Here is a 72,089-nt window from a genome sequence, read left to right as displayed (position 1 = left end):
TGTGTATCTTGAATGTGCATTTGTAAAGATTTTTTGTTCTTTTCCTTTCTTTCCTGAATTTGATACCTACTTTTTCTGTCTTGCAAGTTTACTTTTACAGTACAGCATTTTCACAAAGAAAAAAATGGTAAGTATATTTGTGTAGTATCTAAGCAAGCCATTCTTCTTTTCAAACCAAACCAAACCAAAACAACGAACCAACCAACCAAGGAAAAGAAACACACACACACACACCAAAAAAATCAAAACAAAATATTTTATGTGTTTTCCATTTTCTGGACAGAATATTGGTAATCATTGCCACTGTTAGTTGAATTGTAGAGATGGCTGTAGTTACTGAGAAGCTGTGGAGTCCAATAGACAAGATGTATAATAAGAGAAACTTGAATCCTGGTTTTAACATGGTCTTCCTACTGCCTTTCTGCACAACATTGAGGAATTCACAGAAGAGTTTTAAAACAAACAAACAAACAAACAAACAAACAAAAAAAAAACAAAAACAAAAACAAACAAAAAAAAAAACAGACTTTTTCAAAATACTTCAGTTTTGAATTAATGAAGAAAGTAACCCTAAAGGACCTAAAGGACATCAACAGGCTTTGTGAATGCTCTGAATATTTGAAAATCAAACAGTTGTCTAAACTGGACCCACAAATTGCCAAGTGTCCAGAAATCAAAGGGAATTAAAATGTGGACTTTGAAATGCAGGCCAAACCACATCTCAGAAGAAATCCAATCCAATATTCATAAAGTTGGGAAAAGGGAAAATAAACAGAAATTATTAATCTCATTTTTAAGCATTCGTAAAGTGAGAAGAAAAATATTAAAACAGAAAAGAAATGATGCCATGCATACAGCATTCAGAGTAGAGGTAGATCAGGAGAAAAAAAGAAGGGGGATTGCATTCCACAAGCAGCATTGCCCTATGGACTGGAAATAACAATAAAAAAATAAAGCAATAAGTACAGAAAAAAAGAAAAAAAAAAGAAAAAAAAAACATTTTTCAGAATTGCTGTATTAATTTGGAATGAATATGCACTAGGGAAGTTGTTTTTTAGCTTATCAAGGGGCATAACAACTCAGAAGAGCACTCACTTAAATTCATGAATGACTGTTTCTTTCCCTACTGCATTTTAGTATTTAGCGGAATTTAGGATACAGCTAAATCTAACTCACATTTATGATAAGATCAAGGAAATAATTGATTTGTTGCTAGAATTTTTCTCCACAGTTGTCTTGAATTGGCTGTGTGATTACAAAGGGAAATTACTCTTTTGGAGTTCTGAGCAGAAAATTGTATTTCTTGAAAGAAAATGGAATGGGATAAATTCTTCCTTCACATATAACATTTCCAGAGGCCCGTTTCTGTGGTTACAGTGTCTGTTGTGTCAGTGTAATAAAAGGAAGAATTAGATCTATGGTATTTTGCACAATATATTTTGACATCATTATATAATTTTAGGCCTAGATCTTTGTTGGCACAAAAATGCCAATTCATTTTGCTGACCACAGCATCATGCTTTGATTAAATCTTTTTAAACAAAAAGTCATTAGCTTATTGCCAACCTGAGATCATTGTGACTGTCAGGTCAAGTGAGGAATTTGGAGACCTTTGGTACATAAATAGTTGTAAATATTGTCCTGTAGAAATACAGATGATGTAATTCTAAACTGTAACTCCTAAAACCAATGTAATTTTCAGACAACAGTAAATGCAAATTATTATGCTAGATCTATCTAAAACTAAGTCTGTAGATCAAACATATTTGCACCTACATACCTTAGAATGAAATTCAGCCCAGGACATTGGTTAGACTAGGCAGAGCTGATGTTCAGCTTTGCCAATGTCAAAATGAAATGCTGAGAATCAGCCAATATTTAACAGAATGGGCCAAATCCTGCTCTCTGTTACATCCCCAGACCTCAGATAAGATGATGATAATTGAAAGCAGTTTTGGTTCAATATTTCTTATATTTTAGGTGCTATGGAGCAATCAAGCAATATGACCTTTAGTGCTCCACCAAAGAATCAAGTTCTGCTCTGTACAGGATCCAGACTAATCAATATCCTATTACGATCATAGCCTGTTATTTTTAAAGCTGAGACATACTGGGAATAACCTGGACAAAACATTGGTCCCTGCAACAGCAGAGATTCAGCAGATTCACAAAATATTAGCTTGCAAATCCATTCTTTTCAATAAAATCACATGAAAATTTAAGCTGTATTGTATAATATGGCACAAACATACAACACCTACACCCGCATAAGCACTTAGGCCAAATTTCTAAACAACGCCCACAAAGATTTTCTAAGAAATGGGAATGCTATATCAGTCCATACATCTACATAAATAACAAGCTCAGATTAACTTGTCAGGTGTACAGAGAGTATAATCATCAAAAGCATGGGATGAAGTCAATAATGGCACAAGGTCTAACTTTGCTCTTGTTTGATGGGAGATGGAATTAACTGAAGGAAATCTTAACCCCATGGGGAGCCAATGACTTTCAAGGCACAATGATAGCGTCCTTGACACAAAAAAATGTGGAGTGAAACTTTGACACATCAAGGTCTCAAAGTATCTCTTCAGCTCACCTTAGCATAGTTGGACTTTCATTTGTGGGAGCAGTGCAAAATAAAGATGGCATTACAGGTATACCTGAGCACATGTTGACTCTCTACTTAGATGGGGGGGGGGGGGGGAGCACCAGACCTGTTCCTGTTTTCATGAGACAATGACCAAGAATGCAAAACCAGCATGTGACCATGTGCAGTCAGCTTTATTTTAATCCAGGAATACAGTAGAGCACAAACCCTTCTCAGAGTACCTTTTTCCTTCAAAATACATGTAGGCTTGTTCTCCTCAAAACGAAATAAATAGCAGCCCTGTTACTAAAATCAATACTGAACTCAACTCAGGTCATAGTTGTCTTTCTGTTTTCACATATTTTCTATTTTATGGTAAATGATGCCTTTAACTAAATGAAGAACTAATTTAGGGAATTTGTAGGTCAGATTAATAAAACGGCTTCATGTTTTCAGACTCTTCTCCCAGTAAGGCTTGCACATATGCATTATACCATTGAAAATCATTAGTCTACCCTGTCATGGTAACACTGGGATGAAGGATAAAACTCCCGTGTCCCTCATATGTACAGGTTGTTTGTTACTCTGCATTAAGCTGGGTGCAAGAGACCCATTCTGAAGGGTATCTGGGGGGCCTGTGATGTTGCATTCTTGTCACAGTATGGTGGTGTTTAAAGCTATAAATCTGGTCCCTCACCACCTGCCCACGCAGGGTGCCAAGGTTTACCAGCAGGAGACTTGTGGGTGGTTCCAGGGTGTACAATCAACAGCAAAATTACCAAATTTTGAGGGTAAGCAACTATTTATTCTCTTGGCAAAACGTTTCATGTTGTCTTTGTTAGTTGTGTTCAGGGAAAGGAAAAAAGGTGAAGTTTGTTGCTTTGTCTTTGGAGGTTTCAGCTCTCTCCAGAGCCTATGTGGCAGGTTTTGGGAAGGGAATTTGCTGTAAATAGAATATTTCAGGTAGATACAGATTTTCAGTGAGCCCATTCCTTTGGGTCTTATGTTTCTCTGTGGTGATGACAGCAGGCCAGGAAGAAAAACTGGGAAAGGTAAAGACTTGTTATGTAAGCTTTATGCTGCACCTTGTTTAATATGATTTTCCCTGGATACCTGTTTGGTCTAGGACTAGCTACTACAGCAAAGAGGGAGGAAAGGAATAAGCACCTCTAGAATCTTTCAAACTCATATTTGAACTTGATAATATGCTAAAGAGTCTGTATGAAACAGTCTTACTTTGTTTTTCCCTCAAAGCACACTAGACAGTCTACGGTATAACGCTCTGTATTCTGCATCTACTTGATCATTCTTTCATTGCTAACGGAAAAACTAATGATATTTGACTTTTTTGTTTGGGGGATGTAGGGGTGTACTTGTAATAAAAAGAAAGAATTTTCAGGCATATTTTGAATCATATCAGAGTCAATGTGTCCCCACACCATAGTTTGAGACCTTGTAAGCCAAGAGCTAACACTATATGTGCCCTTAAAATTGAAATAAGTAATGGTCCACAGCTGTTGTGATGTGGGTACAGGTGGCTCTAAGCATCTGAATGAAGCTGACCTTTTACATACTAATGTTCCATAGCTGCTAATAAAAAACGTGGCTTTTTTTTTTTGTTTTTTGTTTTTTTCAGAGTTGGGAGTAGATAGAAATATTACTAATATTTCAGTAAGATCTATGTATTGTAACTGCAATGAAATGAGAAAGGTCAGATTTTCTTTTTTTTTTTTTTTTATTGTCTAACTTCTCACCCATCTTTGTTGTACTAATGAAATTAAGATATCCTTCATGATATAACTGTAAGCTAGGGGGATCTAAATTACCTTCATCTGGCATCTTTCCAGTATACTATAAATGAGGTAATTGTCCTTGACTATAAAATTTGCATTTTCAAGACTTAATTGCTATCATTACATCTTTTTGTAATTCTATTAATTTAACTGAATGGAGCATTTGGTTTTATGGTGAAAATTTGCATTAAAACATTGTACATCTAAATAGAATTTTAATATTTGCGTCAAAAGCTCAGTACAGTTTTCCCACAGGACCTAAATAATTTCACAATAAGAGAGCAGGAAACAGTTGCACTTTAGGTCAACAAACAGGTTTTCCTTTAGTGAATGTTAATAGAACTTGCTTCAAGAGGCATTGTGTGCTGAAAATCACTCCTGAAAATCTCTGTAGAAGTCTCCATGAACTCTGTACCATAACTGTTAACAGGAAATGTATTTTCTCAGCAGCATTGTAGGTAGGGTGTATGCTTGTTCTGTCTCAAAGGAAAGCGTGACTAAGAGCTCTGTCTTCTTAAGGAACTGTCTTCCTATGCTGAATCTTTCAATCCTATCTAGTCTGTATGCTTTGCCTGACTAAGTGAGCAACACTTTGTCTACAGTCTTAAATGTGTGCGTAGTCATCTAGTCATGTTCCATTTTGCTATGAAATGAATTCATAGGTCAGTATGTTGGCAGCTTTTGGGGAAATATTTCTGTCTTCTGCAGTGACTCCCCCCACCCCCCAGCCTGCTACACAGCAATGTGTAGTATTTTAGACCTCTTAGTTATCTTTCTTTTCTTCTATCAATATAAGGTGGTTTAGTCATGCAAAGGCTATGGACAAAAGGTTCAAGCAGTGTGAGGAATCTGAACTGGCTAGATACATTACAAAAGACCATGATGCCATATGTGTACTATTTATACATGGGACTCAGTGCTAAGGTATGACTTCATTACCGAGTATGCATAATTGAATTTGAGTCAATCTTTCCCATATACTTGCATTGAATTTGCGGGGACAGGACCTTGCGTCAGGTCTTCGGAGGTATTTAAGCCCCTAGATTCCCCAGGAAGAAGATCCCTTGTGGGTCTGGGGTCCCAGTCTTGGCCAAGCACTGCAAGATAACAACTGACACATATGAGCAGACAGACTTCCATGCTGGCCAGAAAAGTCTATGCCATTGTCTGTGCTGAGTTTGTAAGTGTCACTGAGTTGTATAACCTATTATTTACAGAAGTAATCAAGCTGGATTTGTTTTATATTGAGTGTGTCTGTATTTTTTTCTTTTTGATATTTTTTCTGCAACATGTGAGTAATATTTCACAAGAGAGAGTCTGCTTGTGACAGAAATCTCATTAACTACTCTTAATATATGTTGTATTTACTGGACTTCATAATCATCATGTAATTAAGCTTCACAACTGGCTTGTGAAGCAGGAAAGATGAAGGATGTCTCCATTAAAGAAATTTATGGGATGGTAAAATTAAAGACAGATTTCTGGAAGTGTATAGGTATTACTTCTCATTGATTTCCGTATCTAAATACCTCTGAGAGCCTGAAGATCTTTCAAAGATGCGTAGTCAGCCATTAGTACTAGACTAGACCCAAAACTTGGGAGCACAGGGTGAAGCCTTTATATAAGATCATGACTTTGGGGCAAGTGCCACAGTTGTTTTGCCTTCTGCCCATATTTTCTGGATGGGAATCACACTTTACTTTGGGGACTGCGTGATGGTTCAGTGTATACTTGTGAAATGTGTTCATCTGGTTTGTGTCAATATGGAACAATGCTAGGGCCTCATGGTAAGATGAATGTGACCTTCAGTCTTACATACCCTTGTATAACCACAAGTCTAAGAAAAACAGAGTGGTTAATGTATATAGTTATTGTATCTTGTAAAGGAATAGTCCAGCAATTTGTGTCAATAGGGGATAAGAGAACAAAGGGGCTTCAGAATAACTGCTATTATGACTATTGCATGGGACACTATGCAAGTCTGATATCTGGCCAAGATGGACAAAGGAGAAGGACAAGGACAAAGCCTGGGAAGAAGACTATGAGCCTTCAGCACAAGAGACCCCCAGAGGGACCACTGGAAACTGATATGCATGCGCCGGTAGGAGGGTTCAGATTCCAGGAACTAATTATAATAACCCTGCCTTTTCTAGAAGTAATAATGAATATGTAGGAGTCTAGGAGCATAAAAACTAGCTGTCTGATGTAACTTGTGTACATCTTGGTGGAGCAGAAACTCCCAGCACAGCCAGTGCTGTTTGCTTACCTCTATTCGTTTAATAAATTGTAAACTTTGATTGTAACCCTATTTAGGACTTAGCCATTTATTACATACTGAGAATGCAATATAAATGTGATTAACCTAGGAGTAGGTAACCTGTCTTCTTCCATGTATGGCCATTCGCATGTACAATATTTCTGTATGGGTCTTTGCCTGCACTGGAAAAGAATCTGCAGACTGAGGGAGAAGGGCTGCTGAGAGGTACAGCCCAGTACAGCTGAGCCTCCCAGTCCTGCAAGCACTTGTGCTACCATTCAGCTGGAGTCAGAGCTGTGTCTTTCTGGGCATGTGCACAGGGTAAGAAGGCTCACACATATGCTCTACTCAGAGACTGTTTTTTCCACTTCAGGGAGGACCCTCTGTATTTTTTTTTCTAAAAGGGTGAATTTCATTTGATGTGAACATTATGCTAAGGATGAATTTCTAGACAGTTTATATGATAGTGCATTAGGAAAAATAAACAAAAAAAAAAACTTATTCCTTTGAAAAATCCAGGTCTAGCTGTTAGTATCAATTATTCCAAGCACTTACTGACTTTTCTGGCATATCTATCTCATTGAATCTTGGAAGTGATTTTATGTGCTTTAAGAACTTGATCACATAATCAGCTTCTGCAAAGTAATGCAAAGGATCCTGAGCATTGTCCTGGCAGATAGGCATGTCAAACCTGACACAAACAAACATAAGGGAACAATTGTTAGAATGCATTGTATCACATTGCATGCTAAAGCATTTGCTCTGGTAATCCACCATGCTGACATGTCTCTGTGCTCATGCCATCTGAGCAGGGACTGTATCCTTAAAGTTGACATATGCATCACATTACAGCAGTGATTTTGTTATGTATTATTGGCATAATGGATATTCAGAAGAGATTAATAATCTCGAAAGGTGGCTTGAATCCACGTATCTCATCCATATTCTGGTGACTCAGAGCATTGTAGAAACTCATTTTATAACATCTCACGCTATCTTGGGCAAAGGAAAAGTAAACAGTCGCCTAGGGCAACAGACTTGGGAGAGAGGCTGTCCAGGTCTTGTTTCCTACTCCCTCTGTATTGGCAAAGACAGAAGCACAATCCATTTAACTTGTCTCTCCGCTGTCCCTCCCACTGTCCTTTCTCCAGCTTATTGCTGGTGGAAATTTAAAGACCTCTTGTTGCCCTTTCTGTCTCTTTCTCATTCACCCTCACTCTAAAACTTCTGCTGGTCTCTCCTGTCTTTTCTTCTCCTTGAAGTCTCCACTGCTTCCTACTCAGGATGTCACAGGAGTGAGGGGATTCACTATCCTTTCCCAGACTCACATCTCTTTCTATTGCTGCAAATAATTATTAATGCTATTTTTTTTTGGCCATTTTTGCTGAATAACATCAGCCAGCCTGGGGTATATGGTAGCTTGAGCTACATGAAAAAGACACATTTCTGCACAGAAGTATACAAGATTGCTTGTCCATTGATAGCTGTGGCTTTAAAAGAACTTTTTCATATTGAGAAGAAAAAAAAAAAAAAAAAATGGAAATCTTTGTAGTGCTCATAATTCATGAGATTAAATGAGACAAAAGTAGGACAGTGTCAGCATGTTACTGAATCCCTGGAAAGGTGTGGCCTGTGCTATTGCTAATGATGCTATTCATGTAACATAGAATGCAATTGCAGAATTCATTGCCATGGGATGTTGTGGAAGCCAAAAGGCACAAGTGGCAAATCATTCTGTCCATGGGTATTAAACAGTTATCTAGATGTACCATCAAGCTTAGGAAACATTGTAAGCAGTGCTTGCCAGAAGGTGTGGCTATACCAGTGCAAGGATCACACTGTGTGTGATCTGCCCTTTTACTGTATAGAGCATCTGCTGTTGCTCACCAAGTTCCTGAGATGGGATATCCAGCCAAATTCACTTTTGGCCATGTCTGTATGGTAAGCTTTTGTTTGTGTGACCTGCATGACTGAAGAGACTAATAATTGAATCTGATCCATTACATCTTTGTCCAAAGACTTAACATATATGGGCAAGAGTTCCTGCTTTAACGGTGCTAAGGCTGGTCTTTCAGTCTGTCGGTCAAATGTACCTCGTGGTTAAGGTGTATTACTGTGGACTTAGTCATCTGATAGTTGAGTCATTTCAAATTGAGGTTAAGAGAAGCCTATTCCATATGCCACTTTCTCCTGTTTGTTAAAAACTGACTTTAGGATGAGATAAATTATCTAGATTAGGTGCTGTCTCTTATAACTTGTGTACTTTTGTTGACTGAGCTTGGTGGCTTTGTCTGCAAAACGAGCAGGGTTCAGAAAGGGCAATTTGTTCTTCCAAGCAAGAAAGTAAATCCTCAGATAATTTGCATGGGTGTTGTTCATATATGTACTGCATGTCTTTCTGAATGGATCTATTTTTCCCCTCTCAAAGCTTTGGATTGCCTTAACTTGCTCTGTTTGGCCAATTCCGCTTCCTCCTGGCACATGTTATGTACTCCTACAAACTGTACGAAAAGAAGCTGTAGAGGTGTGCCACCCTTTTAAACAACAACTTTCCCTTGAGATTAATGCAACTTCCTTAAATCAGAAGGCTGGAATTTTGAATTATCACTTACCTGATTGATGACAGAAGTCTCTGGAAAGCTTCTTGCACATTGGTATATGTACAGCAACAAAACATGAGAGAGCTGCAGATATTTTGCTCATTTAACTCATTATTTTTGCCTAAGGAAGTGGAGTTCACATATGGAGGCATTTATTTATTTTTTTATTTCATTTACTGTCTCATATCCCTACTGGCAATTATTGTTATTAAGACAATCTTGTGTAGGAAAGCAAGGAAGTGTGAGTAATTTTCCAAGTGTGAGGTCAAACATTGTTTTCACTTTCTGCTCTTAAAAATCTTAATTAGAACAGTACCTCCACTAACTGCTGGGATCTCTTTTGGAGTAACTAATGTAGTGTGTCTGGTGGTACCTTAGCTGAAGTTTAAGTTATGATAGGGAGAAAGTTTTCAAGGTGGTAAATAATGCAGTGATAGCTGGCAATGTTCTTGCTCTGTGCTTTTCAATACTGTTCAGTTAACTCTAGAGAAAGCTCTGTGAGCATAACTGAGGATAAAATTGTGTTCTGGTGTCACTGAAGTTAATGGCAGGTTGCTAATACCTTCTGTGTATGACAAGGGGTCATGCTCAGGGGGCAAGGGTTTGGGGACATTCAATGAGGGTTCAAAGTTCAAGCAGGCAGAGCTGCAGGAAACCTCAATGGTATGAGGAAACATTACCTAATTCTGACATCCAGTACCTAACTATGGTTGTTGTTTCTGGGAGTCATACGTGATTTCTTCTGTTCAACCTGAGATGTCAGTGGGGTAGTATCTCAGATTCTTCTTTTTTAGCCTGCCTTCTATTCAAGCAAGTAAAAATTGGACTCTGTATCTGTTCTTCTGTTAAAAAAAAAAAAAAGTATATAGATACACATTTATAAAATAAATAACCAAACATATGGAGACTTGTCTTTCATTAACTGTATATGGCTATCTTTTCTCTGTTGCTTTCTAATTTCTTAAAACTTTTACTTCTAGGGATTTAGCTGATAATAATTCTGCATACAATGGATTGAACCCTGACAGAAGCTGAGCAAAGGGCCTCTGGGTATAAAAGTGAAATTGCCAGTGTGAAAGAATTTTCAATGCTTAGACTAACCCCTGGAAACAGGGTACAAAAATCCAGGCTGCTGTTGCACAACACAAAATAAAGACATAGTCAAGTACTATGGATCATGTGGTGTATATGCCTTCTCTCCCCATCTGTCATCTGTTAACTTTGTTATCACTGAGGTGTTGGTCAATGACATTATGTAGTGCTGAGTTTGTGGGTTTTGTTGACGGCTTCATAGTTGGTCTCACCCATCTCAGCCATGCTAGCAACTTCAGGTGTATTAAGAAGTAAGCAAACCTGACCTTAAGTGAGCTTGACCAAAGTTTTTGTTTGCTTGTATTGAACAACGCAAATGTTAGGTACATATGTGCAGGCACTCTTGAGTAAAACTGGATTGCTTAGGGGGTTGACATGTAGACTTAGCAGGAAGGTATACTAAGTAAGAAAACAGAATTTTTAAGAAGGTGTCCCTAGATGTAGTGTTTTCACTTCTTGATACTGTTCTATAGAGTTAAGGTCCTCTTGAGTGATCTTAAGATTCACAGAAGTGGTTAGGCTGAAACAGCATGATTTTTTTTTTATTTTTAATTCCCCCCCCCCCCCCACACACACACACACTTGGTCTGAAAGAGTTTTTAACAAAAAATTTACCTTAGGTATATTTTTTGTAATATTCTCTCCTCTTATCATCCTAGCTTAACAGCGAAGGCAGAAAATGCACACATTTTTAAAGCCATGGTTTTTTTTTTTTTTTTTTTTTTTTTTTTTTTTTTTTTTTTTTTTTTAATGCATTGGCTTCTGAAAAGGTCTGTAAGTTCATTTCAAATTGTGGTGAAACACCATGCAATTACTTGTCTGCCTGTTTGCAACTAAGCCCCACTTCCTCAATTTTTTCTCCCATGTTTTTCTTCCATCTCTCTCAGTGCTTATTCTTATAATAAGTTTATTATTCTTACAGCTTAATTTTCTTATTTGCTGGCCATCAGTTTGTCAGTTATGGTCAAATGTCAAAATGAAAGCAAACATAAACATGAATTATCAAAAATTACATAGTCTGTATACCTATTCCTCAGCAGAAATGATTTTTCCCTCAATGTGTACTGGACATGAATTTTAACTAGACGCATGAGTTGTCTATATATTCATTTTCACATTTGATATCTAATGGCCAGGTTGGGTAATCCACTACTTACTTGCTAGACATGAAGTACTTACAATATATGAACAATACTTTTAAATCTTTTAATACTGGAAGTTATTCAAATATATTTCAAGTACCATCTTTTCTGCAGGAAGAATTTTTTAGTCTCTCCTCCATAGGAAGGCTGTAACAGTGTTTCAGGTTACATTATCTTCCTACTTTTTTTTTTTTTCCTCTCCACTTCCTAGGCTTTTTTTTTCTGAACAATATGATAGACACCCCTCAAAATAAAGATTTTTTTAAAAAAGGGGAGGGGGGAGGACCATCATCACACTGAAGAAGGTCGTATTTAATTTTGCTACCATAAAGCATAATCTTTTCATTATTTTGGGGGAAAAAAAATTAAAAAAAAATCAAACTTTCACTGGTACTTTGGAATTCCTTTTGCACTCTAACTTTTAAAGGAAGGTATTGCTTACAATCAATTTTTTTCAGCATATAATCCATTTTACCTTTTCAGTATAATTGTAATGAATTATAGACAAGCATATTCTCTCCATTAGAAAAATAAATTGTAACTGGGGTAAACAGGCAGTTTTCAAGATTTATGTTTCTTTGAATTCAATATAAAGGTTTTCATTTCCCAGCCCCATTATGGGTTTATGCTGCAAATGCTGTGAACATCTAAGCCTTCCTCCTTTATTTTTCCACTGTGTAACTTTCTTAACCTTCTCTAGAAATGCAATGAGCTTGCTTTGCAATGAAAAAAGTCCACCCATTTCAGTGGGTAAATTGATGCCCACTGTATTTGTGCAATACACATCTGTCTGCTGAGATGAGGGAAAATCAGGCACCATGTTGGCTATGTGTGCCTACTGAATGTCCCTTTCCATTTCAGTCTCTGTGCAATGGTTAGTGCTTACTGTGCTAGCTGAAGTAGATCCCAGAATTCACAACAAGACTTTAGAAATTTCTTTGTGGCTTCTTCAACATAAAAAGGTGGCTTCATGGATCAGATAGTGGGAATGTAGACTTACACAGGTAACTGGTTTAGGCAATGACACCATTATTCTTTTTCTTAGTTAAAAGGGATTCAAATAACAAGTAATGCTTTCCACAAAGATGATAGGGAGAACAACTGCTGCCTTGAAAATCAACACATTCTGCTTTTAGGATATTTTTGTGAAACTATATGAGTGTATTTTTCATTTTGTGTCCCTGGGAATATTTAGACTCAAGCAGGGTTAAGTTGCTGAAATACTGTGGTGAATGTTGTCATCAAGCCCTTCCTAATGTTCAGGTCATTTTGGCACCTGCTGTCATGAGATTTCCAAGCTTGCAAACTCAACTCAACCTTAGTTTGAGCTATTCTTTCAGAGATTTGCACCTCTTGTGCTCAATTCTGCTGAGACTGACAGCAAACTTACTAATTTTTGCCAGTCATGGCAGATTGTTTCACTGTTTTCTGTCTTTAACATAGTCAGCTGGAATTCCTGCACTTTGATGTTTGAAGCCAGTGAACTTTTCCCCGCTGGTAAGATCATGTATTCACTTCACTTTTTGTCTTTAACACTTTCAGATTATCGGCACATATGATTGCATTGCAAATGTGTGCAGATACCTAATTTCCTTCTGTGAGGCCATAGAAGGCCATTGAGATGTCCCATCGACCCTGCCACTGAAATATGTGGAGTGCTTCCTGATATCATCAGTGGACGGCATGTGAAGCTGGGCTGCATTTATTTTGCATTTCTTTGCTAGTATGAGAGGACTGCAAAAATGACTAAGTGTGGATAAAGGTGAGAGTGGCACATGCTGAACGATGGCAATCCCTGGCTGGCCAGCAGCCCCTCTGGGTACTGTTACCATCCAGTGTAATGCAGAGCAACTTGTAATAACTCATGTCTGGTTTGGATATGGAGGCAGAAGAAAGGGAGCATATGACTTTCTTCTATGATCTGCTGCCCTGTAAAAGGATTTTAAAGAATCTTTGGGGGAAAATTTAGGTCTCAGATATACACATGTGGATCTCATTGATTTCATAGGAAAGCACATGAGTATATACATTAACAGATGGAATATGGCTTTTGATCTTTGAGAGCAATTAATATAAAATATGGAATTACACTACTGTGTAATAGGATGTTTTTACTACTTTGTTAAAAGTATTCCCCAGACCCAAATACATAACAACATAACTTCCTAGGCCACAGTCTTGTAACTCCAATAAAATATCTCCACCAATGTTTATCACTTTTTGATGCTGTTCATAACTGTGTTTAGCTATAAGGCCAAGCATCTTCCTGTTCTCATGACTGTCCAAGCTGGGGAATGACCTTACAATGGAAAGAGAAAGAGAGGCTTAACTGTCACAACAATCTGCAGGGATTCTCCTGTGACCACTTATTTCCTGTCCCCATGTGATGTGTTGAGATGTGCTGGTGAGAGCTAAGCCATTTTCACACAAACATGTAAGCACAGAGCGTTTTGGCATATGTTTATGGACCTGCGCCTGTAGGTGGACAAGTACCTCTCATAGCTGATACTTGATGGAGGACAGTGGGTTAAAACCTCTGTTGGCATAGACCTTGTAGGTGTATGCAAGACTGACAGCTTGAATGTAGATATGTAGGGTTTACATCTTGAAACTTCTGTGGTCATATCTACCTGTGAATGGCTGGGAATAAAATGCAATGAACCTCAACTGGAGGCATTCTGGCTTTCATTTTGTTTAACTGAAATGCTCATTGTGCTCAACTGACAGATGTATTCACTGTGAAATGTGAAGCAGCTTCTGCCTGTAAAGTTTCCCACAGATATTACCTAGGAAAACAAGTCTGAACTGAGCAAGAGACATCCAACATTTACCTGCAACAGGTTCTCAGTTCAAACAGCAAACTCTTCCAAAAGTTTCTTCACCAAGTGGAATGGCACAATGTGTGTCTCACAGAAGGTACTGGCAGGTCTTCTCAGGTCTCCCATTAAACTGTTGAATTGCAAATAAGAAAGCTGACCTGTAGGAATCATTTTGTCAATGTAGCAGTCGTGGGGATGGGGGGGGAAGGGGGAGAAAGAAGATTGTTGTATCATCTCAGAACAAGAATTTACATGTTTCAATTTGAAACACTATGTTCTTTTTCCTTGTTTCCCAGTCTGTCAATAGGACAAAAGGCAAATGCATCTGTTAGTCCCCTAGCCACCCCCCTCCCCCCCATTCAACCCCACCCCACCCCCATTTTTTTTTTTTTTGGAAAACCCTTAAGACTGCTCAAACATCTTAATCCTTGGCTGAAATCTGAAATGTTCGATATATATTTACTTTCAGGCAGGAACTGAATCTAGAAAAAATCCATCTAATGCTGCAGGTGAAATTTTAGAAAATTGTGAACAAAGGAAGAAAGGATAAAAACAAAACATGCATGCACACTTAGCTATAAATGCCATTTGCATTTTATTGCATTTTATCGTTACATTATCTTACTATATTTCTGTTCTGAAGCTGGTAGTCCAATGGACCGACTACTTCTTGATGTTAAATTTCATAGATTCCAGCTGAAGTAGCTGTACTCTATGAAAAGTCATCTAGCTCAATGAGTTTTGATTTTATTTGTAATTTTATTGATTGTATCAACTAAATTTATCTGCTTGTATCAAATGTCACTTATCCCGTCCAGATCCATACCTATAAGAAATTAATGTTATTTTTGATTTAACAAATTTGCTACGCAAAATGTCTTTTTCATCCCTCCCCCTTCAAAGATCAACACTACCTGTAAAACTTTGCTGAAAAATTTAAGCTGTACAGTGATTAAAAAACAAAACAAAAAGCAATCTCTGCTCTATCATGCCCTGTTAGACTATTAGAAAATAGTTATTTTTGCAGCAAACTGCTGTAAAGTTAGAAGTGAAAAACAATATTATCACCGTTAGAAACGTAGCTCAAGACAATGTACTACCTAGCAGTCATCTGCTATTCTCTTTGTAGATGGAAGATATGCTTGCAGTGCTTTGGAGAGAAGAGCACCCAAAGCTAAAAGACCATGTACAATGCTGTATTATAATGATCCTTCATGGAGTATAACAAAGTAAAATCCCTGGTATCTTAATTCTATATTCTTCAATTTCCCTAACTCATGATTCAGATAAATGAGAATCGGAGAGATATAACCTTGCAGTTTATTGACTCACTGCATATTAATCTCTTCCTATTATTAAGTATATAATCTACAGCATGATCTGGCACATAAACACAGCAGGTTTAGTTATTTCACCAATTCAATACAATATCTCTCTCTCTTTATATATAAATTCACAATGAACCTGTGTTCAATTTGACCTTGGGGTATAAATCTGAATTTGTTAGGTAGAGTTCAGATGTTCAAGATTAGAATTATATCCCATTTAACAGATTAATCAGAAAAAAGAATCTCCAATACAAATGAAAAATTAAAAATAAAAAAAAAAAAAAGAAAAAAGGGAGGGGGTGTCATCTTTATTGTAGCATATGTAGAAGTGGAGACATGATCTACCTTCACTCTTTCCCAGCTCTGGGAATATTCTGTATGGTATTTTGGATTGGTTCTTTTATTCATATTATCAGAATGGAGTAGAGAAAGCCTTGGAGCAACTTAATCTCTGTGGCAAATTCACCAAAGCAGATGCAGATAGATAATTTTTGATTTTTTTTTCTGTGGCATTACGAGTGAGAGAGGATGCTGAAGGTAGCTTTTCTAAACATCAAAGGTGAGGATAAAGTTTGCTGTTCTCTTGGATACTTGAGTTAGATGCAGAGCTTTTTCTTAAAGATTAGGCAAGTGTAATTAAATATGAGTGTATATTAGACAGTTAAATCTGTACCTTCTGACTGCCTTTATGCTTAGCATTCAGTTGGCACTGAAAGTTAGTTTCACTTTAGTTTCATACATCTAAAGCTTACCTAAGCTTATTCTCTCTGAAGAAAAGCATGTATACACTGGAGTCCAGAATGCCCCACCCTGTTTTTGGTGCTCTATTTGCTCCTTGCTGACTGACAGGGACAGGATGGGCCATATATATTTTCCCCCTGTAGATTGAGAGGATCAGGTGTGTTTGCTTTTGAATCTGAAAAGTAGTGTCATCCAATCTTGATTTTCATTTTGATGCTCAAAGGTAACATAAAGCTGGATGCCAGGGAAGAACACCTTCTTAGTAAGGAAGGAAAAAAAAAAAAAAAGCCAACCCTGCACTTCTCAGTGATTGGGATTCACTGTTGTTGCTGGGTGGAACTGAGTAATGCTGTTGTTGCTCCTGCCTCTGCACAGTGATGTTTCTGTTCCAGTTTTTGCTGACTCATATGCAAGAAAACACAACGAACAGACACAAGGCACTGTAACTCTTATTCTTTCCCCCACCAACCTCGGTGAGTATTTTTTTTTTTTCCTGTCTATGGCTAGCATAGTACTAATATAGCTCTACTATTAGAGTTAATAGGAGGGGAAAAGGCAATCTTGTAAACAAACTGCTAGCAGGCAGATTGATCTAAGAGAGGGCATTTAAATGCAACCTGCTGTTTGTGGTACATCTACCTCTCTTTAGAGCTGATCAATCCTGATAACTTGCCCGTCTCTACAAACTACACTTGCTAGAGTTGTGTTCTTAAATGGGAGAAGTGCTTACAATACCCATTTACAACTGTATTCTGTTTAATTAGTCAGCACAGCCAGTGCTGCAGGGATAGATCACTTTGCTTTAAAGATTTGAGAATGTTAATAGTACAGTATATCATTTTAATTATTATTGGATTAATGTTGTGTCTTGAAGAACATCCAATGCAAATCACAAGAAATGGCCTGAAGTGACCCAAGGGTTGTGCTTTATTAGAAAACTAATAGGTCCATTGGTTAAATACAAGGAGAGGTTCTTTTTTCAAATGTCACTCTGCATTGGGCTGCTGTGTGCACGCATGTGCGTATGTGAAAATGAAATCCTCTCACTTTCACTTTGTCCACAGAAATTTTCTGTAGCTCATGCAATAAATGGCTGAGAAAGCAGACATAATACCAATAGATGAAGAGAAAATCCAAAATAACAGTAAGGAAGACCCATTTCCCACTTGTGATGTTGTAACAGCATCCCCTGGTTGCCCTGCCAGTCTGGTTTTGGCCAGCTTCAATGAAGACAAGGGAAGTTCAGTGGTGCCAGAAAGACTGTCTGTCCTCTCTAGCAAGGCTGTGGCCCAAGCAAAAGCCCTTGCTGGTCCAGAGATCATCAGTGGCAGCCAGGCACAGAGCAGGGCCTCTGGGTTGGCAAAGTACCAGCTGACAGCTGTAAACGCACCAGCAGGGGGCTCGTTGTACCCCTTGGCAGTCTGTAAACTCAAGCCTGTGGACATCACTTCACTACGCTCCAAAAGCCTCTGCTGCGACTGCAACCAGGATTTGGAGGTACCACATCCCCCTGAGGTGTCCAAGGTGGCTGGCGAGCCTCCCGAGGCAGTGAAGAACCTTAGGTGCTGCCACGTGCAGGGTGCCAGCACACAGTATGCAGGGAGCGGCACTAAGGGCATTGTGGCCCCTTGCAGTCTGGGCCTGGCCATTTGGATGAAGACCACAAAAGTAATGGAGACTTTAGAAAATAAGAAAAAGGAAGAAAAGGAGAAGTACCGGCTCCAGCTAGCTATGTACCGAAGACTTCTACTGTTGCGTTCGATCAGGAGCTTGCACAAGCAGCTGGAGCAGCAGCAGTCCAGGTTGCAGGAATGTTATGGCATGGTAATAAATACCAAGAAAGAAGTGTTGAAACACATTAACTCAGCCTTGCCCTCACCTTCTCCATAATCATGTTGCTGTATGTAGAAATGAGCTTTGTAACGTCACTGGAGCCATCAGTAAGCTTGCATGCCATGAGTTGGAGTCCTCCTAGCCAAGAGTATGTACCCACATGTGTGGAGAACAGAAGCAGCAACAGCAGGACAAGAGAAAGGGGAAGGTAAAGCATTGGCCCCTGAATTTTTCTGCAGGAAGCTGAAATAAGATTATATCTGTGCAAGGTGATGGCTGATGCACACTTGAGGTCTTAAGCTGAAGCAGGATATAAAAAGTAAACAAATGTATTAAAAAAGGAAAAAAAATATATAAATAAATGGGAACCGAGTCTGACACATGATCAGTAAAGGTGATCTGATGCTAAAGCTGCAGCCCTTTAAATATGGTAAATCACTTCAGCATTAAAGGAACTTCAGCAGAATATATATATATATATATGTATATATTTTTTTTTTTTTCTGTCTCCTCAAGGATACCCAAGCCTAGAAAGCCAGGATATTTGACGAACTTAAGCTCGGGATTGATATCTACCCAGCTGCCTGTTTTTCACAAAACTGCTAAGGCCATTTTATGTTTCTGACCTCTACCCTCCTATAAGGAAGGTAGAACAGTACAGAGAACAGGTAGAACACGTACAGAGAAGCAGCACAATTGCCTAAGCCTTATTTCCTTAGGAAAGCAAGCTAGAAACAAAGGCTTTATAATCTGATGTTACATTAGAAGCCCAGACTATCAGTGCCAGGGGAATGTTCAAGGTCTGCACAATTAGTAATCTGCTGCTAACTCCCAATGGCACTAGTGTCTGCAAATCAAGCATATTTTGTGCCTTACTGCTGTCATTTAATGGAAGTTGGTGACAATTAGCACTTTTTATCCAGGTGTATTAGACACTTGGAAAACCCTAGAGCAGTTTCTCCAATTGCAAGGTTAGGATGCCTGCAGGAAATTTGATGTCAGTAAGTAACAAACACACACAGGGAAAATTAAAGAAGAAAGATACAAGTTTGTTGTTGTTGTTTGTTTGTTTGTATGCATTAAAAAGGCAATTTGTTTCCCTATCATTGAACAGCAAATTGAAGATTTGAATGTGCTGGTTTAGAATCTGAAGCAAAAATGCAAAAATGTTTTGAGAACAAAAGACATTGGAAAAACTTCATTTTCTGTATGCAATTCTGATGATGCCACCTTTTCTTTTACCCTGTTTGTTAGAAATGTTTCGGTAGGTGAGCAACCTTTTTTTCTTTTTTTTTTGTAAATCATCTATTCCTTACATGAAAAGGCAAGTCTATTATTAAATGTCATATTTTTCTGTGAATAATATGCTATATATGGGAAACTTTTTCTCCGTGTCTTTTTTGTGTGCTAATAGAGGGAGGGTGTGTGTGTGTTTGTGTATGCATGCATACCTATATACAAGTGGTCATGAAAGGTTGGCACTTCATTTCCTGTAGCAGAATAATCTCTCAAAATAATCTCTGCTGTCTATGAGGAACTGGTTGATTAGATTCACATGCGCACATCTGTGAGCAAGGTATTGAAGTAATTCAACAATTGAAGTGCAGCACAACATTGTCATTGTTCCATCTTTATATTTCCTTGCACCCAAAGTTATGGAAGCCCTCTGGGTATGCGCAATGTTAGATGGGCTTATTTATCTCCTTGGGCCCTTGCATAGCCTCTTACACAGCACAAGCCTGGAATTTTGTATGCAGAATTACTGTAGAAACATCGTTGGCATCAAGGAGATAGCATCCTCATTTGGGGATTTAGGTTGCCAGGGACCTTTAGTGGGCTGCAATAATGAGTTCTGGGGATCTATGTGACTATTACTCCTGTGTTCTGAACCCACCCAGCTCTCTGCTCAATCTTGGGAAGGTTATTCTCTGTCAGTAATGCAGGTTTACCAAAGAACACTTAAATACTAAATTCAGCTCAGAAGTAATTTGTTCTGTCTTAATATGCGCTCCAGGAAGGAAAGATGATCATGGCCAAGAGGGATGTGCAAAGATTTTGTTTGGTTGTTTGTTTTAAATGCCTGAACTATAAATAAATAAATAAATAAATAAATTTCATTGGTTAAGAGTGAAAGTAAGTGTTATGTTAAACCAAACACAAGGAGACCACTATTAATTAGGTTGTGTCTCTTGGGGAAAGAAGTGTTGAAGAAGGGGCACATCTCTCAAAACTAAATAAATGCAAAACTACTAAATTCTGAAATCAAATGTCAGATTGTTTCCATTAGGAAGAAGACTAAAAGATGTATATTGGCATAAACTGTGTTTGAAGAAGAGTTAATAATTTTTTTTTTCTTCTGAATTAAATTCAACTTGGCTAATACTATCATGTCATTGAACTTTATGTATGCAAACAAAAGTAAGATAAAGTAGCTATTTTACCTCAGCAGCTGCTGTAGTATTGCTCCGTCCATTACTAATGCTGCTACCTATACCTATAATACCAATTGTTTTAAAGATGACTTGAAAAATGTTGAAAAATATTGCTCACACAAAACACCATGCAGCAATAGTTGAGTTGTCAATCTGTACAACTGTAAGTGCTTTGTGACAATCTTTGTTTATGCAACACCTCTCATAAGATTTCTTGAGCCTTATTAGAATCAGTAGACGCTTCCACACTGTGAATATTAAATGCCAAGAGATCTGTGCATGAGCAATGCTGTTTGATAGCTGGCAAGAAAATGAAGCCACAATCTGTTCTGTGTATGCATGATCTTTCAAGTAGTGTTTTATGGATACATGCAAAATAAATGTTAACCAATGAAATAAGAACACTTGTCCTTGCAACAATTTGCTGTTTAGCTGGTGTTGCCAGTTTGGCTACTGGTGTTGGGCAAACCAAATGAAAGTTATGCGATTTTAAAATAAGCATATTTTACAAGCTTAGAAAATGTGGCTTAACAGCTATGCTTTTCTATATGTTTTCTATAGCTTATATTTCTATGTTATGTCTGTATTTTTTCTGTATGTTAGCAGCTGAAATCAAGTGGGAAAGTGCCATCATGAGTAACCCATGGAGATGTTCTCAGACAGACCAGAAAAAGTTACAATCTCAGGTTTAATAAAAATATGTCTTTTTGTTGTGGTTTAACTCAGCTTAGGGATATGGTTTAGTGGGGACAGTTAGTGTTAGGTTAGAGGTTGGACTCGATGATCTTGAGGTCTCTTCCAACCTAGAAATTCTGTGATTCTGTGTGTGATTCATCCGGCAGCTAAACACCACACAGCCATTCGCTCACCCTACCCCCTCCCTCTCTGGGATGGGGTAGAGAAATGGGAAAGTGAAGCCTGTGAGTTGAGATAAAGACAGTTTATTAAGACAGGATAATAACAATAACAATAACAATAATAATAATAATAATAATGTGTATGAAACAAATGATGCACAATGCAATTGCACTGATTGATGCCCAGCCTATTACCAAGTAGTCTGGCCCTCCAACTCCGGCTAGCCACCCCTATATGACGTCAGCATGACGTCAGATGGTATGGAATACCTCTTTGGACAGTTTGGGTCAGCTGTCCTGGGTCTGTCTCCTCCCAGCTCTTGCTGCACCCCCAGCCTGCCTGCTGGCAGGACAGAGCGAGAAGCTGAAAAGTCCTTGGTTTGGTGTAAGCACTGCACTGCAACAATTAAAACATCAGCATGTTATCAGCACTCTTCTCATCCTAATCCAAAACATAGCACCCTACCACTACTAGGAGGAAAATTAACTCTGTCCTAACTGAAACCAGGACACCTTTCAACTATTTAAATGTCCTTTTATGGTTAAGAGGTTTGGTAGTTTGGATAAGGTTCAACTAAAATTTCTTAAACTCTATTTTTATCTGAACCCAAAGCACATGAATTGAGTTCTGATCAGAGGTATAAGCTCGAGCTACTGGAATTTCTTACATGTACATAAGAACTGGCAGGTCTCAAGTAATAGTGACTAATTAATTTCAGTAGGGTCTTTCTCCCCATTATCTTACTGCGTGTCAGAGCATGTTGAGCTAAAAATCTCTAGGAAAATCTGCATGACCCAACAGGTTGTTACCTACTTCTACAGCAGAGGTTGAATTTAAATGACACTGCCTGAGCCTTAAGGTCCCACTGATTAACTAATTGCTTAGCAAGCCTGATATGGCAGAAAGTAAGTGTATTTATAGTGGAAGAATTAGATGTTTAAAAGGTGCTGGCACCCTCAGAGTCATTGCTATCACTAAAGAAAATGTAGCTTGTGGCCAACAAAAAACAGATCTTTAAGACAAGAATGGAATTATAAACAATTAGTGGCAGAATGCATTACTGACAGTTCTTTAATGTAAAGGCTTTTGCTTTGCACCTCTGTCATTTTGGGTGCTGACCTGGAGACTGGTCTAAGCTGTGACTTTTTCCATTTCTGTTTTTGATGGCTATGAATCTGTCAAGATAAAAAGCCAATTTTATTCACTTGTTACCCCTTGTGATAGAGCATCATGTTGTGTGAAGGATTAGCTCACTTCCTTCTTCCTGAGATTTTGTATCAATCACATTATTTAATTAGAACAGTGATGATCTTACCTATTTATAGTAAATTTAGGATATTGTGGTGAACTTGCGAGCTCTGCATTACTAAATCCAGATCATCTAGTTTTGTTCTTGGAGTGAGAAAATTATTGACTCTGGGCATGGCATTAAGTATAAAAAGATTTAAAGATGATGATGTTTAAATCTCCATGTGGCTGATGAGTACATTGGAGGGGAAACTATAATCTAGATTATAAATGTTGTGGAGTTCATATTCTGCTTATGACTGTTGAAAGCAGTGCAGTAACATAATAGCATATTTGGAATATGCGAATAGGACCCTTCTCTGAGTGTATGGGTTGGGGAGTAAATTTTCTTCAACCTCAAAGCTCAGAGATTGAGATAAATATGATGGCCAAATGTCTGGAAGGTGGATGGAGAATGGAAGTGAATGGAACTACAAGGAAAAATATTTCAGTTTGATTCTTGTGCAGCATGGGGAATGGTATACTGGAAGGTTTCTTGCTCTGAGCATATGCTTTTTCTTTTTTATACCTCAAACAACTATTTTTGAGCCAAATGTGTACAATGGTGAGTTGTGTATCTGCAGTGCACAGGAATCAATGCCTATCTCAGAAGATGAGTGACAGTAATTACTGTTGCTGAAATTCACATGTATGCCACTTACCCCAGTCAACCTGGCTTTTGCCTAATCTGACACATGTTGAAGTAAAGTGTCCTGCTGGCTTTCAGTAACAGTTAAATACAGCCCAGGTCTTTGAGGTGGTGCACCTTGTTCAACTCACTTCTCAGGTTTGATACATTTCTTTATTTTGTCTTAAAACATTATACATTTTTTGGGGGGGTGGTACTAATCTTTGTCTTCCTGGCAAAAGATTTGGAAGAAGAAAAGGGTCTTCCTATCACTTCCTTGCGCTGTTGAAGAAAGTTGCAGGTAGTTGTTTAGTCTTAATGAAAACTTGTAGCAGGAAAAATGGCCCTGTGAAAACACTTCTGCAGAGTTTACCAAAACTTTAGGAAAATAACAGCAGCTCCTACAGAAATAAAACTACATCTGAAAACAAGTTTCCCTAATTGCACTGATCATCTTCTTACAAAATTTTAGTCAAGTTTCTAAAAGTGTTGCCTTCATTTCTGACAAATGAAGTCTTTAAGTCTGCAGCCCAAAGTGACTTCTGTGTGCAGGAGAGGCAATGAATTCTTGAGAATCTCAATAAAAGTTACAGTTTCCCTTTGATGGGTGGGGGTTGGAGAGGAAAGGGAATGTGTGACCATTCATCACAGCTCCAGGCTCATTAGTACCCAGGAACTTTCTACTCTAAATGACAAAGTTTCACTGTCGCCAAAGAGAAATTGCTGCTGACCTTAGACCTCTTTTTTGGAAAGTAAAATAATGGAGCACAGGAGCAGAGTTTGATATTTGACTGAATTCTACACAATTATCATGCATGTGTATATAATAAAATTAATTCTGTGTCTCTGCATTGTAGCCTCCGGCAAGCAGCATACAATCAGTTTTGTATGTATAATAGATCACAGAGTTGTTCATGAATAATACAAATGCATTGAGCAGATACTAGTGAGTGAGGATGTTTGTCTTTGCATGGAATCGAAGTGAACATGTAATATTGTGATAATATATATTTGATGAATTCAGGTCTGACTTGCCTTTGCCATAGCCTGCTAATTCCCCGACAAGGGTTGCCACAATAATTGAGTTTCCAATAACATTATGATTATTTCCACATGATAATTTAATTGTAGGTATTTTTTAATATTGTAATAATGTAGATTTGTGATTATTATGCATTTGCATGCAGATTTTCATGGTGACTTGGAGCACATCCCTACATTTATAACTTAATTTCCTATATTATTGCATATATATTTTGGGATGAACTCATTAATGCAAACGAAAGAAAGGTCTTTTTAGTTGTTTTGCCTTTATTATAAATGGCTGAAAGCTTTGCTCATTTTTTTAGACCAGTCTAAACAAGTGAATAAACAAAAAGACAACTGTAATTCACGGATGGATTAATTTAAAATAATAATATAATTACAAATCATGGCAGATTTGTCTGAGGTAATTGGGCTGCAGACTGGTACAAATTTTTCTTTTCTGGAGTGAAATTTGTTTAGATGAATCACCAAGTTTCACAGGGGCCATTTTCCATTTTTCTAGTTTCCCTATATGAGGTATTGGCAAAGTAACATTGGCTCAGAATTAATGGGTGTTTGCATGAGTGAGCATAAGGGATACCTGAATATCTGGACCTAACAAGGCATTGTTTTAGCAAACAGTATGCACAGAAAGAATAGAATTGGATGTAGGGAGTCATGACACTAGCTGTGCTTTTAACTGTTTTTTGTCTGCTCTGGGAAGAGGCTGTTTGCCTGCCTGCTAATAGCCTTCAAGCTGCATTAGATCATTGCTGAGACTCCATGGGGCAAAGGGAGATGGACCTTTCCCAAGAAACAAACTCCATTCTCATTAATTGGAGCAGACACTCGTATCATTTTGTTAGCATCCTACTTCAGATAAGAGAGAACTTTTCCAGTTATATCCATTTTTTTATTTTTTTAGCAAAATACGACTTTTTTGAAGATATTTTTTTTCCAGAGACAGTGTAATGGGGCTTGTGTGTTGTTCCTTCAACTATATGTACTTGAGAAAAAACAAAATTGAACATCTCTGCTGCTTTTTGTTTGTAAAACCTCAGCTCCTCAAACTGAACGCTGGAGTCAAAACAGAGGCAGTTCTTGGTCTCCTCCATGTTATCAGTAGCTGGTAGGATGTTTTTCCATTGCCTGCACAGCAGGCATATGCAGTAAGAGCTTGGAAAGAAGGCTTGTTCCAAATTTTCAGGCATGGTGGTCAGAAACTATGGACTGAAAAATATGATTTACAGCTATCCTTTTGCATCACTCTTCAGTGCATGCAGATTCTGTTAGTTTCATTGTACTGAGGTGCCTACTTTTAGTTTGGATGCATTCTTCTAAATTAACAACGAGAAACAATGAGATTTAGATGAAACAAAGAGATTCCCTTTCTTCTTTCCTCACTCTGTGGACTTAAATGTTGAACATTTAAAAAGAAATAAAAATAATAATAATAATAAATAATTACAAAAAAAAAAAAAATAATAATACCTAGGCAGCACAGAGAGCAGCTACACAGACGTTAGAACTTGACAAAGCTCAGCTCTTTTCCTACCTTTACCTGTTGGGTTTTAAACTTAAATCAACCATTTTATCAGGTAATAACAAAATGGGTACAATTTACATTGGGGGAGTTAATGTGAAGTCCCACAGCCTCTATTAGTTTTGTTTCTCATTAGATTAAAAAAAAAAAAAAAAAAAAAAAAAAGCAGCTGAATTTGGGCCAGAGACTGAAATATGCAATTCCTTGATGGCCAGGATCCTTTCCTAAGGAGGGCAGGGGGCATTCAATTCAACAGGATTCACTAGAGGATGTTTTTGCATCCAAGTGCCAGTCAGTAGGGTGAAGGGTAAAATGCCTCTCCCTGCTCCTACATTGTGACTTGAGTACAGTCGTGTCCTTTGCTTTGGTCTCAGTACTTGGAAAGGAAGTGCTTAGAGTCAGGTCAGCTGGAAGGCTTCTTTTCACACAAAATTCTTTGGTGCTGTTTTGTTACCTCAGTTGAGGAGAACAACAACAAACCATATTTGGTTTTCTCGCAACTGTTTTTTCCATGTGTAGTTGTATTTGACACAGTGGGACTATATCACTTCTGTGTGAGGCAAAGGTCTTGTGTGCACAGACTGACATTTTCCAAACTATTTTATGGAAAGCATTCTTCAAAAATCATTTAAGTGAGGAAGTATTTATGTATTGCCCATTGTCTCTACTGCTTGAAAATACATGATTCATGTCCATTAGTTGTTCTTCTCATAATGGGGAAGGTTTATTGACCATAATCCTGGAGGTCTCCCATGTGTCAAATGACCACTGATTGTATTGGAAAAGAATGTTTTGGTGACAGCAGGCAGCCCCTGGGCTGAAAGAAGCGTCCCTTGTCCCTGAGCAATAACCTGTACAGATGATTGAGACTTGTTGATAGACCTCCATGGAAGTCTTGTCCAGTAGTCTGGGTTTAGCAGTGTCTGACTCAGTGAAGGACTCTTCTGTGCAGGATGTTTGAACTTGATTTGTTGCTCTTGTCAAGGAGGGCATAAAGATAAGCAAAAACTGAACATGCCTTGATGCCCTGGCAGATGCAGATTTACAACTTCTGTCTTGGAGGGGAGAAGGGAGCTAGAATTTACAAAATACAATAACTGAGTAATTTCTTTATCACTGAAATCTGTAAGAAATCAGTGATATGTCTCATGAGAGATCAGGGGTGTCACCTCACATCCTCAGGGTGCTAAATGGCATAAAAGACTCACTTTGAAACTACTGCACTGTGATAACCTCCAACTCCCAAGGGAAGCATTTTGTGTACATTTTGTTGTATATAATGACAAGCTGAAAGGGCAATGAAACTGTTAAGGGGATGCTGCATGTCTAAAAAGACATTATTTTTCTGTTAACTAATAAATGAAAGAGAGTCTTTCAGAAAAGCAGTTAAAATAATACAATTTAAATGTAACAAGTGATAAAATACTAGAGAGAATTCACCTGTCAGATGAAGAAATTTAAAACATGAGGTATTCTGTGTAACATACATTTCAAATTGGACCATTGTCCTGGTAAAGTAAGAGACCTCTTCAAAAAGCTTTTAAAACACTTGATATATATATACAAAATTTTAAAGCTGACACAACTAGCATAATGGAAATAATTATTTAAAAAAGTGGATTTGAAAAATAAAACATAAAATGTACTCATGTTATGTAGTCATTCTCTACAATATATGAGATGCTGTGAGATTTTACAAGATCAAAATTGTGAGACTCTGGGAATTTTTCTGCAATGGTGATTTTATAATAGATTTTGTAAACGTTCATTACTTATATGAAAAAAATAAAAGAAACAACAACAACAAAAAAAAACAAACACTAGAGATGTCTACAGCGATAGCAATAATATTTTGCAATTAAGCTATAAAAGAGTCGTGTTCTCTTCAACAAAATTATGTGTGGACATATTCAGAAATTTTGGGCCCATATTCCAGTAGAAATACTTCTAGCCACAAAATGTATTTCAATGTATGTGCGTGCTTTCTTTTGTCTCTAGTGTAAAAATAACAGCCTTCTGTAAACTTAACACAGAATTAAATTTGAGGCTGTGAAATCCCAGTCAACAAGGTGGCAAAGCAGTTCAGCAACTGTGTTTTAGATTAACTTTAAATGCAAAATTCAAATCATATAAATAACTTATTTGATGTTATTCTGAAATAAACAAGAAATCGTAAGAAAAGTGAATTGGATGGAATAGGATAGTTATATCTTCTATTACCTCAGTACTGGCCATCAATCACTGTCAGTTAATTATCATTAAGACTGCATAAAAAAGGCCCCTGTGGGAGCTGGATAGTCTGTGAGGTTCATTCTTTCATTAAAAACAAGACAAACAATGTAAGACTTCTTTGGTATTTTTTTTCATTTGAGCCTTTTTGTATACAAGGAGATGATGTGAGGAAGGTGAATTTTGAAATGCATAATTGTGCTGGGAGTTACCATTATGTATTGCAGATAGCACCCTATCTGCATAGGGTGCTGATAGAACAAAGGATTCAAAATGAAAGTAGTTGTTTGTCAGGAAGTTTAAAGATTTTTATTATTATTATTATTATTTTTTTAGCTAAACAACTACAACAACAAAAAACGTCCAGTAGCACTGTCCTTTCTAAGGTGCAAAACTTGAGTTGTGTGTTTTTTTTTTTTTTTAATTATTATTATTAAATAAATTCTAACTTCTAATTAACTGGGCTTTTTTTCAAGCCTCCAGGGTTTATACTTTTCTGTGCAGCATGCAGTTTGGAAACTTCAGCTTTAAAAAAGGGATAAAAACTAAAGTCTCATGACTCCAAAAGGTGATTATTCAATATAACATTAGCCATAGTGAAATTTGGTGTGAGTTGCAAAGCCAGAAACTTCACAGCTTATGAGCCAATTTAGGGATTTGTGCACTTAGCTGCTTAATGCTGGCAGGAACAAGAATGCAGTACTGGACAGTAGCAGCTCCTATTATTACCAAGGTATTTCATTGCACTTCCCTGCACTCTTGAACAACCCTTCACACTCTTTGCAGCACCTGGGTCAATTGATAGTGCTCATCAGCATCACAAACCAGGGCTGGTACTTGATTTCTTCACAACTTATGCCTTTGATATGAAGCCTGTTTTGGGGCAGCTAATGCTTGCTTATCCTGCAGACTGGGAGGTTCTCATGGACAAGATCTCTTTCTGCAGAAACTTACAGATTAGAATAAGCCATTATGATCTTTCATGTTTCTGAGTAATTATCACAGGAAAAATATGAGTTACACAAACATTTTATACTTTTTTTTTTTTTTTAAGTGAGGCTTTTTTTTTTTTTTTCCCTCTCCTGTCATATGACAGCAGAAGTATATTATGCACAAGAGCAACTTAAAGGCTGAAGCCTTCAGGACCAAAGACCTCTCTGTTCAGTAAAATAATAGACTGAAAATACTTGTACTGTGAAATAGTTATTTTTTTTTTTCACCAACTATCCAAATAACCCTAAAAGCCAAAATAAACACAAATAAAACTAAAAACTTTAAAACAAAACGCCTTAAGCACTGGTGGACAATAGATTCTATGGGAAGGAGTGAATGACTTAAACTAGATTAGAGCTGCACCATTTAGGATTCTTCAGGCTGAAGTCAGCCCATCAGGACAATTCATCTGCTCCTTGTCAACCTCTTTCTCCTGGGGAGGCCTTTTTGCCTGCATGCGTCCAGTCTGCAGGTGGTACTTAGTGTATGATGGGCAGCTAGGTGGTCACAAGGTGGAGATGTGGTAAGATCAGGTAACTCAAACTGTATATGCTTCCCATTTTTCTTTGTTGGGTATTTGCTGATGTGACAGGAAAGATTGTACTTTGGATACAATCTCATCAATGGAACTAAATTCTACTCTTCTATGCTCTCTGTCACATATTGAGTTTCTTCTTTCTTATTTGGCTGTGCTATTTGAAAAAGAAGATTCTCCAGTGCCAATTTTATTTTGCAAGAGTTTGGTCAATGTTAACACATCTATAAACTAGTTGAAGGGAGAATTAAATCAGAGCAGGAAGGGACAGTGCATCTCAAAAGAAAACTAAAATGGAAACCCTAACCTCTTCTAATTTACATATGGTGACATTTTGCAGAAATATTGTAACATTAGCAGTGGCATAATGAAATTCTGCCTATCAGCCGTGGAAGGAATAATGTTACTGTAAAGGTAACCTGTTCACAGTTTGTTATCGAGAAAATATTCATGCCAAGAAACATACATTTACCAATGAGTGTTAAGAACAGTATTTTTTTTTCTTATATTTTTTCCTCATGGGCTATCCATCTTCCCCTCCAGATTTACTGCATGATCACTCCCTTTACATGCTAATTATGTGCAGCTCTGGTGAATTTGTTAGTAGTGACACTTCGGGCACCCAGTGGGACTGCAACTCATTATGTGGCAATGTCCAGATATATCAGATATTATTAGCTGTCATTAATCTGCTGTGGAAACATTGAGTGCACAGCCAGGAGAGAGACCAGGAAATAGAGTAAAAATGAAGTCTGCAACTGCCCTGGCCCCCAAGAGGTCAGAGAGCAAATCGGCAGGGGAGAAGAATACACCTTAAAATGGCCAGTGCTTAGCAGCAGACTTTTAACCCATTGTAAGCCAATATTTCTCAGAATAGGAAAGACAAAAAGAAACGATCCTGTTTGTAATGTTTCTATGACTGTGCTTTACTGGAGCAAGCAGGAATATATTCTCTCAGACTAGTGCTTTTTTAAAGGGATGTTGTACAACTGCATCTCAGAGAGAAAAGAAGTATGTGAAGAGGAGGCATAGTAGGCAAAAGACAGTATCTGCCTCAATGTGGATAGTGCCAAAGCACAAGACTTTGAAATTATGCACCTGTAACTCAGAATAGGATTACGCTCACTCTCCATTTGAACGTCATGTTTTATAGAATCAGACTTGGCAGCAGAGAGAATCCTGCAGGAATTGAGAGCTTGCTCTTGCTATTCATCTTGTTCTGGAATTCACCTGTCTGTGAGCATTGTGCCAACTAGCATCTGCTATGCTGCTTAAGAACAGAAATAACAATAAGGTTCACTTTTGGCATCAATTCTGAAGAACAGTCACTTGTAGGAGTTATGCATATTAATTTCATTGCTTGGGTAGCAGAAGCAAAAACAAAATAAAGTTTCTTCCCAAAAAGCTCCATAGAATTTTCAGTCTCCAAACTGGCTTGTAGAATATGGCCTAGAACTCCAGGAAGTCATAACTTCATTCTTTAAACCAGGTGAGCTTAAAGACAAGTGACGTCATCTCTGGTCTGAAATAAAAACAGAAAACACTGAAGTACTGTCTGGAAATCTGAGTTTGGTTTTATATTAATATATTAATGAGGTAGGTGATTTTCAGAGCAGGAGAAAGGTAATGGGTTGGTTAGTCTGCATGCAACTTTAAAATTTGGGTGTTACTGACCTTAATATAGAAGTCAACAGTGAGATAGGGAGATTCAAAATAGGAAAAATTAAGATTTATCAACAAAAGTAAAAAAAGATCTTTCGCTTCCAGGATACCAAGGACCCATGCTCCTTTATCTAGAGGTTGCGGTGCTCTTGTTGGCAGGTTTAAGCATACTTAAAGGAATAAAAAACTCTTAAAATTCCTCAACATGCGATTGTTGTGAGAAGCTGAAGTAAACTTCTACACACAGCTGCTTGGAAATTTCCAGGCAGCTGTGTGTAGAAGTTTCAAAATTCCAAAAATTCCAAATCCTGAAGGAATTTGGGAAGTAATGATTTAACTCCAATTAAAGGGGTTGACTAATGTTTTGCAGTCTTTCTCAGGCTGTGACCTTTTGCATGATCTAATCTTGTCTTAATGAGGACAATAACAGATTTTTATTATTTTTTTTTTTTTAAAAAAAGCTTGATATTTTATTTATGGATCTATCTTCCATTAGGCACACTCTGATAAACCTGTATAAAAACAACCATGGTGCCCTCTGCTATAGGTTGTCTTAAATTCTGCACAATCCTGTGAAAGAGAAAACAGTGTTAGTATTTGGTCAAATGGCTCCCCTTAATAGTTCCTAAACTAATAGTCATTCATGACCTCAGATTCTAGAAAAAGATTTAGAAGTCATTTTGGTGGCATTGTGGGCTTTGTGGAAATACAAGCGTTATGGAGTACAGTGTTAGTAATGGGGCAGGTGGCAAGTACCCAGGGAAATAAACAAGAAGCAGTTTTATCATTGGTCTTGGGACCTTTGCAATTTTGGTGTAACAGAAGGGTTTGTTTATTTTTATTTGAGAGCAATGCAATATCAAAAAAGAGTTACAGTCTAATGGTGTTAATGCGGTAAAAAAATAACTAAAGCCATTCTGAGTGCAGTATGAATATATTTAGTAGGTCAGTAATAGGTTCTTTTGTAGTCTTATTCTAGTGTTTATGAAATTTTACAAATGTGGCATGGCTTGCCCTTTTTCCAGGGGAGGGGAATAAAAATGCATTCCGTTTTCTTTTTCCTTTGAGTGCATCGAAGAACCGAACAAGAGGTGAATGCTGTTTTAGTGGTGGGTTAATGAGTTACAGGTCAGGCTTATAGTGGAAAAATTGCAGTCAGCCTCCATGGTGCTTTTTGCCAAATTTGCTTTGATGAAGCTATTATAGCAGGCTTGGGTGTTTGCTTTTTCTTGTCTGCTGCAACATGTTTGTTATTTGCCCATCAACATTATGCTGTCTTTTCAGTGCCTGTATTACTCCTTATGATCATGCAGGCTCTTAGTTTCACATTTAACATGACACACATGACTAGAGATCTCTCAACTGGCAGAACTAGTCAGGTGTAAAACTCAGATGCATGGATGTCCGTAGGGCTGGGGCCTGAGCAAATTCCACAGAATATGAAAGTGTGTTATGTTTGACAGAGATCTGCAGTATTTCTTACTCCACTGTTTGTAGCAAGTTGAATAGTCACCCAAATAAGCCTGTATGAGCAATGCTACCTAGGAGGGATATCTGCATAGCTGGCTGTGATCTTTTCTGTACAGAAAAACTGGTGTGTTAAATGCTGTCATGTTTGTTCCTTTAAAAGATAGCTCTTCAAAAATATACACTCAGAAGAATTTTCAAAGTAAATTCCTACACATGGGTTTAAATAGACTGTAAGCTGTAACATAACAGGAGAAAGCCATCACCTTCAATTTGGAGTGCAGAGAACCAGTAAACAGAAAGTGCCAGATTGCTCTTTTTCTTGAGACTCAGAAAATTAGGAACTATAACATAAAAGCTTTAGCAGCAATTATACCTTCTTGGGTATAATCGAATACCCTTAGGTATATCCTGACTCATGCTTTTTTTTTAGTGATCAACTTTGTAAAAACTAATCATGGTTATAGATCCACAGTGTATGAAGTGTGCAAAGTTAGCTATGATTCATATTATATTCAGCTTTCTGAAAACTAAGAAACAATGTCAGTTCTGAATTGACTAATATATTTGCTCAGAAGTTGCTTTGGTATGTGCACTTTTAGATCAGCTGCAGTATTTCTTCTGAGAAACGCCATGGGAGGGCCCTGTCCCCAGAATTTTAGGGGCATGACACCAGGATCCAACAATTCTTCAGTTCCTCTGCAAAAGATGGCAGGTGGCAGGGCTCTATCACAGCTCTGTTCTCATTACCTCATGTAGTGCTTTAGAGCATGCAACACTGCCAACACAGTAAATGATAGGTGCCATAAATTCTATTACCCAATGTAAAGGGTTATCAATTAATATTGTGTGATTCACTGTTTTTGTGGTGATTGCAGGGAAAAATTGAAGGACAGATGAGTTGAATTTTTTCACTGAGGCTTCAGTGAGCAAACATTGCAGCTCTCCTCAAATTCCTGGTCATTTATTCATTATTGCCATCACTGATTCAAGTGACTTACATTTTTGCAGAATGAGTTAGCATGAGTGAAGAAGGAGGAATCTGACCTGAAATTTCTAAGAAGTGAGTTCTCATTATCATTTTATTTGAAAGGATTCTTGTATACCTGAGACAGGAACAATAATATGCAACCAGAACAATAACACCACTAAAACCCAAGGTGAATTGTCAAGAATGCTTATTGGAAAAACAAACAAATAAACTGAAGACTCATACTCTACTTTGAAAAGCTGGGGGTGGCTGTTAGTTTTATTGGAAATTACTCATTATTTTTATTTCATTATCACTAGAAGAATGGAAAACAGTGTCTCTTTACTGTTATTTTAGTAAGAAGAAAGATCTTTTTTTCTGAATCCCAGAAAAAATGTAATTTAAATGAATAAAAGCAATAAAAGTGGCCAATGAACATTTGAGAATTCCAGCTCCATGGGCACAAATGGTTGCAGAAGTTGAGTTCCATGTGTTTGCGTATAAGTATGTTAAAAGTGCATGCTGTTGGAAGGGTAAGTAACAACTCCATAAGACTCTGCTAGCCAGTTGTAACTGTTCATTTCAGACACAAACGTATTACTTCACAACAAAATATAGATAAATATAAAATTAACTTTAGTTTATTTTAATGATAAATTACACTATGCAGTACCAAAATGTAATCATTTTCTAGATTTATTGTGATCTGTTTCTAAATGTTACAGGTGTTTGCAGAGGTTTTGTTTGCTTAAAAGCATTGTGGCTATGCATTCAACTTTTGAACCTCATTTTGCACAGAGTTGTAGAATCAATTGCCTCTGAATAATTATTACTATTATTATTATTATTATTATTTTCAGGTAAGCGGAAATGTAGAGGTTCAAGGGAAATTTTGATATTTACCTTAACAAGGGCAAGATTCAGCCCTGGCAGCCCAGACCTGTATCTAGCATAACACTGCATTAGGTAAATGCCTTTTCTGGGTGCGTTAAAAACGCCACTGATCTTTCTCACTTTCTTCCTACTCTGAGCACTTGAACTGACCCTTGACAATGAATTCTGATAGTGTCCCTTTTGAACAGCTTTGTGATTGCTTCCATCCACAGGTTACTTTTATTCAAGTGGATTTGCCACAGAGCACTTGCCCATTAGCAATCTTTTCTGCTGCCTGCTTTAAAATCTGCTTATGGTTATGGTCAGATAAAAGCATGGGAGGTCAGTTTGATGGAGCAGAGACAAATACTTTAACATAAGGTTCTCTATTCTATGCAAGCAGCTAATAAAAGTGCCCGCAGGTGTTGAGAATTATCCTTCTCTTGGAGATTTCTTTACAATCTGAACCTAATCTTGGCAAAAGCTTTTGCAAGGATATCTGGCACATTAATTAAATGACTCTCCCTCCCCCACAGGTCTTGTGTTGTAACTGTGATTAACCACTTCTGTGCCCAGGAAACAAACTGCTGGTAAGACATTATCAGTTTTGCAGGTGTATGGATGTTAGAGATAACATGGGATTCCTCCTTTATCTAGATGAATGCTCCTTACTGTTACAGCACTGCACAGCTTTTCCCCCAGCTGCAGCTGTAGTGATCCTGCAGGCATGTTATGAGATTTTAGTATGAGAACCTTTTTATGCAATATATATCTCTGAATGGCCTCTGCTGAGAAGTTTTAGATCCTCTGGGGGAAATGCTTAACTCCTATAGAGCTCCCCCTTTATTTAAATTGTTTTTCCTTGCTTCAGTATCACAGCTGTGACACATCAAAGCTGGTAGCTGGTGTGGCAGGACATGCATTCCCAAATCAGTCTCAGTGACGAAAGGCACAAACATAGGTGATTTGTGGTGACAAGTTTCATATTGTATGGTGTCATTTTCATGAATGATTTGGCTAATTAAATTTAATGTGGAACAAGAGCTTGCTTACATTATGCTAGGCTTAAGATGCTCTTAACTTGCACCTTACTTAAGGAACAATTCCTACTGTTGAATAAGGGCTCCAGGATTTAGCCCTCTGTTAGCAGTCTTCCATAAACTCTTTGTTTTCCTAACATGTTAAAAACCAAGGCTTAATGGGTTCATGATGACATCAGTTATCAAGATTTGTGTGGTGTTGGCAGATGTTGAATTTTCAGTGGAAAACCATTAAACAGATTTGAGTCAATGCAAGTTTCACAACATGCACGTATTATACTGGTGGTTACGTGTGCTGACTTCAGGTTTATTTATTACAAGGGAAAACAGGCCTGTACTTATACAATAGCAATGAGAAATTAATCTTCTCAATAGGAAAATCAGTCTTGTCTTGTTAAAGGTACTCAAAGTTGCATGTTGAGCATGCTGAGATTGCAAAAACTGCAATTTTCAGATTTAATAGATCTAAAATTAAATTAAAAAATAATAATAAAAATAAGTTTTGGGTACTTTTATTTTTGGACATCCAGTGTAAAGACAAAATTTCAGAAAGTGCTTAATGTCCATTCTTTGACAACTGTCCTCTCCAAAATGTCTTGTGTATGTATATTTTCATATGTATTTTTCATATCAGCTCACAATATATCAGTTCTATATTAGTTCTAATATTCTTTTACTCTGCAAAACTTGCCCAGTGGTATTGTCTAGGACAGTGATGCAGGCCTACATGTTATGTGCTATGTGAATAAGAAATATATGCTATGCATTGAAACCAAGTACATGGGGAAGAATGGTACTCAAATAACAGCAAGACCTGATATAAAAACAACAATAAGCAAATAATAAAAATAAAAGGAGAATGGGCTGGATGTGGCTCTGGGCAGCCTGCTCTAGTGGTTGGCAACCCTGCGCATATCAGGGGGGTTGAAACTAGATGATCTTTAAGGTCCTTTTCAGCCCAGGCCATTCTATGATTCTATTACAGTTCCATTCTGTGTATGCATATAGTAACTTGCAATCCATTAGTTGAAGCAATGTTTGGTTCCTACATTATTTAGGACTTGAGTTTGGAGAGGTACTCATGCAATGCACCAAAACAAAAATGTAGTGTCTCACTTTCCGTTCATCTCTAAACATGTTGAAAACTTTGTATTTTCTCTGAAACTAAACTTCACTCAGTTATTCTTAATTACTTAGGTTTTGTTAATGCATCAGAAGGCCTTTAATCTTGGGACATGTTAGAAGACACTAGTAAATTTGCTCTTATAATGCACTCCTTCCCATCCCCCTGAATTATTCAGAAACTTTGATTGTCAGTGGTGCTGTTAAGGTATGAAGTTTTCTGAATACCAGAATTCTCCCTGATAGTGACTATGAGGTTTCAAGAGCTAAAACAATTCTTTTACAGTCATATGGTGCACTACACAGAGAATTGGTAGAACAAAAGGGGATGTTGCACTGCTGCCTGTTAAAAAGCAAATAATTAGAAGTGAGAGAAAAATAATAGCATTCTAGCTTTTTATGAAACATTACTTAATTTTATATAAATTTTAAAGATAATTTAAGACAATTTAAGGATTTTTTTTTTCAGAATGTGCATATTTTTATAAACTGAAGTGCTTTGCAAAGTTGCATTTATTAAAAAAAATGAAATTAGATATTGAAATATTGCTTTGGTATTGTGCAATTCAATTTTTTTTTTTTTTTTTTTAATATTCAACAGCTTTTCATTTTGTTTTGATTTAGCTTATATCTGCACAAAATAAGATCAACGTGTTTTGAACAGATAATGAAATTTTCATTCAGAGACAACTCCACTGTTTTAGGTTTTGCTCCGGTTTGGAACAGGACCAATTTTGTTTTATACAGGATTGTAGGATAGAAAAGACTTTGACTTCAGGGAAGCTCTATACTTCATCAGGCAAACACCCCAAAAATATCCTTTATTGGGTAAACCCAATAAAACTATTGTTTCTTCATCAACAGCAACTTTACCAGTGACAGGAACCGTGGGAACGGGGTTAAGCTGAGGCAGGGGAAATTTAGGCTTGACATCAGGAGGGGGTTCTTCACAGAGAGGGTGGTTGCACACTGGAACAGGCTCCCCAGGGAAGTGGTCACTGCACCGAGCCTGTCTGAATTTAAGAAGAGATTGGACTGTGCACTTAGTCACATGGTCTGAACTTTTGGGTAGACCTGTGCGGTGTCAAGAGTTGGACTTGATGATCCTTAAGGGTCCCTTCCAACTCAGGATATTCTATGATTTACCAGTACATGAAACCAAGCACATGATAAGAAGAATAGGGCAGATGACTAGCTCTGAATTAGGACCTTAGTTTTCAGCACATGAAGAACAAATGATCATCCACAGATGCACACATGCAAAAGAAAAATTGTTCCTTCCCAAGCTTTCCAAGTTAAAAACAAATGATGAAATGTTGGATAATTATGATTTCACTAGTTACGTGATCTTGTAATTATTACAAATGGGTAAATAGAAAGACTCTGATTATTTATACTGCTGACCTGTCCCAGTTTTATGCCATTCATTATAGTCAGTAATGTTTACAGCAATTTTTTTCCTAACAATAACATTTATAATATTTTAATGTGTGTGTATGGAAGGGAATAGCACATGAAAGAATTTCAGTGCAAAATAAACCTAGTCCATTTTACATTTGGAACTCTGCTGTATTATTTTAGGCCCCTAGTCCTCAAAACACTTATGGTTAACTTTATTCACACAATTCCAACGGGACAACTCATATAGAAAGCCAAAGCTTTTCTTAAGCATTTTCTTTTGCCCTTTCCTCTTCCACTCTTCACTTCCCAGAGTGCAGGGTAGGATAGGCGTGTCTAAGCAGATTCCTGTATACACTGAACTCTCTCTTCATTCTCTGCTGCATGTCACTTTAATGATATAGGGTTTTGTGTATGGATGAATCTACAGATGTTTACACAAATATTAATTAATTTATTCTGTGGGCATCAAGTAATTATCTGTTTTGCTGCAAGGGCAATTTGCTGCCATACTAAGCAGAATGCATTCTTTTACCAGACAAAACAAGCATAGAAGCATTTTTAGTCATGTGCTGAAATGTGTGTTCACTGTTAAAATGTGTTAAGCATGGCATCGTTATTCTAAAACCAGCCACAGAGATATAAAATGCACCATGGTATTTCAAACTGAGCACAGTTTGATTGTAGGACACCCGGGTAAAAGGACTCAGGGGATTTCCATATAGCCACATTTCTTCCCACATGTCTTTCCAAATCATAAATGGTTGTCTTCCTTAGAAATGGATTAGGACAAATTGCATTAGGACACGATTGTGAATCTGATTAAGGTGGAACCATTTTTTTCTTTTGGGCAACCATGTTTTCTTATAACAACCAGAAGACAAAAAAGCCTTTGGCAAGATGTTTCAAAGACATTTCTCATATGCACATAAAAGCAGTTTTCATGCAAATTCAAAAATTGGTCCACACCTATAATTTCTTTATATAGCCAAGACAAAGCTTTGGGCAAAATTTACAGTAGTATATAATTCAGATACAGACTTGTGGTTTCAGTAAAAGCTCATAAAAAGGAAGTTCTATGCATAATTTCCTTAAGGAGAAAACTGAAGGCAAATTGCAAGAGACTCGCAAGATCAGGCATTGATTCCAAATCGGTTAAGTGAGAGGAACACGGAGAACAAAAACATCGTGAGTGGGAAAACTGATTTAATATGCTGAATAAATACCTTTTCAAATGAACATACTCTCAGAAAGGCCCAAGCCCCTCCTTTTTTGTTTTAGCCTCTGACCCAAGCCAAGCACATTGCATAACGTTATTTTACATGGAAAGAAACTGGCACAGATATGTCTGTAAGTGGGCAGAATTGCAAATGTTTGGATTAAAATTGCTGTTACTTTATTCCTTACTTGTTCCTTTATTTTTCTCTCTCTCTTTTTTTTTTCTTTTTTTTTTTTTTTTTTTTTTTCTTAAATGGTGTTTAAAATGCTGCTTCAAACTAAAGGAAACTTAATTGCTGCCATGGTATCTCCTCATCCTAGTCAAAGCCATTGGGTGTTCTGTTGCAACTCTATAGAAAAACAAAACAAAACAAACAAACTGGAAGAGGCTGGGAAGCCTGTCTTCCTTCACCTCATTACATTGCCCATGAGTATTTGATCTCTTGAACTAACATGGGATTTGGCTGAGAAGCAGAACTCTACTGCATTAGGAACTGAAAGTCTGTATGAGGAAAGAAGGTCCCTGCCTCCAGAAGCTAGCATTTAATGTATTAAAATAAAGTGAATAGGTGGATTTAGTGAACAAATTCTGGAAGCCTGAGGAGTTCCATAACCTTTATGCTTAGTATAGTATCAGTGTTACTATTCTGCTAAAGTAACTGCAGTCTCCTTTATTGCTAGCCTTGCAGGTTTTACAGATTTTTCTCTTTACTGTTTAGGCCAAGATTCAGTGAGGCTTATTTTAAATTGTTTATGTTTGATGACCTGATATTAGCACTGTTTTGGCAAATATAAGAAATAATCCGAATGCTTCATATCTCTCAGGCAGGCAGAGTCCAGATCTCTAAATAAAATAACAGATCTGAAGCATGGTCCAAATTTCAGGGTGTACCCATCTGAACTACATTTTTTTTCCTGAGGCTGAAAAACATCTAGTTATCTCTTTCTGTTGTTTTTGGCAACTCATTCTGGTTTCATTCAGAAGCTGAGGGCCTGACACAAATGTGGCTGGAAGCTAGACCCAGCAAGTGAATTCTCACCAGATTTCAAGGCTGACAATTGCTGGGTTACCCTCCAGATTTTTCATGTTTATATAAACTGAAGGTCTGAATGCATTATGAATCACTAAGATTAGCTTATAACCCATTTTCCACAAGTAACAATGACCAAACAAATGTATTTAAAATTGAAAGCTTTTTTTGTTTGTTTGTTTTTGTTTTGTTTTGTTCTTTTTTGTCCCCTGGCATTTTCAAATGGATTTACTCACAACTGAGTCTGTGAACGTGTCTAGAGGAAGATCACATTGAAAGGGACAGAAAATCAACAATGGTGGGACATGTTTCTGGGTTTCTTGGCCAAGCTGTGACTCAGTTCTGAAATATAAACATGGATCTCCCTTTGACACTTCAAAGTATGGGTTCAGCTACATTTCACAACAGTAATTTTCAGCAGACATGGAGAAGGTGCAAAAAAAACCTCCCCGCAAATAGTCCAAACCTTCTCTTTTACAATATCATTTACAAGAGGATATCCTGGCATATTCCATTACAGTCATGGACTGTTGTAGAATTCAGGTCTTACTAAAATTGTTAGAAAACAGAAAATCAAAAATAATTAAAGTCAGTGGGAAAATAATTGTGTTAATCAGAAATAAAACAAGTCCAAAGAGGAGAAAGGAGAGGTTAGCCAATATTTTCATATCAAGTTTCCTTGTCTGTTGGAGTTCGTCTCAGGATTATTCATCCAATTTATACACATGTACACATACACATATTGCATATGTATATAAAGAAGAACTTTAGATCAGAAATCCAAAATATAAAATTAAATAATTGGAGGGTGTAAGAGGCACTGTCTTCAGTAAAGTCTTGTGCTGGATAATCTATCTGTAAGAGCAACTTATTTTTCCTCTCTTTTTCAATGAAAAGTAACCTCTTTAATGCAAATTTTATTATTTTTGTACACAGACATTTTGTTGAAAAGTAGAGTTGATTCAGAGGTCAGGCATTGAAAAATTTCCCTTAAAACAAATGACATGTACTTAAAAGTATATTCAGAGATTTTCAGAAATTTCCCATTTCAAAAGCTAACCAAGCTACTTGCTAAAGGGGGGAAAATGTTATATTATTTTTCTCCGCTTATTTTTCATGATCCTTTTTTATTTTAAACTGACAAAGAACAATTTCAATATATATATTTTTTTTCAAAATGGAATTTTTATCTAAAATATCAAAAAAAGTCAATTGCATATCATGCTAACAGTATTAACTTGATTTTTCTCCCTGATTCTGTGCTTGGAATGATTCAGTGCTTGGAACATTCCTTTGAGAATTAACCAATATGATTGTATGAAGTTTTAATCTAAATCATTCAGTTTCTTATTTTCCCTGAATGGGTAAGGTTTTTAGAAACTTCTTTCACTTCCGCTTGAAATAAGGATTATTTATTTCATAAAATTATTTTCATATCACAAATGTATCTTGGTTCGAGAAATAAAAATTCACTGTCTTGACACTGTACTCACATTATCATATTTGTGAGAAGTAAGAATAAAGATAAATTCAGTTTCTTGAAAGTGTAATATCTGAGTATTTTTACTGTTCATTCACTGTTACCTTGTGGCTTGGCCATCAGAGCAAATCTGTTCTTTAATTTCTATGCAAAAAGTGGCAAATTAGTCACCAGAAGGCCTAGCAATTCAAAGTGTACAGAGAGTAATTGGAAAACCTGACTCCTGGTTGTAATTATTCGTATGATTTACCTGCAGTCATGCCATTTTTATGGCACTCAAAGATATGCTGTGTCTATTTATTCAGTTAATTATTCCAGTCAGTTTTTGTGACAAATGTGCTTAAATCCAATAGAGTTGGAAGCCAGATTATTAGCTATCTTAAAGCTTTATGTAGGTCAGTGGAGTTGCAGTGAGTTATGTCAGATGGAAAATCTGGCTGAGGTGGGGTTGGAAAAGAAACAGACCAGGATGATCCTCACAGCCTACATTCTCTTTCATAGTACTGACCTTTACTGTAAAAAGAAAATGACAGAATCATAGAATATCCTGAGTTGGAAGGGACCCATAAGGATCATCAAGTCCAGCTCCTGGCACCGCACAGGTCTACCCAAAAGTTTAGACCATGTGACTAAGTGCACAGTCCAATAGTTTCTTAAATTCAGACAGGCTTGGTGCAGTGCAGTGACTACTTCAATGGGGAGCCTGTTCCAGTGTGTGACAACCCTCTCAGTGAAGAACCTCTTCCTGATGTCCAGCCTAAACTTCCCCTGCCTCAGCTTAAAACCATTCCCGCAGGTTCTATCACTGGTGTTTACAGAGAATAGGTCACCTGCCTCTCCACTCCCCCTCGCAAAGAAGTTGTAGACTGCAATGAGGTCTCCCCTCAGTCTCCTCTTCTGCAGGCTGAACAGGCCCAGTGACTTCAGCCGCTCCTCGTACGTCTTCCCCTCTACGCCCTTCACCATCTTTGTCGCCCTCCTCTGGACACTCTCCAACAGTTTCATGTCCTTTTTGTACTGCAGTGCCCAGAACTGCACACAGTACTTGAGGTGAGGCCGCACTAGTGCAGAGTAGAACGGGACAATCACTTCCCTCAACTGACTAGCAATGCCGTGCTTGATGCACCCCAGGATACAGTTGGCTCTCCTGGCTGCCAGGGCACACTGCTGGCTCATATTCAACTTGCTGTCAACCACAACCCCCAGATCCTTCTCTGCGGGGGTGCTCTCCAGCGTCTCGTCACCCAGTCTGTACGTATAGCTAGAGTTGCCCCGTCCCAGGTGCAGGATCTGGCACTTGCTTTTGCTAAACTTCATGTGGTTGGTGATCGTCCAGCTCTCCAGTCTGTGCAGATCTCTCTGCAAGGCCTTTCCACCCTCATCCGAGTCCACAACTCCCCCAAGTTTGGTGTCATTGCCAAATTTGCTCAAAACACCTTCTAGTCCTACATCCAAATCATTTATAAAAACATTGAAGAGGACTGGCCCTAAAATGGAGCCTTGGGGGACCCCACTAGTGACCATCTGCCAGCCTGATGTGGCCCCATTTACCACAACCCTTTGAGCCCTTCCCGTCAGCCAATTGCTCACCCATTATATGATGTTTTTGTTAAGTTGTATGCTGGACATTTTGTCCAGTAGGTTCCTATGGGAAACCATGTCAAAAGCTTTGCTGAAGTCCAAAAAGATCACACCAGCTGGTTTCCCTTGATTGACTAGATGGGTGATCTTATCATAAAAGGATATCAGATTTGTTAGGCAGGACCTACCCCTCAGGAACCCATGTTGACTGCGACCAATGACTGCATTGTCCTCCAGGTGTGCTTCTATAACATCAAGGATAATCTTCTCTATAATTTTACAAGGCACTGACATGAGACTGACAGGTCTGTAATTGCCTGTAAGGGTCTTCTTTCTTGCCCTTCTTGAAAATTGGCACAACATTTGCCAGCTTCCAGTCTCCTGGGACCTCTCCAGATTCCCAAGATTGTTGAAAAATAATTGAGAGAGGTCCTGCAATGAAGTCAGCCAGCTCTTTAAGCAACAAACAAATGAACAAAAAAACACCCAGACTGATGGGTCTGGCATCTCTGACCAGGTATACAGCCCAATAACTAATTTCATTCCAAAATACCTGATTTCATGAACATGCTGATGCTGCTAAATGTTCCTTTCTTCTCCCGGGTTAGGCTCACCACTAAGGAATTTTTACACTCTCCTCTAGGCTTCTCAGGCACTTGTTGCAGTCAGTAAGAAAGGCTCTGAATTAATTCTGCTTTTAATATGAGTATCTGCGCAGTGATGGATCTAGTACATTCCTTGATACTGGGAATAGACCAGGAGAAAACAACTCTGAGAACAAACTGATGTCCTGAAATAACAACCTCAAATAGGTGACCCATAAACTTTGAAAGTGACTGAGAAGAAATCATTTTGCTAAATGAGCAAATGCTAATTACAATTAAATATGTATGTATGTGCATACGTGCATGCACACGTAAAATTTGATTTTTTTTTCTTCAGTATTTCAGCTGTTTGTTTCAAAAAACACAGACTTGGTTAAATAAAGTGGACTTGATAATCTATCTTGCAATTGAAAATTTAGATATCTTAAAACTTAAAAGATAAGTTGCTAATGTGGACAAGGCTGATAATATGATTAAGTACAAGAACTTAACTGAAGTGGTTCACGTAACGTCTTAGAGCTATAAATTGTTAAAAGCAGTGGAGTTTTCTGACAAAACTGTTGTGGAATAATTATAGGATTAAAAAGCTGAAATAAGGTTATTTCAAAACCACTGTAAGGTAATGTGAGCCAGAACTCTCAAAGTCCCTTAATAGGTGTTCTTAACTCAGTGTTAATACTTTATTTAAGATAACGTGCTGTGCACTCTTTAAATTGTTAGCTTGGAACAGATGATTTATGTTGCTCTTGAATCCAAACTAGAATTAATGCCCTTATCCAATTTGACTGGAATTGTTAAGCATGTTTGTTCAATGACTTATATCAGAATGATAACAAAACCAGAAACCTTTTTAATGAACATGGTGTTAATTCAAAGTGCTCTGATTTACAGGTATTAGAGCAACACTCTCTTTTAAGTATTTACTGGGGTGTTAGAAAGTTTGTGCTCCCATTCAGCTCAGACAGCTACTGTACTGCAGTTGCTTTGTTACCAAAATATTAGAAAATGAAAGATAAGTAGACCCACATCATATTTCAGTCATTTGTTTTCATTACTTTTATTGGCTAACCTAGTTAAAACTGGATTTTGCCAGTATAAAAGACAGTACAAGAACAGTTATTGATGCAGTTGTCCTTATTTTACCAAAGGATATGCAATTTTATATTCACCTGTACAAAAGATTTTCACAATTTTATTTGAACTACTGGGATAAATGCATGTACTTCAATTTCTTTTCTGGTTATTGTCTGGTTATTGTAGGTTTTGTTGGTAAGGGCAGGAGGAACCACTGTCTGCAGTGCTGCTGCTGGCTGTTAGAGCTGCCCAAAGGAAGTAAAGAATAGGTTCATGAGAAGCTTGTTAGTATTCTCAATTTTTACGAGTAAATCTTTTGTCCAAAATTTTAAGAAAGGCTAAGCTGTTTTATGATCTGACATGTAAGGCAAGAGATGTCTTCATCTAGGCATGGATTTGATATAAATCTTAGTGGAACATCTTTAAAGGGCTATGTAGAGCATATAAGTGATGTCATGTTTACATATATTCTGGAGGAAAAAAAAAAAGAAGAAGAAGAAACGTGAGCCAATGAAGGCTTCTTGTGCACGTAGTTGAGAGGAAAGTGAAAATGAATGTTCAATCCATGGCAATGTGAGATGACATTTCCTATGGCACTGTAAAATGTAGGGCACATACGTAGAAAAATTCAGTGAGAATCATAAGATGGCAACACTGAAATTGTCCTGAGATTAAAAAAAATGTGAAAAAAAATAGTGAATATCCACGGCTGGTGGGATGAACACTAGCAGAGAACCTGATGTTTCTTTCCAAACCTTGATAGAGCACTTTGGATTCCCTTGCTCTGCCAGACTTGCCTGAAGACTCATCAAAATGTGATCTCTGATGATTGCATGGGTCTGTAGCTTACCTCAGTCTCAACAGGCAAAATGTTGGTGAAGTTAGAGAGGCATTATGCAGTGTATTTGAACCTCCTACACTTGTTAATTTGACAGATTATCATGGTTTCTGTCTGTTCGCATTTGTAATCAGATGTAGTGTTGTGGTTTAACCCAGCAGGCAGCTAAGCACTACATAGACATTCCCTCACTCCCCCACCCCCACTACAATGAGATGGGGGAGAGAATTGGGAAAATAAAATAAAATAAAATAAAATAAAATAAAATAAAATAAAATAAAATAAAATAAAATAAAATAAAATAAAATAAAATAAAATAAAATAAAATAAAATAAAATAAAATAAAATAAAATAAAATAAAATAAAATAAAATAAAAAATAAAATAAATACTCTGGTTGAGATAAAAGCAGTTTGATAGAATCAAAAAGGAAGGCAAAATAGTAGTAATAATAATAAAGGATATAGAAAAACAAGTGATGCACAATGCACTTGCTCACGACCTGCTGGCTGATGCACAGCCAGTCCCCAAGCAGTAGCAGACCACCCCCTTGCCAACTCCCTCTGGTTTTATTGTTCAGCACAATGCTACATGGTACAGGACATCCCTTTGGCCAGTTTGGGTCAGCAGTTCTGGTTCTCTCCCCTCCCAGCTTCTTGTGCAGCCCCAGTCTCCCGACAGAGTGGTGTGGGAAGCTGAAAAGTCCTTCACTTAGTGTAAGAACTGCTCAGCAACAACTAAAACATCAGTGTGTTATCACTGTTATTCTCATCCCAAATCCAAAACACAGCACCATGCCAGCTATTAGGAAGAAAATTAACTCTATCACAGCTGAAACCTGGACATGTAGTTATTCTTTGCTGGATTGAATCTTTCAGTCATAAAATATGTAGTATTTATCTAACACTGCAGCTAGGTAAGATTGCAAATGCTAATTTAACTTATCTGGGCTTGAAAGGATGTTCTTTATGAATTAATGCAAGTTGCTACCAAATGTGTAAATCACATATGTTAAATATATTACTTCATTTCCTCAAAGTATGAAGGTCTTGCACTTGTTCGGTGGTTGTCTCCTAGAAGGATGTCGTCTCCTGCCTCATTGTTCCTAAACAGCTAAACTCCCCCACTGTGAGATGAGAAGTATCGGAGAGATGAAACACACAATTTTCATTTTGTGTCCTTCTGTTGTTAAATACATCTTTTAATGTGCACAGAAAAAATGAATTTGGAAAAAGATGTTATATTTCAGAATTACTTTATCTCCCACTGACTTCATCTGTGTAGTTTAGTGGTCTCAAACTGGGCTTGCAAAACTCTGGCAGTCCGTAAAGTCTTTCTGTAAAACCTATAGTGTTGTGGACTAAGTTTAGGAACAAGCTATCAAATCATGCCATATATAACTTATATCAAACAGCTCTGAAACTCTGAAAGGGTCAAGAACCAGGGATTCCATAAAGTCTATTGAGACATTTACTTTTGCTATTGGTTATACATGCAAAAGACACAGATACTCAGGAGATGAGTAGAATGAAAGCCTGAGGAAATAGCATCCATTTCTGAAAATGTTACAATAAGTGACTTTGCCAAGGTTGCTCAGGAAATGAGAGTCAGACTGTATAAATCCAAAGTTTTTAGTCATGCTAGCCCTCCAAAAGCAGCCCTTTCTTTTCTTTCAGATGAAGCTGCTACAAACCACATTTATATTCTAGATGTTGTCCAAAAGAAAGGAGAAATATTTTCAAATTTTCTTTCTGTTGCATCATCTGTTTAATACTTGCTGTGTTGTTGCACATAATGCCAGGATGTAAAATGATCTAGGAAATAATGTCTTCAGTCATGATGTGGGAAAACAGTGAAGCAGTTGGAGAGTAATTTCTCACACCATTCTGCCATGGCAATTCTTTCTGCTATGATTTAAGAAACTATAGGCAGTGGAAAAGGTTCCCTTTGAAAGTGTTTTAAATGTCAAATATAAGATTCATTTCTATACTACTTTAATCCAAATGCCAGAGTTCTGAGCAAAGCTATCAATCTGACCAGAACATCAGGAGCTTTGCCTATCCAAACAGCTGTCTCTTGAACTGGAAGTTCTGCTAACACCAATGCATTATATCAACATATATTGTAGGAAAAGATGAACTTTATTTATTTGTGATCATGTGCTGTGGTATCCTCAGGCTAGTTTACTACAGATATTTGAGAAGGGCTCTTTGATGCAGAGCAGATGCATCATGCCTGGTTGTTATACTCCAGAACAATGGGCTGTGAAGCCAAGACTTTGGGAGGAGAAGAAATCCTGGAATTATTCAGGTAGTAGGAGAAAATCAGAAAGGTCAGGGATATTTGTTAGAGAGATGAGAAGCCTACAGCTCATCACTGTCATTCAGATGGCATCATCAGATATGATCTCTGGAACTGATTCTGTTGATGCTGTTCTTGGAAAGAGAACATCTTTTGTGAAAACCATGCAGCACTCTATATGTGTAGATGGATCAATTACTGAACATTTTCTGTGTAGTTTTTGCAAAGGAAAAGGTATGTCCATACTAAAAAATATGCCCTCCTTCTGCTCGAAGTTTGACTATTGTCAGCTAATTCTGTTTCTAATTTCCCTTTTCATGCTTAATCTTTTACCTCCAGAAGAAATTTAAAATTTCCCACTTTTTTTTTTTTTAAAGTTCTTTAATTTTGTGATTTTTCTCTTAAAAATTTCCAATGATCTGCCCCATCCTTTACATACAGACATCATGGTATATGACCTACTTGCTTCTTCAGGATATTGTCCTGTCTGTACCATCAAGTTAGCCCAGTTTGGCACTATAGTACACTGAGATCCCCCTCCTCAAGTCATTCAGTGTCCTTTCTTCTGAGCTGCTGTTTCACATTTTGCATAAGGGCTATGCTCTTTGATATAGTTTTTCTCAAAACTGTTCTTGTGAATTTTTGGGTCTCCACAGAATTGTTTTTTGCAAGATAATCCATGCTTTTTAAATTTCAATGGAATGGAAACTAGATGACAATTCCATTCTGATCTGTGAGTAGTCCTGGATCTCAACAGCATGAAATGACTTAGCCATAAAAATATGTCTGACATTTACTTCTACTGAAATTTAAAGGCCATCCAACATGAGAGACCATGTTTCCTAACATAAAATAAAATTATCTCATATCATTGGAAAGGCTGCCCAGGCAAGCAGGGATAATTTAATGTTTTTGTTTGATTGATTGATTGTTGGCTTATTTTTTATTTTTTATGTGTATTTTTATTTTTTAAAATCTACCTCACCTTATGATTTACCTAAATCATAGTCAGTAGATTATGGGCAGTCAGACAGTCTCTTTACAGGATGGGCTGTTCAATAGTTTTCTATTGTAGGAAGGCAAATATAAGTTGTGGGAACCAAATTTTGATTTGTGGGAACCAAAATTTGCCAAATTAGATTGGCAAAGGGAGAGCAACATCTCCAACAACATCTCACTTTGCCAGTATGTCTCAAAGCCTTTATGGTGCCTTCTGTTTCTTAGTACCATCTTCTAATGTGAATGTCCAGGTGTGATTGTTCACACAAATGTTGCCAGATAACATTTCTTGTGGCTGTATTTGTTAGAACAGACCATTTGAAGCAGGCATTGACATTTATTTTAGATGTAACTGCTCAGTCAACAAAGACTTTACATGCATCTTCCCACCTCCAGCTACCACTACTAGTCTAGCGGTAATGAATGTTTGGGAGTGTGAGCATTCTTATTTCCACATAGGCCAATTTGTTTCAGGTAAGCCAAGCTGTTTAGGTATTGGTTAATCTAAACTGAGGTGAGTCAATCAGACTGAAATTACATTGACCATATGTGGATTTTTCCTTAATTAAAGCATTTTAAAACCCAAACTAGTGAAGACAAATTTAGTAGCTTTTAAAAATAGGGTCTACAGAGACTTCCATCCAAATAGCAGGATGTCTTTTTGCAAAAGACAAAAGAACGTTCTTATAAAGGAACAGATGTACTCTGTATTAACCTGTGGAGATAAAGTGAAAGAACCTGTGCTTTCCTGGAAATAAACTAAGCATGTACTATGCATGCTATAAAAAAAAAGTGTTCATACTGTTGAACAACTAATTCCATAGGTATTTGCTTTTTTTTTTTTCACTTTCTAGTGAAGTCCAATAATAATAATAAAAAAATAATTAAAGGTTCCCATCATCTACAGACTTCTTTTTATAAGCAAAAGAAATGCTCATACAAAAGTTCTATGTAGGCATGGTTAAAAGAAGGGAAGAATCAGAATATTGCTCAAGCTGTTTGAAGTTCTTTCAACCCCAGTAAAATTCAAAGAGCAAATCACTGAATTTTCTGCAGCAGTTTTTCTTCATGGGAAATGTGTCATCCTTGAAAATTAAGATGTGAAATACTGGTCCTGTAAAATAACCTTGAACACTTCTGATGAATACAGGAAGGTTAAATATTCATCCTAGATTTATATTATAATGTATCCAGTACACAATTAAAGATTAGGCATTTGTTAGAGTTCTTAATTTTTGCTGATTAAGGTAGAGCACTTGGTTTTGGAAGAAAGTATAATCAAGAAACTGACTTTTATGTGGGTTTTGGAGTAGAGAGAGGAGAGCTGTTTTCTTTTTGTTGTCCTTTTTATTTTTTGAAGCAGAGTTAACAAAAGTGTGTAGACAGCTTACAGAAAGATCACCATTTATATTATTTTAGTGCTGAACATGTTCCTTGTAGATATATTTAACCCAATATGATACAAAAATCTAGCAATGCAAAGAATGTCACTGTTAAATAAGTACAATAGTACATTTGTGCTGTTTTGAGATATTTCTGTCTTTGCTACCTACTGTGAAAAGTTTTTTTTTTTTCCTATTTTTTTTTCCCTCCTCCCTTTAATAGGGAGTTGTGTAACACAAATACTGAATGTACTCCACTGCTGGCAGATGTGCTCTGTATGACTAAATGTTCCATTCTTGCGGTCAACAGCTATTAAGTCTTGAAACATGTGAACTCGGACAAGGCACACAAGTTTAATTTTTTCTTTTTGTTGCTTTGTTTTAATGTGTAGTATAAATGCAACGTGGTATTTAGAGAGCCAGCACATCCTCTGGGAAATCCATTCAAATAGTAAGCATGGCCATGTCTAAAATGGGATTTTTCTGGAAAAAGATGATCCTATTCATGCTGTTGCAGATGAAAAGAAACAATCGGAAATATTTGGGGTTTTTAACAGGAAAAAAAAAAAAAAAAAAAAAAAAAAAAAGTTATGTGAGTGATAAAGGGCCCTAACTTTTTGCTTTTACTTGCATAAATAGTTTCTTTAACTTGGTGATTATACTATGTCTAAATGGGTTGCTTGGAGGGGGGGAAGGGGGGGGAGTAAGGTGTCAAATGGTCCTATAGGAAACAGTGTAATCTTTGTTAATGACAGGAGTCCAAATTTCCTTTGTAACCGACAGGCTAATCAGTTGCAATTAAGAGGCAAAGTAGCAAACTAATAAAGTACACTTGTCACCAGTTGTCATTTTAGTGATCAATTCACACCTCCATGACAATAACATCGACCTTCAAGTGCTCTAATGACCCTGAATCCCTAAAGTGACAGGAGGATTAGGACAAAGATAATGTGCTGGAAAGGTGCTAATGAAGTGGTGGGGTTATAAAATGAGCTTCATCCCTGATAAACAGTAAAAGGGAGTGTTAAGTCCCACACGAGCAATGAGGTTCATGTAAGTAAAGTCGCATTGACTTCCACATCCAGTCAGGATCAGGACCTTAGTTTAATTAATTAGAGATTTTCATTTCTTAGTTAAATCAGAAACGTGTAACTGTGGCAACTCTGCTTCCTGAAAGCAGCAGATATTTCTTAGGTAGTTTATTCTATTTTGCTGTTTCCTAACTTATCTCTGTAAGTTTTACTTTACCAGCATTGATTGCTTGTATCATTTTAACTTTGTACAATCATTTTTAGAGAGATTTATTTTGAATAGAATGTACATAACTGTTTTCCTTTGCACTGATTTTTTTTATGAGAAATTATGTAATTAAAATATAATGTTTTACACATTTAATATCAAAAGTGTCATCTTGTTCAGCATTACAAGTATAAATACATTTATAGATAGATACTTTATGATAGTAGCATTTTGAGACACAGAAATTATATTCTCTATCTGTTAAATGTGTCCAGTGTGTTTACCATATAAGCAAAACAATCCTGGAACTTCTATCTCATGTTGAACTCTCTTGTGTCATATCCATAACCAAATCAAAATAATGTATCAATATTAAAAAAGGGAAAGAGTATAACAAGCCACTTCTGGTATTTTAAGCCCCGGTCTTCATTAGATGTTACTCTGCTGCTTCACTGTAGCTAATTAACTTGTATATTGAAAACACTTTAGAATGATTTGATACAGGGAGATGTGGGAATACGCCGTGCTGGGATTAGCACATTTATATCGCTTTAGTTGTGTTCCTACTGCTTGGGTGCTGGGGGAGGTAACCATTTACAAATTTAGCTGTATTAGTATAAATTAGTGGTATAAATTCTATTGATATAAATTTCAACAAAATCTGCTTTACTTCAGTGGGAGATGTACAGATAGATTGCTGCTGTGCACAAGAGTATTGGAGTCTGGCCTAAAAGATCAGCTTTGAGAATGTTTGTGTTTTTGTTATTCTGTGATTTTTGAGAAGAGGAAAAAGTAGAGCTTTCAAAATACCGATATAAAAAAGTTGGATTTTGAAATGAAATATTGTGCCTTCTTCGATCACTCAAAACAAAACTTTTAAACACATCTGTGTTATCCTCTGCTCCCCTCAAGATTTTGACTTTCCTTTCTTCTCTTCCAGCTTTACAGGAAAGTAGCTAGGTGAGCTTGCTCTATAGTGTTTTTTTGTTGTGTGTGGTTTTTTTGTTTGTTTGTTTGCTTGTTTGTTTGTTTTCTTTCCTCTTGCCTACATTAAACAATACAGTACTAAGTCTGTAAAATGTTGCATGTGCACTAGTTAATTAACTCTTCATGGAAAGCTTAGCTTTCTGTGGAAAATTGGCTCTCAAGACCATAAAAGACTGTTCAAACCTTTTTTTTTTCCTATTCTAGAGTAAAAATGAAAGAAATCTGTAGTACATAGCACAGGTATGAACTTCCAAACTCTGAATTCAAGCCAAAGAATGTCTCAGGCATTTCTAGGAGAAAAGCCACAACTGACATGCTTCAGCATCAGTCTGCAGAGTGGCATGAGCCTGAACTAGGAATGAATGGTGCTTTCTAGCTTGTCATTAAATCATTTTTTTTTTTTTTTTAAATAAACTGAATTACATTGTAATGCATTTAAGGTTATTCTTAAAAATAAAAATGAACAAGGCATTTATGTTCTAGGTCTTAACCTTGGCTTGTAATACTCATTTTGAGGAAACTTTTCTGAGTGCCATTTCTCTACACCTCTGGAGAGAAATGGAGACACCACAAGATTCATTTTGAACAAGATACAAAGAGTTTTTGGAGAGAATTGACTTTTTATCACTGCCACACAGGGTTGGTAGAGATTTGATGGTTTAGTCTAGCAGCAGGTGGCACTATCCCTGTGCCAGTTCTGATGCACAGGTCAACACACAGAAGATGCACATCCCAAACTGCAACTGTTTACTTGGGATATTTTGCCTTTGGTTTATTTATATAAATTTGGGATCAGATCCTGTTGCTGCTGTAAGGCTGTTGAGTTCAATATATCCCAAATGTGAGAGGGCCAGCGAGTAAAGATGTGTATGCAATAGCAATCTTTATTGCAGGAATATAGTCTGAATATTTAATATTTCATAGCCATGTGAATGCATTTTAGCTTTCTGTGATTTTGTTTTACAGACCAGGTTTTGAGCTTTCTTTATGGCTGCAGTACATTGGGGGTAAAGACACTTATTTTGCTTTGATATAGCGCAGCGAAACATTTTTGAAACAATGCATGCAGTCAGTCTTTTATTTATGATTTTATTTGTGCTCAACAGATTGCCCATTTTAAATGGGAGGGCATGAACACTGCCTTCTCAGTCACCTCGCTGTTAAGTTGAAGCATAGCAAATGGCTAATTTATGCATATATGTGGGGACTGTTTTAACCCACATTTCACACCACCACAATAGATTCATTGGTTTTGGGGGACAAAACAAAACTAACAGCTCTTGCCCAGCTGCAGCAGGCAAGAGCTAGAACATATGCCGGTATCAAAGAGAGGGTAGGGAAGGAGACCCCTACCCAAAATGATGGAACAAAGGGAGCCCAATTGTCTTGGCAAGGCATGGGGTGACTTAAATGCTCTATTGTATGAAATATGAATGGGTTGGCTTTGTGAATCACAGTGTGAGGGACTCCTCTGTGCTGCCTATTAGCTACATGATTAACCAGATTACATGGGGAAATGGCTAAGGTAAATAAGGAGAGCCTTCTGCTGCTTCCTCCCCAAGGCCAAGTGCAGGGTGTCCACAGCCTTCCGTGTAAGGAGGAACTGAAAGGAAGGGGATGGAGAGGACCAGGAGCTAAGCTGCAAACACTGTGATCAACAATACCAAGGATTTCAAGGGTAACAGTGTGAACACATCTTTCTGGTCAACTTACACATCCGCATTGTGCCCTGTTGCCACGCAATGTGGAAGTAAATTATTTGGTCTTGTGTCCTCTCTGTTTTCTCTCTGTCTTCCCAGATTAAGGGAGACCCACTGAGTCATGATCACAAAGAATGCTGCAGGTGCAGTGGGTGTCCTGCCACCTTCTCTTCCTTCTGTAACCTTCCTAAAGATGGTTAAGCTCTCCACTCCTTCCCTACCATGCAGCGCTTACGGCACTGGGGTAAAACTGTGAAAAGATCCATCTCGGCAGCTCAACAGAGCGAGGAGAACTTACTTCAATCAGAGCTATTTTGTGATGGAGGAGTCTTATGGTACTTACAATCAGCTGTGATTCAAAATAAACATACATTTACATTACGGAAGATCAGGCTAGAGCAACTGCACTTTCAGCTGCCTCAGAGTGTTCAGCCTTCAAAACAGCTGTTTGAGATGCTTAGAAAACCAGTGGCGAACTGAGCTGCAGTGCTGACACTGTCCATGTCTCTGGTTCTGTGTGATGATTTCAAAAGAAGCTATATCAGAAATGATCATCAGTGTGTGTTCACAGCATGGAATGTATAATGCACAATATATTTGTATGATACATTATAGATTTAAATAAAAAAAGAAAAAAAAATGTCTCAAAGAAGCTGTATAATATTTTAGCTTTTCAGAAGAAGAGGGCCACTAATATTTGTAGGTCTTGTAGCATTCTTTAGAGCACCAACCTCAGTCTCTTTTATCCTGTGGAGGGTTAAATTGGAGGTACTGTATGACTGACTCATTGAAATGGAGCTGTCAGTGCCTAAATTGGGATGCAGCATCCTTGCAGGGAGGAGCCCTTATGCCAGGAGCTCTTTGACGCAAGCAGTGTGCTCAGCTACAGGGCACTTGAAGCAGCTGGGCTCCCAAAGGAAACCACAGGTCCCTTAGTGTTTTTAGGGAGATTCTGGTACGTAAACTTGGAGATGTTCAAAAAGCATTAAGTGGGTTAAACTGAGACCTGGTTCTCACTGGAATAGAAGAGAATTTAAAGACAGTAACTGGAATCATGGTATTGAAATAAGGGGAAAGGGGCAGCCTGATTTTAGTGAATTTCTTTCTTTTTAGTTTCAGGTGACCTAGTAAAAAACTCAGCACAAGTTTATGAATAGTTTGCCTCGGCCCAAATTTTCATTCTTTCCTAAATAAAATATTCAGCCCAAGACTAATTCGGGCTACTACATTGAGATTACTAGTTAATGGCAAAACAGGTTAAGAAACAGACTGGCTAATAATAATAACGCTAAACTCTTCAGTACTCTACCGATGAATAGTCATAAATATTCAAATAGTGCTCTACTTGTGAAAATGTTCACAAATCTTAAGTTTTCCTGCATGTTTCACAGAGAAAGTGGTGTAGTTTTCACTTTTGCTTTGATGCACATTTGGTATCAACTCTGGTAATGCAATCCAGGTGTAACAAACAAAATCTGTGTTCAGTCTCATTGCTACAGAAAGCTGTCAAAGTAGGGAAAAAAAAACCAACACAGCACCACCAAAGTGAAAAGGCAGAACTTTTTAGAAGAATTAAGTGGATGTTTCATTGTGTTTAGCAGTTCTTCTTTCAGATCTTTACACACCTAGATGTTTGGTAAAGCCCCCAAAATACAATTGTGCAATGCTCATTTCTTAATTACCATGTGGAGTGTTTATCACAGTTTTCCTAAAGTTTCTGGTGAAAATCAGCTCTTTGCTCCTTGTTCTTTTTTTTCCTGGGAGTGTTGATATCAGTGTCCTGACCAATTTGGGTATTTATATTATTTTTTGTAATCTAAACTACTCAGAATTTTAATTTCTTGCCCTAATCTGCTGTGCATTGTTATTTTGCTTAGTTTTATGGTAACCATTTCACCCACAGATGGATGGATGCTTGCCTATCCTGAGGCAGTCTCCTGAGTCTGTCTGTGTATACGTTTTGAATAGCAGGTGTGACCTCTTATTAAGCTTGTGGTTTTTAATACCATATTTGATTATTTTTTTGAATTGCAAACATGTTGATTTTACTGAATTTTATTGAATGATTCTGTTGAAGTGGAATGAATTAACCCTGATTTATAGTCGTTCTTTATTTGAGTGCAGGGTTTGATTTTTTCATTTTTTTTCCCCCTGCATAACCATCTTCATTTGCAACATAAGGATGTCTAGAGCTTTGTGTATGGGCACTCTATTTGTTTTTTTCCTAACTAAATCAGAATATCCTGTTGGAATAGAATATTTTGTATAATCTATATCTTGTCTACAAATGGTGCACTCTTACTGCATCCTCAAGTTTCTGTTAGCTTGTGTATAGTGAAATTTCCCATGCCCTTCTTGTTTAAAGTACTATTTCTGTGATTATCAGAACAGATGTAATGGTATTGATAAAAGCTCAATTCGTATTCTTTTGTTACCTTTAAATCTGATTCTCTACAGCATTGTTTTGAGTGGCTGTTGTGCTTGCATGCTCAGAAGAAATGTCTGTTGAGCCATCCATACGTATGTAGTCTGCCAATTAAAAGGAGAGAAGCTTCCTAGGTTCTTTCCACTGTTCTGCTTGTTGTTAAACAGATGTAGTGGAAGAGTGTATTGATTCCACTGTGAGAAGGAAGGGTTAATTGATCTGACAGTGAAGCGATAGGTTTTTGCTGAGAGGATTTTTTTCCGGTGGGGAAGGAACAAATTGACTTATTGGTTAATTGAAGGAGAGAATTGACTGAGAGAGGCAGTGAGAATTTGATGAATGTTAACTGCAGGAAAGAAGGGCCTTTCAAATATATGGGCAAATATTTATTTCTTTCCTCATTTGTCTGTCTTAATGTGAAATGGAGATGTGTGGCTTTATTTTGACTCCTTTTGGCATGGTCTATTTCCTTTATTTCCTTGGACTTGTGCAAGATGGGCAGCCCTGGCTTTGTGTGAAACATTTTCTCTTCAGAAGTATGACTGGAAACATTCCCACGTTTAGGTCTGCAAGTTGTTTTTTTTTTTTTTTTTTTTTTCCCAAAGCTGGTTTTTGCACTTCAGTTTGCTGAGCCTGCCAGTAAATGTTCTTTGTCATTAACTGCAATTGCCTAATCCAGGCCTGGATTGCAATGTAAGTTAGGTATCTAACTCCAACTAAAATCAATATGAATTAATACTTTTTCCTCTAAAAAAATCTTCCAAACTTTACTAGGTAACTCTCTGTATTGCTAGGACCAGAATTGCCTCCACAGATGTTGTCACTGCCCCATAAAACTTTGAAGAAAGGACCTTGTTTTGTTCTGCATCCTACAGTACCTGGTGCCATAGCCTTCTTGTTTCTGGCTAGGGCCTTGAAGAGCTACATTAATGAAAAAATAAAATAAAAAATAAAACAATAATTGTAATACGAAAAACAGTAACACCAGTAGTAATAAATAGTTGCATATTGGTGCCACACAACTATTAATTACTTCAATGTTTAATTTAATTTCTAATTAATTTAGAATTAATTTCCCGATTTCTATCTGAATGCAGTTGTCATAAGTTTCCTGTAAGAGACCTGTAAGAGACCAGAAGTGTTTTAATTTCCATTTTGTGGAAATGGAATAAGAAGGCTCAAAACACTGTCATCTGAGTACTCTAACTCCTAGAGTGACCTCAAGGAAGTTTGTCTTCTCCTTGGGAAAACCGTGTTTGTAATGGGGTTAGGGAAGGAGCCTATTCGGGGAATTTTCCATGTTGTGGGACAGCAAACAACAAAGTCCCCAGGGGTCAGAGCAGTTATTGGAGTTCAGTATTGTAATGTTACAATAATTTCCCTCTTGAGATGACATTACCCTAGGGATTGGGGGAAAACTGAATGTTGCAGACCACTCTGACTTGTGAGGATGCTGTATGTGTCCCTTCCTCCTCTACTATCCTTCCAATCTGACCAGGCATGCCCTGGCCTTATTTTTATCACTATTAGGTGAGATTCAGTTGCTTTTAAAGCAGGGATGTCATAAGAGTGAGCTCTATGAAGAAGTAATATTCAGATTTATAAACTCCCAGAGGGAAGGACATTTAATTAGTGAATAATAGGCCAAGCCCATAAAGTGTCCATTTAAAAAAAAAAAAGAAAAAGGCATCGAAGCAGCCACATATCAGGAAGGAAATGGATAAGAAAAAAGTTTTCAAAAAATTGGTATGTAAGAAAGAATTCTTGGGTGTGGGTGGGAGGTTGCCTTATTTTAAAATGCACTATGTTCAAAAAACAGGAGCAGCTTTGCTCCAGCTTGCTTATCCCAGGCAACGAGTTACACCTCCACGCAATTGAGGCAATACCAGAGGGAAATGATTGGGGAAAGGTATTAAGGGAAATTTGTACAGCTGGAAAAAATCTTTAAATTTGAATTCTTAATGGGAAACTTATAAACACACCAGAGCTGAGCAAATATTTCGTACTTTATATGACAATACTACCAATAGCAGTGAGCTGCTGCAATTCACGATCTGGCTAGTGCAGTTTGACTGATAGAGCAGGAGAGGTGTCACTGTCACGTGATGATAGCCTTTGCTCTCTCCTGCACTGCCTGGGATTTCACCTTGGACTGAGACAGTCTATCATTCTGCTAAGGGAAAAATAAGTGAGTTTCTCCATAAAACAAGCGAGTGTGATTGAAGGATGTTTTGCTCCCCTTTCCTCCCTAATAATTTACAAGTTCTCCCTTGCAGGAAGTGGAACCTGAGAAAGTTTCTTCCAAAATGAAAAGCTCACTCACAGATTGACTGTTAAATGTGCACTGTGTGTTTGTCAGGGATGCTCTAAGTGGTACTAAAGCTGACAGAATACAAGCAGGAGCTGACAGCTTCATTCCTGTTACAGCTGATTAAAGGCTGCAGGGGCCTGGGGGCCCCATCTCTAAAAGAGGACCACTGGAAATTCACCAGAGCTCTTGCAGCCTGTGTGTTTTACACTGTCTGGCACAGAGTACTCTAGGTATCACACTCAATAATCAACTTCTTCCTCCAATTCTGGAGTGTTTGATAACAGAAACAGACAAGAAGTTAAACATGCAAATGAGAATTGCATTACGTTATGTATGTACATTGCATTGTGTACGACAAGCAGCAGTGTAAGATGTAAGCACTGCAAATGTTGGGCCTCAGTGTAAAGTTTAGAGCCGTTTGTGGCTCAAAGCTTGAGGTTGGGTCCTCTACCAGCCTCCTCCCCATTTTCATATAATTTATTTATACCATAATAATCCTTTCATGCTGTTCTATGAAGGCAGCTGAGTGCTGGAAGCCTGTCACAGTCACCCTGCTCGCCACTCCTGCTCCACTCCCATTGTGGCTGGGTTGTGTGACTGCCTGGAAGGAGCTGAACCCTCATCACATCTATGCCCAAGCCGTGGTAGGATGCTTGTTTGGGAGCGCTGCCTTCATTAGATGGCTGAGCACATAGGTTGAACCTTTGTGGATGGAGCATGCTGGCTGCTCAGTTTGGGGGCTCTTATCTATAGTTATGTAGCCAAGGCACTCAAGCCTAGCTAGCGATCCAGTCTTCCTCAGTTCTGAAAACCTAACTAGAATCATTTAAAAAAATCTGACTACCAAAAAGTGCTTAGTGCTGTCTGGAAAGAAGAGAGAAATCACATCTGCTGTTCCGATTGTTCTTGTTTGTAACTTCCAAAAGCTAACAAGCATACTTTTCTCATGTATGGTGCGTGCACCTTTTACCTACACCTATGCTGAACCAACTCCTCTTTGAGAACATTGCATTCTCTCAGTTCTGTCCCAGGTCAGTTTTACATAATGGGTATTTTTTTGTTCCTTCACTAATGCCTAGAGAACATCACATCACAGTATACCCTCCCAAATATTGGATAATGAAATATGACAGTGTAACAGGTGGGTTATTTTGTTGTTGTTGTTTGGTTTGTTCTGTTTTACTGAAACAATTAGAGATTTTTCTTTGCATTATTTCTACCAGGAGCAGTCTGTTAAGCAAAACAGAAAAGCAAAGACAACCATAAAAAGCAAAACAACCATATTTCCCCCTTCTGCCCTAAATCTCAGTCTTACTTTATTAGCAGAGTGCTTTTTTTAAATACATGAAAATAAATCAAAGCTTGTGGCTTTAAAAATCAGAACTGCAAGCACAATATACATGTATAGTAGGTCAAGTAATAGATTTTCTTTATTACATTAATCTATTAATATATTTTTAGAAATGCTAAATATTTAAAGCTCCAGACTGAGAGCTATTATTAGGGTGATTTCTTTGCTTAAGTTGAGTTTAGGTAATGCTTTTGATCTCCATTTTCATTCACATAACTGGAAATTAGTTTTTCAAATGTGGATAGCTGTTGAGAGGAAGATGTGGCTCAACAAAAGAAACTCAAAAAGCAGATCATTCCTTATCCCTCAGTGATGGGAAATTGTAATTCATTTAGGCAAATTGTTTAACAACATAGTAGTAGTATATCACCAGAGCGTTTTCATACTCTGAGCCCTCTTGTTGTTTTCTAAAAGGCTCAGTAAGATCTAAGGACTTTTAAAGTGCATCACTCAAGGTTTGCTGATTTCCTCTAAGTGAGCAACAAGAACTCTGTATATTTCAGTAGATATGTATGTATGCATCTGCATATATGTCTCTATATATACACATATATAGCCATTTAAGTGTATATGTAACTGTATATATACATATAGGTTCATATCTATATAAATTGTAGGCCAGGAAAAGAATCATATATACAATCTTTGTTCGTCCTCTTCTCCAGAATTCCTTGGGTCTATCTTTATATTTTTTTGTTTTAAATCTTTTGGGGGGGCTTAATTAAAGCTCTGCTGGAGCTATTAAATTCTGCCTCAGATGGTATTTCAACCTTATTTTAAGATAATACAGAATGTAATAACAATAATAGGAGAATATAATTGACATTATTGAATGAGTTTATCTTTTTTTTTTTTTAACATAAAATAGCACATATAAATTAGAATCCATGTGTAAAAAATGTACATGCCTCAGAAAAGATGCACTGATCTTTTGACTTGGATTTGGACTAGAGGAAAAAAAAAGAGGAAAAAGAGGAGGAAGTGAGTTTATGTGAGAGACTGGAACAGAGAGAGCTCAGGAAAAGCAAACATGCTTTGCAAAAGTAGTTCAGTTTGCATAATTTATTTCAAATATATATCCTCTCTGGTGTGTGAGTGCTCCCTCACTTGCTCCTCCCTCCCCTCCTCCCCCTCCCCCAGTCACTTTTCTTGTAAAAATAGGAATTCCAGTGCTGCTTGCATTCCAATATGCCAGTTCAAACAGGGTGCATGGCAGTAACTCAGCACCTGTGTACTTGACTACTTACTGCTGATGAGCCTTGCTTGCCGGTAATCTAGATTTATGGTAAGTCTACCCTTTTCCTTCATCTACAAGGTCCAGGGACGTTCGGATAGCCAATCTGCCCTTAAATATGTCTCTGAGGAAATGGTGCTAATTAGTATTGGAATTTACAGCCTTCCATTTTATTGACTTGTCCTACTTTCTCCGATAATTAACTAATGAGTAAAGTAATGAGCTATGTTAGTCAGTCATGATGTTCAATTAAACAGCAAATCAATTATTGAAAATAGTTTTGGACAGCTCTTGTACTGTCATAAGGTAGGAGTGTGGATGTATGTGCATGCATGTCTCCAGTGCATGCCCTAGATGTGGCAGCATCTATCTCCAGAGGGTACCTCACTGCAGGGAAGAAGGGGGCTGCATGACCACAGCCAAAGCAGAGCACTGTCCCCTCTTTCCCACTTTGGTTGCCCTCTGCTCAGCTCCACTAAACTACACCATGATCTTGGGGGTTCCCAAAGTGAGCTGCCTTGGATGGGGTGGAGGTTCCAAATGCTTGAGAAATATGAGATGGCTATAAAACAGTGAGTACTTTTTGTAATGCTGAAGACAGCAGAGAGATGGTATGAGGTACATGTACTCATTCACTGCTCTGACCCCTCTGCCTCTTTTCTTGGTACATGCAACACTTTCCACTGGGAAGGCATGATCGTCCCAGAGCTGGCAACAGAGCAGAAGGGACCAATGCACAGATAACGAGTCTTCAAAATCCTGCCTCTCTCTTGGTTACAACTGTACTTAGGAGGGACAGAGGGGATGGCAGAGAATTCAGAATGTTTCCCCAGAGGGCTTTCCATACCACCCTGAGCAGCAGTTGCCCACTGAAAGGGGTTCTCAGGATCACTGTGTCACAAATCTCCTGCACCATGCCCACCAAACTTGGGAGCACCACTGCACATTGACTCCTGTGTTGTGTTTTGCCATGGTGAAGCAGTGACTCAGGGCTTGACTTCAGTCCTTACAACGCAGGTGGCACCTTTTTCAATGGGCCAGCCACAGATCTTTTTGAGAAATAGGCAGTTATAATCTCCCTGATGTATGTAGAGTTGAGGCTATGAAATATGAGGGGCATACAGAAGGCTGTAATTTGCATCATCATTTAGTAACTTGTCAACTCTTCAGTGTTACTTATCCTTTCATTTGACCTTTATACCCTTCCTGTTTCTGTCAGGTCCTTTCCTTCCCAATTTCTACTGCATCAGCTGATTGGTGCTGTTGACCCAGCTCCCAGCAGCTCTAGGTGCTCTCATGTTCACCTTCCAGGTGACACCCAGTGTTGCACTTGCTGTTACGTTTAGTTCTTCTTCTGTTGTTTTGTACTTTAGCATTATTTCCACATACAGCAGGCAAACATGCCCTAAAAATTCAGCAGTCCAGGAAAAACTTTTACATTCCTACACTTTACCAATACAAATTAGTTTTGACTCAGCAGCAGAATTTCTTTGCAGATGGCAGTGATACCACGTTGAGCAATGTGATGATTTAAAGAAGACCATAAAAAAATAAAAGTTCATACTGGAAAAATTAGGTTGGCCTTAAAATTTTAACCTAATACTGTCAGATATGTTAAACGAAAAATAACACTCCTAAAGCCTTGCCGTGCTCTCTTGCGGTTTTGTTTGCATAGCAAGGTGGCACAAATAGTGCCTTGCCATTGTTGTTGGCACTGTAGGCATAAAGATTTGCCCTATAACTATTCATTATTAATAATAGTCATCGCACAACCTTTTTTTTTTTTTTTTTCCCCAAAGGTAGTGAGCATGCATAAAGTTAACCCACCTATCCCAAACTGAGAAGGAAAAGCAGGCCAGTGAGCAAGGTGCTTGAATATGGAGACAGCAGACTGAGTGTTGGCTGTAGCCATCCATTTGAATTGAGATTCATTAGAGAAACAACAAGCCAAAACAAATCAAACACAGTTCAAGAAAAGCAACATAAAGTTTTCATTTCCAAACAGTTTTAATTCACTGTTTGTGCTCTTTACTGAGATTATGCAAGGAACACAAACATTCCCATATGAATTAAATTACAATTTACATATGAATTACATTAGAAATATGAGCTACACTAAAGAGATAATTAGCGCTGTCCTGGGTTATGTGTGCACAAACAAAATTAAATAAGAACAATTTCAAAGCCAAATTTTGCTTTGCCTTTTCAACTAAGCTGGTTTAATCAGTGATAATGACTGAAATAAATCCACTCCATATAAAACAATGCACAACATATCAGACTGTGTGAAATGCCATTACTAAGTCCCATGCCTTGGTAAATCATGCAGTCAAGCAGGAGTACAACGTCATAGACACTATGGTACAGAAAATGTGCCACTGCTGGGTGCCAAATGCTGAAGGTGATGGTCCCTGAGGCTTGCGAGGAAGCAGCGTCTACAACAGGCCAGTGTTGCCGCTCTGCAGATAGTGATGGGGGTGGCCACAAGGGTGTGTGCCAGGGATTTTTTAATCTTTACATAGGAATGAGAAAGGTCAGCCCTAGGAAAATACCAGTGCTAGCACAGTGCAATGGGAGGGAGGGGAGCAGGAGAAGCAGAGATGTTGGGAGAGGAGCAAGTGAGAAAGATAAAAATACCCAGCAGAAGAAGACTACCTGCACAGCAGTGCCTTAGCCCCTAAATAGAGCTATAGTTTATGACTACCTTGCCTAATGAGCTAAACTCTGGTGACCATAAAACTGAAATATAATTATGACATTAAGGATGCCTATATTTGAACTTAATTATTAATTAATTTAATGAGAGAATAGGAGGTTGTAAAATTGCTAATTAAACGGCTCTGTAAAACTGCAGACGGCAGAGGATTTACCAAATGATGAATCCCACAACAGTATTTGGGCTATATCAATATTCTATTAATATACAGTATGCCAGAGGTACTGGCTAGTACGCTACTCACAGTTAAGCCGATGTGACAGGCATACAGAGTGAAAGAAAATGAAGTACATAAAATTCCAGATGACAGCAGCCTTGAAGACGATCTCTGCCCCCGCCTCTGTGGCAGCTTCTGAAATCAGTTAAACAAACTCAGAAATGCAGGATAAAAATCAATCTTACCATTGCAAATGTGAGTGAATTGGCTCGAAGCAAACGACCCACCTAAGGTCTTAGGCACTGGGGTGTTGTGCTGCTCGCTCTCCGCTTGCATGCAGGAATGGTCAGAGCTAATCTGGACTTAAGTGCCACGAAGCGGGAGAGATGCAGCCTGAGAGTGTGTGTGGCGTGTGTGCGCCTGCATGTGAAAGAGGAGCTGAGTGAGAACAAAAAATAACTGTCCCTGTGTGATTAGCGAAATGAAGCTCAAGTGAACCTGCAGGAGCTGCATTCAAACCTGCGGGGGACAATTTCAGAGATTCCCACACTGCGCTGTGAGCATGCTAAGAATTTTCACTGCAGTGTTCGAATGGCAACGCCATTTGGATGACATTCATTTAAAAATACAGGGAAGTAGTGTAGGAATTTTTTTTCTTTAAACATAGAGCCTGATTCAAGCAATGTCAAAAGAAAACTCATGGGGAGGTCTCACTCTGTGTGTGTCTAAATGTCTGTCATGACTTATTACTGGGGAAAAAAAAAATAGGTATCCTTTATAGTTTTGTAGGAAACAATGAAATACCACTGAACAATGCAACACAAAAACACCAGGTCAAATGTATGAGGTATGTTTTAGTATTTGCAAGAATTCTTAAACTTTTTTTTTTTTTTCAACCTGCTATCTGGCACGGCTATCTTAAACATTTTATTTTTTCAATGTACTGTTGACAGCACCAAGAGGTGATTTGACAAGAAAGATCAAAGTAGCAATATCAAGAAAATAGGGTGGGAGGAGGAGATGTGCCCCCCACTCTAAGGAGAACATCACAGGTATCACATTAATATCTCCCATTTCTGGAAAATTGATGGAGGCTAAAGATAGGAGTTTTGATCCCAGATCCTTTGTGAGGTCTGAAGAAAAAAACAATCAACTTTTCTGCACCTGAGTTTTTTGTTTGTTTGTTTTTGTTTGTTTGTTTGTTTTGTTTTGTTTTTGGTTTTTTTGAGTAAGGAGTAACAGCAGTTTGTTGCCACCTATTATCAGTTTGTTGCCACCTAAATTACCTTTACATCAGTAAACAGAAGCATGTAAGCAATTTCTGAGAAGGTAATCTCTAGAAGTCACTTCTCAGTGACTGGTTTGGGACAAGACTTTAGGAAGTGTCACTTCTTGTTTTGTTTTTTAACATCTATCTTGGGACATATGAACAAGGTAATTTTAAGGAGCTATGTGCTTCACATGATAGTCTGGTTTAGCAGATCTTAGATACTAACACAATTCACAGTCTCTCGATACTCAGAAACCTCACTGGTGAGCTTTGTGTGAGAATCTATAGCTAAAAGAGCTTCTGCTTTAAAAAATCTTGATACCAATTTAGAAAACTACTCTCTCTGGTTTCCATCTTATAATATGTGCAATTAACAAATATGAAAACTTCTATGCATTTATTATCATTGTTTCATGCCCTGCAGTTTATAGACTCAATTTCTCAAAAAGTGACTCTTGCCAGAAATAAAACCAGACAGATTTCTTCTATTGTGAGACCAGCTATCAAGCCTTCCCCACTGACTGAAGGCTTTTGCGAGGTCTGAACTGTTTCATTCATACAGGTTTCGATCCCAGCAACACAGACAGTGAGTTAGCAGTTGGAATTTGTGGGTTTCTAGTAAAAAGTAAATGCCAAATGAGTCATCATCACTATGTTGCAAGTTACATATTTAGACTATTGAAGCAATTGCCTTGTTATGTTCCCAAGAGCAAACATGGGCTGAACTTTATTACTTGTTTATATACTTTTTGTATATGACTTGTGCTCCTTGCCAGAGAAATTATACCTGCAGCACAGCTGCAGGCCAGAAGGGAAAGAGGGGTACAAAACTAGGGGATGTTCTTATCTCCAAACTTTTGAGAAAGAAATATCTGAGAAAGGGAAAATATTGGTGAGAGTTGTTCTCAACCAAAAGCCTATTGGTGTTTTTCTGTGATGCTTATTGCCATGCAGTTATGAGGAGGTCCTGGGCAGGACCTTCATTGTAAGGAGTATGAGAGGACCAGCTGACAGCTCTGAACCTGAAGTTCATGGTTGTCTTCACAAAACTGGTCAGTGTAGACCCTGACAGAACATGTTGTTGTCTCCTTCTGCTCCGAAGGCTGCAGAACTGTCATCTGGCTGTGGTTGGAGAATGTGGCAGGCATCTCTCTGGGTACCAGCAGCCATGGTAGCAGTGCTGCTCACAGCCATGTACAAGGGATAACCCCGAAGTGGTCTACAAACTGTTACTAGCAACTTGGCCAGCATTTATGTATGTCACAGTCGGGTGTTGTGAATTCCTTGAAAGTTATGGGTAAAATCCATCTGTGAGCCAGAGCTCAAGCATGGAGAAGGGGTACCTGCCAGGCTTGATTACCAGGAAAGAGATCCAAAGTAAGAACAGGCATGATCAACTACTACTGGTATTGCAGTCATGTGCCAGGTTCTTGCTGTGATACACATGAAAAGCCTGTACAAACCCCAAACTTTCACTGATTTGATTTAATTTCTAAGGATTTGAAATGTTTATTTTAACTAGGATTTAAATCATCAAGAAGGTTAACGTGATTTAAGTTAGCTGTTACTTTTGTTTGCATTTGTCCTTTTTTTCTCCCCTTTAGAAAGCTTGACTTTTGCTGATTGGTAAGCAGTAAAATATGTGGCTTACTTCATAGCAAGTTGCCCACTTCATGCGTTTTTCACTTATCAGAAAGATGCATTATATCTTTACCCATTTTCTTGTCAGCTTTTTAGTTTAATATAGTTTATGATCTTTTTTTTTTTTTTTTTAACTTTTATATAATACTAGAATGTGGTGAGTGTATCTCCTTTTTATTAGGTGAATATAATTTTTATTTTGGTTGTGTTATAATTTATTTCTATAGAACTTGCAACATCTTTACTAATGTAGGGAAAAACAATGTAAAAATAGTTCTCACTAAGTAAATCTATCTTAAACTTGGTGAGTATACAGAGTGAAAAACGAAATTCACTTGAACAGATATTTTTTCATTTAAAACAAGAATATTAAATAAAAGAAATAGTGTGATTACATACTTAAGCTAACTGTTCCTGTTCATAATATCCATCAAAGCCTTCAAACTGGTAGAGCTCAAACTTTTAAATCTACTATGTACGTCAGTGTTGAAAGTCAAAACAAGCTCTTTGGGTTTTTGTTTGTTCTTAGTTTCTGATTGGTTTCTCAGTGTTGACTGAAGTATATATTGAACAGAACTGAGTTCATTGAAACAGAAAATAAAAATCCTGAAAACAAAATTACTGCACATTGTACAAAAGTACATTGGTGTTCAAACCAACTTTAGTTTATAGTCCTTTACCAGTGATTCCCCAAGACTGGTGTTTTGACTTGTTTTTAAAACCTAGAGTGAAACTAGCAGTGTTTATAATCATGTGGCATTGCAATGCTAAATGATAGAGAAGAGAAAAGACAAGGCCCGATTGATAAAAACATGTTTTTTTTTTTTTTTTTTTTTTTTTTTTTTCCTTTAGTTTGAAATAGAAGATCTGGAAGTTGAAGTCAGTGAAAATGGAGGATTACTGAATTTACCAAGTGAAAACAGAATTTACATTAGTTTTTGCTATTGCAGTCTTTCTTTAAATCAAAAGAAAAATGAAGAAATGGAATGGAATAAAGCAAATAGGAAATGGTTAGATTCAATGTTTCCCTCTCAGGAAAACATACCATTTATTACATTTGGTTTGAAATCTGAAAGCTAAAAGGTGTTCTGCCAGATATATGAATTACCAGTATGATAAAAGTTTGAAATTATATCAACAACTCTGTTGTTCCACAAGATGAAAACAGTGAAGCTACATCCACAAGATAACTGAAATGGGACGTGAAGAAATATATGCATATATTAATCAAGTAAACCCGCGTAGCATTAAGATGGTATTTTTGACAGATGGTTTATGATCACATGATATTTGAGGAGGTAAAGTGACCTGATTATTTTTTGTTAGGTATTGAGATCACAAGTTCTTCTGGTAGGAAGGTATAGGAAACAACCATAGGGTCTAAAATCTGAAGAAAGCTCATTCTTAAATTTTATTTTGCTGCTAGATCACACTACTAGTTAATCTCTCTAGCCAGCTTCCTTCACTGTTTATTTATGAACAGTCTGTGAACTTTTCCATACCTTAATTAGATAATTATCATAAACTCTCTTCCAAATGCAAGTGTATAGAGGACAGCAAACAGATTTCAGCTGCTTAAGCAAGCTGCCATGACCTCTGGATATTTTGCTGCAGGGAATTACACAGCCTTTCAGATGATGTCACAAGGAAGGTGGAAGCCTGGCACGGTTGAACCCTTTATGCTTGGCATGTGTTTGAGAAATCTAGCTAGATACTTTTCTTTTGTTTCAAATCACTAACCAGGCAAGCATCATAAACAAGAATGAGTCAGTCTTTCTGTTCCCAAACTCCAAATGTATTAATCTTTTCCTTACTCTGTTGGTTTTGATTTATTTGTGGAGGAAAAGGAAGGTAAGAAAGCAGCCTGGCTCAGGTTAGCTGCATTCTCCTGCAAACCTCAAGAACCAAGGTACCTCTGTTTTCTAGCACTTTAAGTCTTGCCCACAAGGAAAGTGAAAGCAGATCAGCCTTTGCTTTAGCATTCAGAAATGGTTGTTCCCACAAAGCCTGGGTGCCAGGCAAACTGCTGCTTTGACAACAGTTTGTCCAAATGAAGGAAGGCATCAGAAATAAAATCACTCTACAGGCAACCTGGGACAAGCATGTAGCTTTTTTCTTTCTGTGGTTGTTAATTGTGTTCTGCTTGAACACAAAATTTGTTACAACCGCGGTTGGTCAGAAGAGTGTTTAAAAACTGTTCTAAATACAGTTCTCTGTCCTAGATTTCAGCAGGATTATGCATATAGTTAAAGCTATGTGCCTGTTAAGTACTAGACTGTGCTTATAGGTAAATTTTAGCTTTTTAGACCACCTTTGGATTTTTTTTCCTTTTGTTTTGTTAAATTAAGTAATTCTTATTTGTTGTATAAAAATCTTCCCTTATATGTTAAAGGCTTACAGAGAAAACCACAGCCATGCTTGACAAATATATTAAAAACCCTAATAAAAAGAAACATCAGAATAAAAATAATACAGAAAGAGGTAAATCTCAGCTATGAAAAAAAATATCTATAGCAAAGGTGTCTTACCTACATGCATATAGTTCAGGGCATTGTTTTCTTTTTCTGAAAGAAAAATCTTAATATGGAGTTGACAATTCAAGTAAATATGACATAATTCAAGTAAATATTGCCTAGAAGAAGAATAATTTTATGTGTTTTCAGCAGATCCACTTGAGAAAGTAAGGGTAAAAAGAAGATTAGCAAAGTGTGTCAGAAATGCAAGTGTGAATGCGGAAGAAAAAAAAAAGATTTGTGAAGAATTAAAGGAAGGGATTGTACTGTCATTTTCTTCCTCATATGTAGCAATGGCTTGAAGGAGGAAAGCAAGATAGAAGCATGGATGTCTCTTGTGAAAGGCTTCTAATGTCATGAATTGATTCATTTATAGCTTCACATTTGTTGTTACAAGAGAAGCCATAAGAACAGGGAGATAAACCATTCTGCATTCTGGGATAAGGAGAGAAACCCCCAAAGTTCTGAGTTCCTACCATTAACAACAGAAGAGATGCCTCATATTAAATCAGACTAGAAGGATTAAATAACAATTTGGTCTTTGCATTATGAAAAGTAAAATGCCATCTGCTTTGAGTTTGCTTCCTGTTTACAAATTACTTAATTTGAATGAAGAATAGAATAAAGAGCTATCGCACATTCCCTTGAGCTAATGGAAAGCCCAACTGATGAGGGTCCTCCTGTGTAGGCAGGTCAGCAGTATGGCATTTACAAGTGGCCATGGATACACTATTGATGTTTCTAAAGATAGCCCTATATATAGACATGCAGTTGGCCATCCCCAGGTTTTTCTGGTGATGTGAACTTCCTTCAAATATATATTTCCTTTTGCTGCATTCTGTCACAGTGATATATATTCTATCAGTGCATCATCAAATGATACTAGGACACGTGACAATAGCCACCCAACTGGATGACCTCACTGTCACCCAACTTTGATCTAGTTTAATAATTTCTGGTGATTCAGGTGTATAAAGCAATTTCCAGGTAATGGCTGAAAAAATTGCTGATTGCATAGTTTACGTATGCATTTGGGAATAACAACTGCAGTGAACAACTGGCCAGCATGAGTCCATGTTGCACAAAAGATTTAAAACATACATCAGAAAATACGTTTCCTAAGACTATACTGCCTCTAATTACAAGTTTAAACATTTATTTTTCTCCAAGCTGTCTTGCTAAGGGGTCAAATTTGAAAATGCAACCTACAATTAAAGCATTAAAGGTAATAATATATCAGTCTAGCATTTTTCTTGTATTCAATGAGAAGGAAAGCTACCTGTGCACACATAATGAAGAGACAGAAATATAGTAATTATAGCCATGTTAACATAAATTCTTCTGTGTCAGGACCTATGTACCTGTAACGTCAATAGATGTACATGCACATTTATGACCATATGAATGAGAGCAAAATGTGTCCTATTAAGACAAAGGAGATAACAAGTGAGTAGTATTAGTTTTATATTTGGGTCTATATTATTTAAGCTATCTTCGGGAGTAGTTTGAGAGCAGAAGGACTGAACTGTATTTATACTAATAACATAATAATGTAAAATAAACTTAAACAAGGGTGTAAATTACATTTAACCTGCACAACATGATACAAAAGGGACAGTAGTATAAATGAGAAGTTGTCTCAGAAGCTCTTCCCCTGCAAATGGATTAATATATCAATGCTAGCTGCAATCTAGTTATCCTCTAAACAAAAAAAGACCTAGTGTTGTAACAGAATGGGAGTTTTTTCTAAACTGCTTGACTTGAATACAGGGAAAAATA

At 37.5% G+C, this 72,089-nt stretch overlaps 1 protein-coding gene and 1 long non-coding RNA gene across 2 annotated transcripts; one reads left to right on the top strand and one right to left on the bottom strand.

Moving 5' to 3' along the window:
• The first annotated feature begins 16,454 nt into the window (after nt 1–16,454).
• LOC101799158 (uncharacterized) lies at nt 16,455–21,008 on the top strand. Its single transcript, XM_021278173.4, has 2 exons — nt 16,455–16,835; nt 17,427–21,008. Exon 2 carries the CDS (start codon nt 17,452–17,454, stop codon nt 18,250–18,252), a length of 801 nt encoding a protein of 266 aa, XP_021133848.1. The 5' UTR covers nt 16,455–16,835; nt 17,427–17,451; the 3' UTR covers nt 18,253–21,008.
• Nucleotides 21,009–27,351: 6,343 nt separating this feature from the next.
• LOC119716172 (uncharacterized) lies at nt 27,352–65,377 on the bottom strand. Its single transcript, XR_005263949.2, has 3 exons — nt 65,174–65,377; nt 64,974–65,081; nt 27,352–31,248 (listed from the first exon to the last, which is right to left on the bottom strand). It is a non-coding gene; the product is annotated as an uncharacterized lncRNA (long non-coding RNA).
• Between the last annotated feature and the right edge of the window lie 6,712 nt (nt 65,378–72,089).

This window comes from Anas platyrhynchos, chromosome 2, assembly GCF_047663525.1.
Source record: "Anas platyrhynchos isolate ZD024472 breed Pekin duck chromosome 2, IASCAAS_PekinDuck_T2T, whole genome shotgun sequence".
Taxonomy (NCBI): Eukaryota; Metazoa; Chordata; class Aves; order Anseriformes; family Anatidae; genus Anas; species Anas platyrhynchos.
Note: the sequence above shows the minus strand (reverse complement) of the source record. Positions and strands in the feature narration are given on the sequence as shown.

Excerpts from the sequence above, each read along its gene's own strand:
- LOC101799158 (XM_021278173.4), top strand. The coding sequence starts at position 17,452 with ATGGCTGAGAAAGCAGACATAATACCAATAGATGAAGAGAAAATCCAA.